This window comes from Phaseolus vulgaris, chromosome 2, assembly GCF_051622355.1.
Source record: "Phaseolus vulgaris cultivar YP4 chromosome 2, ASM5162235v1, whole genome shotgun sequence".
NCBI lineage: Eukaryota > Viridiplantae > Streptophyta > Magnoliopsida > Fabales > Fabaceae > Phaseolus > Phaseolus vulgaris.
The window spans coordinates 174,909-245,175 of NC_143499.1; the positions used below are offsets into that span (position 1 = coordinate 174,909).

The window sequence follows — 70,267 nt, forward strand, 5'->3', positions numbered from 1 at the left end:
ACCCAAACACGAAGTCTTTCTCCTCAGTCGATCAACCCTAAACGCTCAAACCTCTCCCTTCACCTAAACCTTTCCAAAAGTTAGTTTTATAAGTCAGAATTATACCATAAATATCACATATTTAAGTTAATTATAAACTTTATGAACTTAAATATGAAGTGTAAAATGTCTATTAAATCTTACTTAAAATATATGCCTCTAATACTTTATCAGTAAACATGTGATTAGTCATGGGAAAATTCGAATAGTACAAAGATGGACAAAACATATAGTATAATATCAATAAGATAAATTAAATATTCACTACAGCAAACTTCCGACTTATTTCCATAAATGAAGAGATTATTACCTTAGTGTATTTTTTTAATTTAAGTCATTAACATCAAACTATTTACCAAATAACCTTAATAAGTCACTTTCATATTTCATTAGATTCATACGTCCACATTCCAACAATAAAAAGTTATGGACCCATAAGAAACTAATACTATTTTGTGGCATACGAAAATTGTTTTTCAAAATCTTTTATCTACTTTACGACCTACTTTTGTAAAAGTTTTTTTTTAATATATATATATATATATATATATATATATATATATATATATATACTTTATGAATTACTTTGGCGTAATTGTTGTGAGATGTTAAATACGGTGATTTTATGTTGGAAATAGAGGCAACTATAAATAAAATTATTCTTAGTTCATTTTTAGTAAGTAAATTTTTTAGGATGGTTTTTTTTAAGGAAATGTAAAAACGTTGAAAATAATTTTAGATTATGAATGTTATAATTAAAATGATATATAAATATTTTATTATTAAAATTATTTAGGTTTATTTTAAAATAATTATTATTTTTTAAAAATATTTTTTTCTTAGTTCTTCTATATTCTTTTTAAAAATTTGACCTCATCCTTAATTTGATTGACAATCAGATATCACTTTTGACTCCTGAAAGTGAGCATTTTAAGACTACTCAATTTTTCCAATTTTTATTTTATTTATTTACTTAGATAAATATATTTTGCATATGGTATTCGTGGCTCCTAGATTAGTGTTTGTTAGTTCAGGTCTTAGATATGTGTTTAGATCATTGATCATAACTATGTGATGCATGTTAGGTTATCTTTATAATTGGAACTTCTTTTTGGTACTCATTCATCCAATAAGGTAAGAGAAGCTATAATTGAGTGCCAGTACTTATAGGTTATAAGATATGATTTATAGGTTATAAGATATGATTGTGAAAGTGATTTGATCACTTTGTTGAAATTTCTTACAAAGATTAAACTTTGAGTGGAATAGACGTTGTGAAATGTTTGGATGCTTGAAATGTTAGAATGGCATGTATGAGTACTTGAGTAGTTGTAAAATTATAAATAAGATCAAGCGATTAAATTTGGTGTATCGATTGGTACCGAACGAGCCAGTTTTGGGCCTGGTGACCGACCGATCGAGTCAAAGAACACCTCAAGTCACACAATAAATAATAGTAATGACATTTAAAATAACACTTAATGAGTCACCTTCATATCCCGAAACATGCGAGAAATATTTCTGGCAAATAGCTAAATACTGGTTAACTAAAAGATGTTACAAATATTCTCTAGATATTCCAATATACCAATATACCTCCCTAATAATCAGGGATCATGATGTTTATCAGTCAATAACTGATATCTGACCCATCATGGCAATGACCCATAACCAACACTATAAATAAAATCCTTTGCGGAGGTGTAAGGTACGCTTTAATCAGCTTTACAATATACACTCTTTACACATAATACTTACTTGAGCAGGAGTACCTTTTTTAGGTCCACCCTGACCGAGCACCAATAACAAAAGGAGGAGACTTTAAGAAAAGATTGAGGAGGCAACCAACACATCAGCAATTGTACAACCAGTTTCAGGTACTATCTAGGTCTCTCTTTGTCCATATAGGTACAATTGAGATTATAGCTTTCTAAACTAGTAAGAAATTATCTGAAAACCTAGTTTGAAACACTTGAATCAATTTCAAAATTCTCCAAATTATGCATACTTCGTTAGACAAGTGTTGTTCTTGTTGAACGAAATTTAGAGAATTAAAAACCCAAGAACATTGGTCGTTGCGTGAATTTGGTCTTAGTGGGTTTGTTGTTAGCCGTGTTTGTTGAGCAAATTTGGTCCTAATGATTTGGTCGCTAGGAAAAATTCAGAGGATTAAATATCTGAGAATTAGCCAATGAGTGAGCCATACTCGTTGGGAGAATTTGGTTCTCATGGTTTTTTCACTGAGCAAATTTGGTCCTAAGATTTGGTCGTTGGGCGAGCCTAAGACTCGTTGAGAGAGAATTTCCTGATCTGCATATATAAATTTTGATTATTTTTAGAATTTCTAGTATGTTAAAAGAGTTAATTTTTGTATGATTGTATAGTTTATTGATGTGTAGGATGAAGTATGAACCATGTTGAAGTGTGATTAAGACATAACATTTATAGAAAAGAAAATACAATGTTGAGATTGTTTAGAATATGCATTGAATTAAAGATTCGTCTAAGAGGAGATACTTTGACTCTACTTTTATATTGGAATCATAAAGATGAAAATGATCAAGTGGTGAGAGTTAGTGGAGATTTGTATGACCGAGTCTATGGTTTCAAAGATAACTGGTGTGACAAGTCATATGAAAAGACTTAGTTCCTGTATTTGTGCAATTGTGTGAAGAGATAACCGAGTGAAGGTAGTATGATAGGTGCAGATCTTTGGTTCAAATTCGAAGCATGTGTCTTCCAAATGCATAGTCAAATGTTTATGTATGTATGTTAGTTGAGTTTTGTCATGAGTATTGAATATGAGTTATTTTCTAGGTACTTGATTTTTGACTGCACTATAATGGATGAGGTTATAGGCGATTGAACTCCCCAATAAGTAGATGTAATTTTCTATTTTTCGATGTTTTGTTTTTTGGCATGTGTATATATTTGAATCCATATGAAGAAGGATATTATTTTGTAATACTATTAAGGAAAGAGATACAGGAAAATCATAAAATAAATTCATAAGACAATCTGTTGCAATAAAAATTAAATCGTCTACTATATTACAAATTTGAGATTAAATAATAATTGCAGTTAAAACCAAAATAAACTCAATTAGGTAATTTCTAATTAAAATAATGGATTAATTAACAATTATAGTTGAAATAGAGTAAAATTAAATGTTCTAAGTCTAAGTGAAGATGTGTTTGTGAAGAAGATTTTGTTGCACTACTATTTTATATAAACCACATGTTCGTGGTTGGGAAAGATGCATCAAAGATAAAAAAAAAACACTTGAATGAAGGATTTTTCAAGTCTTTTGATATGAAAAAGTTATGACCAAATCATCATATTATTGACATGCATATTAAGAGAGACAAAAAAGTACAAAAAAATATGATTTTCCTAGACGAAGTATGTTGACCAAGTGATTAAGAGGTCATATAAAGAATGTCAAGCTAATAAGTCAACCATTGACTAATCATTTCAAATTGAGATTAAGAAGTAGTGTGCCTCCTCCATAGAGAAAATGGATAAAATGTTAGTAGTTTCTCATTCCTTAAGATTTGGAAGCTTGTATGTAATGATGTGCACGAGGTCAGGTATAACTCATTAATGGAGTCGTAAACAAATACATGTCAAAAATTCGAAAAGATCATTGAAATGCAATTAAATGGACTTTTAGGTATCTTAATGATAAAAAATCTACATCAATATACACATACACACACCCCTTTATAAAGAAATCATTCTCAATCAAGATTGTAGAAATGTGTTGCTTTATTTACCACCAGAAAACATATAACAACAACTAAAATTAGAACATAAAATATTTGGTTGAAGTATTTTCTCCAAAACCTTGGAATAAAATAAAATAAGTACATGATAAATTCTTATAGTCATACAATCCCGAGCTTGAATAAAAATTAAATATATCATAATGTTCACTAGGATACATGATATGATAAACTAATAATTGTTGAGTTTGGTCAAAATCCACATTCACATGCAACAAATATTTTTATCAAGGTAAACACTTAAAAAAGTTTAAACTATATAAATAAATTATTATAAATATGTAGCTTAAAAAAAAGAAAAACTTTCAAATCAGTCTAGTCAAACCACGAAGAAAAGAAATATACTTAACAAATTCATATGCTTAAAATTAAAATTAAAATAAATTATATTTATTAGAAATTTAATTATTTTTTAGAGTAGTGAAATTGTAAAATCACAGGAAAAAGAAAAAATGATTAATATATAATAATAATAATAATAATAGTGTATGAATTGGATGTTTGTGTAAAAAAATATGTTTATTTCTTTATTTATTTTTCTTTCTTTCTGTGCGCCGTCCAAGTTTAAGTTAGCATTTAAGCGTATTCTGATAGTAGAATGAAAGTTTTGTGGACGGTTTCCAAAGGTTCACACTTATTTCCTAACATAATTTATAGTTATGTACACATGTTCTACAGGATTATTTCCACTTTACTATCTTAATTTACACACTTAAATTTCATCACAATTAAACATATTATCACACAATTAATGTAATTCTTTAATACTTTATTTTATTACACGATACTGCTATTAAACTCATTTATGTCTCATAAAGTGGTAAAATACAATCCAGATAAACTAGATACTATAAATAGGCAATTACTCCCTAATATATTTTCACTATATTCTTTAAACACTCTATATTATTTTATGCTCTTAATATCCTCATCTTCTTGTACTCAGTTAACAGTATAAAAAAATTATCTGGTATGGGCGAGATCGAAGACCCGGTCAAATCGTCATGGTCGGTCTGGTCGACCGACACATACATCCATTAATGCTCAAACTAAGGTCAGTGAAGTTAATTCGTCATTAAGGATTAGTTAATACACCCATAAGTTATGAGATATATTCCACTAATCAAACCCAATAAGGTAAATTCATTAAAATAATATAAATAGCACACATTTTAAGGAGAAATGTACGTCATTTATTACTGTGCACCTACATGAATACCGATCACCCGCTTTACTAATTTGAGTGTCAGAGTGCCTTCCACAAGTACCCTTTCAGTGTTCACCCAAGACCAAGAGCCGAAGGAGAAACACGAAAACGAGAAGGATCACAGACAAACACCCAACAACCTGTCTGACCGACCAAAAAAATAAGACAAAAACTTTAATTATTCTCTAGGTCTTATTTTCCAAGGGAGGAACATTATCCGATAACCATCTCCAAAATCACCTAATCACATAACACTTTCAAATATCTCTATAAAATAGAATATCGAAAAGGATCTCATTGGTAAGGAAACCAAAATTTTAAATAAGATGGTTATGTTAAATTGATGCAATCGAAGTACTTTTTGGTGGAAAGAGATGAATATAATATATGCTCCCTCTCTGGATCATGGCGCAGGGATGTCAAATATTAGATACTAAATTATGACATTAAATCACTCAACCATAAACACATTTACTTAGCTGACTTTTCAATTTCATTCTTTAATCAACTCTCATTATCAATGAAGTTTTCATTTGTCCTTGTCACTACCCATAATTTTCTAAAACAACACACAAATTGTTGCTACTATTATACTCTCCCTGTGTGAACATTTTTCCTTCCTTCCGTACTCAACCCAATGGGATACACGGTGTTTGACATCAAACTTAATATTCTCTTCCGCGGAACATCTATAATATCATACTGCTCCACCAAACTACCAAAACTTTTCTCATGCTTATATTAAATTCCCAACATTAATACCTTTTTTATACTTAACCAAGATCACGTGCATATAAACAACTTGCTTCATATATAGTTATCTATTACACCAACTTTTAACTATCCGTGTAGTGAGATTTCTGACCATGACCATTTGTATATTAATCAAATTAAAATACTAACTTGAAGTTTTCTTCTGTATTAAAACTATCATCTATTTTTTATAAATGATATTCTTATAATGTCAGATTTTTTTATCAAAAAATCTTATTTTTTTAGTGTTTTTGATTTTTTTTGTCTCTCAGTTTAACTGATATACATGACACTCAAGTTAACAATAAATATGTTTAGGTTAATAATAAATATGTTTAGGTCACAAATATGATAGTAAGAGAATAATTACCTTTTAACTTTGAAATCCTTATTTATTTATAATAATTTTTGTACAAGTCTTTTTTCTGTCAGAAGGATTATCCACTGGTGCAGAAAAGCAAAACGAGTGTGACTATTTTACATTTATAAGGGTGGCTATATAACCGTATTTGATGAGCACGCATTTGTAAATTGAAGAGATAAGAAAGCGGCTATATAGCCGCATTCGTAAATTCGATTTATAAATGCGGCTATTTACATAGCCGCATTTATGAGAATCGTTAGGGTTTTTTCCTCGTCACTGTTGATTAAGTTTCTAATCAACGTTATTTTCCGAATAACATGGTCATTATTTTTTGCATTTCTTTCAATCTCTTGGTGCATTCATATCATACATTTTTGTATTTCATCCCAATGGAAGTCCAAAAAACGAAAATAAAAATTTCTTAATGAAACACAAATATATGACGGAGCAAGGCGGCAACAGCAAAGACAATGCAAAAAAGAGAAGAAAAAAAGAATGGAGAAAGCACATAAAAGAAACGAAGCGCAAGAGAAAAAAAAGTATCAAAACGTAAGTGACGCATTTCTAAATTAGGATTAAAAAGATTTAAGAAGGCGACTATTTGTAAAACCGCATTCGTAAATCAAAGTGTTTTGATTTACAAGGGCGGTAGCCGCCCTTATAAATCCAAACGTTTGATTTACAAGTACGACTTTACTAATAGCCACACACTTGAAAATGAGCTTAATTATAAAAATGTCACCGTATTTTTAACGAAAATGGTTGAGCGCAAAACCGCACTAAATAAACTGCACTTGTTTATACATTTTGCATTAATCCCAAACCCATAAAAATCTAATACTCTCTTAACCTTACTTGAAAAATAATTAATTTCTTTGATTAATAATATTAAACATAAATTTATCTTGTGGTGTTGGAAAGCCAAGTCTTTTGTTTGAGCCGAATACCAATATAGAATATTCAGCACCATAGATGATGTTAAATGAGATAAATGATTAAAAGAAAGAAATAAAATCCACTAAAAGTAGACTGTATGTGCCAACAAAATAATGTACTACACGTTTAAAAGATTTGGAAAAAGAAGGAAAGATTTAAAGGGCATTTTGCTTTCAGTCTTTTGTCTTTATATATATATATGGCACAGAGGCCAGCCACTGCATCTTACAACAAGAGTAAGCAACCATTTTACCCTAATATTTATTTTTTTTTCTTTTAGTACTACATAAAATGTCACCTCAAATTCCAAAAGAAAATAAATTAATTATGCATGCCATGTGATGGGACAGAAATTAAGGATAGTGTGCCCGAAAGGGCAAATAAAAACAGAGCCTGAAATTATAATAGGTGACAACAACTAAAGTGATGAAAACTTGTCAGTTCCACAAAACGTGTCACATAAAATAAACTTTCAATAAATAAATGATTGTCATATTGATTCCATGCTAGAATTATTAGGTGTCTGACAATATTGTAGTGGCTGTAAGAGCTGAATAAAACTCTGAAGAATGATTATTTATTTTTTCTATACTTAAACAAGATTACATGCATACATTCAGCTTGCATGTGTTTTATACAATTATCGATAACTTGATTTATAAACAAAACCTAGCAATTTTTTTAATCACTTTCGTAAAACTAAGTAAAAGGACACTCTTTTCATAACCCATAAGTTTGGAAATTAGAAATAATAATAATCACATTTCATAGTATATACAATCCTATATTATAAATTGATTTTATAAATTTAAATTAGATTTAAAATCTACTTTTTATCATTTAATTTCTTAACAATCTTAAATAGGATATGCTTAAATTTTTTAAGATATAAAACCAAAAAGAAAGGATAGTTAACTATATATTATTAACTTTTGAGAAATAATTACATGTCTTAAACATACACTTGATTAAAGGTTTGATTTTCAAATTCTCAAATGTAATAACATTAACCATTCATGTTGTTACCTAAAATAATCTGTGAATAAAAGAATAGCAATTGATTGAAACAGTTTCTAATATCAATTAGAATTATAAATTTTGTTTGTTTCCTCGTAAGCGTACTTGGCAGGGGAATATCTAAAAATAACATGCTTATAATTAATATTTTTATGTTTTTAATTGATAATAATTATGTCAATATTTATATGTGTTTCATAATTAATTAATTTTTTTTAGTTGATAATTAATTATGTAACGTACGAATATGATTATGTGAATATTTTTAGGTTTTTTAGATTATTTATTTTTAATGCATTTTAAGTTATTTTTAAAACCTTTTTTTTACAGTTTTCAATATTAAAATTTAATTTATAATTAAAACATTTATTTTTATGACAATTTTTTATGTTTCAATAATGTTAAATAACTCATATTTTTTCTGAAAATAATTATTTAACAGTATCGAAAATAATGTACAAAATTTTAATTAATTAAAATTTACACAGAAAAATCTCTTATTTCATTTTTCAATTATTTTTAAGGACAATGATATAACATTTAAAAAAAAATCTTTCACATTCATCACATTACTCACAAACTTCAATAATTTTTTCCTACAAATTTACTTTACCTACAATAATAAAAACAATCTCCCTTTCTTCACAATTTTATCACTCTCAAACTCCACACATCTCATCTTTAATTCAAATAAAGAATTAGGACAATTCCTTAATTTTTTATTGCACATGATATTTTTGTTTTTTAATAACTTCACAATAATTACTTCGTAAGAGTATATAATTTTATTTTTCAGATAATTTAAAATATTATTATATTATTTTAAATTATCTGAGAATAATATTCGTACTCATAATATTTGCATATATTATAACGGATTTTGGTCAACGATATTACACCTTTTTGCATGCGTGAGATTTACATGTAACATAAATCATCTAAAATGAAAATAACTTATGTTAAAAATCATTTTTTAGTAGCGATAAAAATAAATTTTTTTGATAATTTTAATTTTTTTGTAAAATTTAAATTACAGATAATGCGTGTGTGGCACTTTATATATGTTCTTAACATGATAGAGATAAAAACTTGTACCTACAAAAAATATGAGAAGAAGAATACCAAAGTATTAATTCCATCCATTAATGTAGCAAGCCGAAAAATGAGCAGTGAAAAACAAGAAAAACATGAAATGAAAAATATTAGCACAACAATAAAACAATAGAATTATATACTGATTTTATGTGAAATTATTAAGTGTTTGACAATATTTCCATACGTCAATAATTTGAATATACTATTATAAAAATGATTACCATAGCTTTTTGCAGTATGATTAGTGGCCCTTTGAGTGGTTCTTCCACTTCCTATAAAAGTGATGATGGGGTGGGGTATACATATATTTCAACTCATGTTATTGAAAGAAAATCTGTTGTTGCTTTATATGTCCCAAGCTTTTTATTGTAGTGCAGTGTTGATGATTATCTTCATTGTGTAGTGCCATGCCTCGGTGTGGGAAAAAGTGTCTATTTTACAGGTTTTGCTACGTTAATGAAATCACGTGCAGCATGTTCTCTACGCTTTGAGTGGCTCTGTGTAGTGTCTATCATTCATTCCGACATTATGTTAATTTTATTTAGTTTGGACTATGAAATCTTTCAGGTCTAATTAATGATTTTTGGGAGTTATTTGAATTTGTCTGTTGAGTGAAATTTGGAAACACAGGAACAATGTCATTTTTATGACTGATGCGTCTGAAATATTTGCAATGGTTCAGTCAAAGTTTGGTTTTAGATCTATGCTAAGTCTCGTTATAAGATGTTCTCTTTTTTTATTGGTGTTTGAATTCGGAGACTTGTAAGAGGATGACTATTTGACCTCTTAATTGTGTGTTTTTTGCTTGTAATTATGGTCTTGTATGTTCGGCAGATATTTTTAGGAAGGGAGAAAGAGTTTTTTAAAAGATATTTTGTATAAGGATTGAATCACCCTTTAAGTGGTTCAATTTATTTATTAATTTTTTTTCTGATAAAAAAAAGTTCTCTATACTTTAGTTTCATCACTTCATCAGTACTTTTGTTTTATACCCGTTTAGAAGTGGAAGCATGGCAAGATTTTACAAAAAATTTCATTGAGTAAAATTATTGAAATATATCGATTAAATATATATTTTTCTCCATTATATAAAATAAAATTGATATAAGTATGGGAATAGTTTAAAAGAAACGAAAATAATTTTGTATTATAATATAAAAATGAGAAACATATTTAAGTTTAAATATATTACTATTTTATATTTTAATTATAAGTTAATATATTTAGATTTGAATATTATGATGAATATGTATATAAAATTGAGTATCCATATCTGTATGAAATAAAAGCAAGGTGTATGACATAAGACCATGAATTCAACAAAGCATCCGGCGGCATTATCATAAGGTCCAAGCATTGCTCAGACACTTAAATGCTATGCAAAACAATGCAGTAATTTACTTCTCAGAATTGAACCGGTAAAGACAGAGCAGACCACCTATGTGTATCTAAGGCCAACGAGGTTTTCTTTGTTTTGTTCCCAAACAAGTATTTGACTTGACCAGACTTGTTCTATTTTGTTGCTTATTCAATGTTCAAACTCCTTTAGTGCCACATTGCGGGATCAAAATGCTTTCCCAAACGTCCAACATTGGAATATCTGTGTCTTAACATATACATTTTGCATGCTTCCTAGCTTTTGAAAATATGTTAACTGTCAAACCCATATTATCAAACTTTCATGCTCACACTTGAGCCAAAATCAAACAACATTAATGACTTGTTCTCCTTAGTCCCACCAAAGTAACATTTCTTGACTATTGCCAGGTATCAAAAGCCTTCTCAGTATTTTAGGGACATGTTATTGCTGATCTAATAAATGAAACTGACCATATGTTGGACACTCACATGACAACATTAATATTTTATATTGTTTTCGATTCTCATTAAAATTGTATAATTTACTAATTAATATTTAAATTCTTCTCTAACTCTCATTCATTATAAAAAAGAAGAAGTTATTTTTCAAAAATCATATACTTACTTACAATAATTTTAAGTTTAACTCAACCTTATAAAAATGACTTATAATGTGAGATTGCACCACTTATATATATTATGAAATCCCTTTATCTCTGGTTAATATGAGATCTCAAACACCCTTACGCTAAAATCCTCAAACTCGTGTCGTGACATTATATATTTATAGATGACTCGATAAAAGTCTAATAATGAGTCAATAAGCGTAACAAACTTTCGTGATAGACTTTAAATAACTCTGATATCATATTAAGAGGTGAACTCTAAGTCTAACTCAATCTTATCAAATCGACTTATAAGGTTAAGTTTGTATCACTTATATATATTATGAAATGTCCTTATCCATAATTGATCTGAGATCTCATATAACAAAAAATAATAATAATAATAATATAAAATTGACTTATAAGGTAAAATTTGCATAACTTGTATACTATAAAATGTAATTTTTTCTATTCGACGCAAGATTTCCAACAACAAAATAAAAAAGAAATTAATAATAATAATTAAAAAATAAGCCATCTTATAATTTTGACCTTGGGAAGTTGACAATATTTATTACATTTGTTAATAATAGTAAGATCTATGATTTTACGAGTCAAACCGTCTATAATTCCAAATCAAATTCTACGATGAGATAATGTTATTATATTTTGTTTTCCTTTCCAGGGACAAATTGGTCATTACAGGACAAAGCGAGTGAGAAGCACGTCACGCCGTGGCAGCAGACTTTTATGGAATGCGACTAAACTACTGCTTTCTCAGCTTCCCTTCCCAAAACATAAAAATCTAATGCACTTTTCACATTCAAAATTTTCCCATACACGCTTCAGTATAAACCTTTCTTTTTCTTACGCGTATTTATTAGTAAGAATTATAAACAAAAGAAAAATACAAACTTAAAATTAGACTCCTCATTAATACATGTATCATTCATGTCATAATAACTTTTCATCATTGTCGTAATCTTTTGCTTTAAGACCTATCTCTGCTGTAAAAACTTCTTAATAAAATTAAACTTTTGCATTATCAATCAATTAGAAAAGATTAATTATTATTTAAGTGTGGTCTTCAAGTTCGCTACAACAAAAGTTAATGAATTATTATGTCTTTATTTATAAATAAATAATAGTATAAATACAATTAAATTTGGATAACTTTTTATAAATACTTATAATAACAAAAAATAGAATTATTTTCATAAATTAAAAGGAACAGTAGAATCAAATTTTACAAAAGATCTCACGGGTGGGAAATTGTTTTTTATTTTATTTTCTTCTCCTATGATGTCATTTCCCTTTGTTTAATACTGTTATTCCTTGAAAGGTCTCAAAAGGAATTGAGTGGGGATTAAAAGCGGGTAAAATAATAACGGAATTGGGTATCCCCGTAATTATAAGATGATGCAATGGCAATTTTGCAACGACCAACTACCACCTCTTTAAATACACCTCTTCTATGACTTGATCCATTCAATTTGCAGCATCTCCTTCTTCAAGCTCTCTTCATCTATCTGCTCAATAATCCTTCATTCATCTCACAAACAAAAACAAAGATTTTCCTTTCAATCAATTCACCATGATGCAGATCAGCTCCACCGTACCAGCCCACAACCTTCACAAGTTCCAGGCCATAAGGTGCCCCAGCTTCAGCTTCAGATGCCAAGCCTCCTCATCCTCAACCTTTCAGAAGCCCTTTGTCACCACCGAGTCAACTCGCTTGCACCTCGCCAACCTCGACAAGCTCCTCGAGACCCAGATGCCCGTCGCCCCACCCACCCAAATCCACCACCACCAACAACACCCGCACCAACCAATCATCAACCACCCGAAGGAAAAGAAAGGAAGAAGCTTTCTAGAAGGGCTCAACTTGGCCAGGCTCTGGCCGGAGATGAAGGCGAACGAAGAAATGTCCCCGCGCCACCTCAATCGCCTCCAGCGGCTGCTCTCCATGACGGCGGAGTACTCCCCGAGGAACATCCTCGGCGGGCGGTGGAGAGAGTACCACGGCAGCAACGACTGGAAAGGGATGCTGGATCCTCTGGACGAAAATCTCCGGCGAGAAGTCGTGCGCTACGGCGAATTCGTCCAAGCCGCGTATCAGGCCTTTCACTCGGACCCAGCCATGTCAACCGAAGAGCCGCCACATCCTCGCCACGTGGCGCTTCCGGATAGGTCGTACAGAGTGACGAAAAGCCTCTATGCCACGTCATCGATCGGGTTGCCCAAATGGGTGGATGACGTGGCCCCGGATCTTGGGTGGATGAGCCAGCGGTCGAGCTGGGTTGGATACGTGGCCGTTTGCGAAGACAGAAGAGAGATCGCACGGATGGGAAGGAGAGACATCGTTATCTCTCTCCGCGGAACCTCCACGTGTATGGAATGGGCCGAGAATCTCCGGGCCCAATTGGTAGACCTTCCCGGAGGGCAAGGAAAGCCCAAAGTGGAGTGTGGGTTCATGAGTCTCTACAAGACCAAAGGAGCACACGTGGCGAGTCTGTCCGAGTCCGTTGTGGAGGAAGTGAAGAGACTCGTGAATCTCTACAGAGACGAAGAGTTGAGCATTACCGTCACCGGACACAGCCTGGGTGCCACGCTGGCCTTACTGGTGGCCGATGAGATAAGCACGTGCTGCGCCGGAGTTCCACCCGTGGCTGTTTTTTCCTTCGGTGGGCCGCGCGTGGGAAACAAGGCCTTCGGAGAGCGGTTGACGGCGAAGAACGTGAAGGTTCTACGGATTGTGAACTCGCAGGACGTGATTACACGCGTGCCTGGGATCTTCGTGAGCGAGGAGCTTGAGCAGAAAATACGGAACGTGGGAGGGGGTGTGTTGGAGGAGAAGACACCGCTGGCATACTCGCACGTGGGAACTGAGCTGCGCGTGCACACGAAGATGTCGCCGTACCTTAAACCGGATGCGGACATGGCGTGTTGTCACGACTTGGAGGCTTACTTGCATTTGGTGGATGGGTTCCTGGCTTCGAACTGTCCCTTCAGAGCCAATGCGAAGAGAAGCTTGGCGAGGTTAATGCAAGATCAAAGCTCCAATGTAAAGAAATTGTACACTAGCAGGGCTAAAGCCTTAACTGTTAATCTCTCTAGACAGGGATCCATCTCCATGTCTAATTGTTTACCAAGTCCTTCTTAATCCTAATCATTTTCTTATTTCTTATGCATCTTCTTCCCTTTTACATAACCTCCATAATCTAAATCAGATTAACCTATCACTTTCCAACTTCACAATCAAATCCTACATATATATACTTCTCCATTTAAAAAGCTCTCTAACTAAATAAAATGAGTATGGATGATTAACAAGGGCTAAACAAAAGTTATTATGAGAAAAAAAATAAGAGCATATTGGTACGGTTTACAAGGAAAGAAGTAAGAAGATATAAATGGTTTGGATCCAGATTTTGTAGGGAAGAGAGGAGAGGATATACCTGAGAACAGTAAATACTCTTACATATTTTTTTATTTAGATAAGATGTGATTTTTTTTTCTAATTTTATAGTATATATTTAATATTTAATAAATTATTTTAAGTTATCTTTTTTGTTTAATTTGTTGTTGTGTTTATATTAATTTATTTTTTATAATTATTAAGTTTTTGAGTTTGTAATTTATTTGATAATAGTATTTTATGAAATTATTTTCTATTATTAATTACCTTATATTTTTTTAGTATTTTATTTATTTTTTATTATTATATGATTTTTAATAATAAAAAATATTATCTTTTATTTATATTAGATCTGATTTATTTTTTAATTTTATAATGCATGTTTAATATTTTAAGAAATTATTTGAAGTTTTATTTTTATTTAATTTGTTGAATACATTTTTTTTCTAATTATAATTTTTAAATTATATATATTTATATTTAATATATATTTAGTTTCTAATTTTAATTTTTAAATCTACGAAATATTTGAAAATTGTTTATTTCTAAACAAAAATAACTCATTTCATTATTAAAAAATTTTAATAGACATGGATAAATTTGTAAAGTAACATTTAACAATTTTTTTTTTAAAAAAAAAACTCTCTCACAACCATCATATCACTCACAAATTTCCATAAACTTTCCTCACACATTCACTTTAACATACCCCAATCCAAACAACTTCATTTTCTTCACATTTTATTCTCACATCCTCACACATCCACTCCCCAATCTAAACACGCACTAAGAGATAAAACAAATATAGATAAATGTATTCATACTTTTGAGAAGACAAAATGTAGAACACTGAGCTCTTTAGCTTATTGCCTATACTTCCCTGTAACAACTTCCTTCTCTTTCCTTTCTACTTTATTTTGTAACTAGAGAAAGATAAGAGTCCCACACCCTCTGCACATTGACACCTATGCACATGACACATATTTGATGTTGCAGACGTGACAATGAGATGACAGAGTGAGATTGTGCGCGAATGAGCAGCGTGAGCTTCAAAATAGGGTAAAAAAAGAATATATTACATCGGTTCTTATAAACAACTAGTGTAATATATTTTTGTTTACTCATAATGACCATTATTACATCGATTAAGTAATCTAACCGATGTAATATATGATCCATATTAAAAAAAATTGAATTTTTTTTCATAAAGAGTGAGTGAGTCATAAACGTCACATAGGTAACCACTTACAGACACACGGGTAGCTAACTCTAGTAGGGTTATTACATCGGTTAAGCTATCTAACCGATGTAATATATTGTTTTTATTAAAAAAAATTGATTTTTTTTTCATAAAGAGTGGGTAAGCATAAATGTCACATAGGTAACCCACTTACAGACACACGGGTAACCAGTTTTGTGTCCATCACATAAGTAACCACTTAGAGACACGGGTAACCAATTTTGCGTGTTACGAGTCATACATTATAATATAGAGCCAATGTCACATTATCACCAAATATCACGTATGTAGCCTCAATTAATTTCACTTTCCTAAAAGAGATAAGCGAATAAATATATATATATATATAAATAAAGAAATGTGCATAAGAGAATCAGAAATCCGTTGTAGTCTAGTTGGTCAGGATATTCGGCTCTCACCCGAAAGACCCGGGTTCAAGTCCCGGCAACGGAAATATGTTTTGTTTTGCAATGTGTATCATTTTTATGAAAAAGACAAAAGGTGTGTTGTTGAGTGGGTAACGCACATTGTGAAGTGCCGAAAAGCAACAAGTGAGGGCATTCTTCACCCCCACACGTATCTGTTTCTCATTTGCTTTATCTGATGCCACTCTTCACCCTAATATTACCATTCCCCATCACTGCTCAATAACTGAGTATCTTGGCTTCTGCTTCTTATTTTGCATATGAAAATCATGCAGTTCAGCTCTCACACTTTTTTCTATCAATTCCATCACCCTGTCCACATAAACTATATATATATATATATATATATATACATCACCCAAACTTTTCATCTCAACACCTTCATAATCTTTACAAAACTAATTATTTCAAGCACAAAATTAATTTTGATCCGAATGTAAAAGTACGAAAAAATTAGAGAGAGAAAATTAAGACTTCATTTTTTATATGTATTTCGACCTTATCCCATTCAGTTCCGCGATTCGCAAAACCTGTTTCTTTAAAGTGTTTGAAGTCTGTAATTCCCTGCATTTTTTAAATAATATTTTCAGCACAAATTTATCTCATACATTGAAAGTTGACAAAAAAAATATTTAATATGAAGTAAAACATATTATGAAAATATTGGTATTGTATAGGCAACAGAGTCCGTATGTATATACACATATTATACGCCGGCACCAAGAAAAATACAGTTTGACAGTGGAAGAGAAAAAAAAAATGAGAAAGGGTTTACGCAAGTGTGACATAAGAAGGAGAGAGAAAGAAGCTAAGAGCGAATTGGAGAAGTGATGTGAAAGGATAGCATCGCCCTTTGTTGGGTTATTTGTATTCCCCTGCGCTAAGCAACGCAACACAACACAAGACAACACAACCTTAACCTATGCAGAGGTCGTGGAGTGGTAGTGGTAGTGTTTGGCGTAAGAAACCATCCTTGGACTTGGACATGGACACCGACCAACACCTACCCACGTACGATCCCCTCTCCGACGTTGCCCAGAGACACCTCTCTCGTCTCAGATCAGCACAACACGCTGTCCATCTCATCCCTCTCCTCGTTCTCTTATGCGCCGTCGTTCTCTGGTTCTTCTCCGCTCCCACGTCTCCACCACATCATAACTAAAGGTTACCTCTTTTCAATCTCACCCTTCTCTCCCTTTCCTCTTCCCACCAACACTCTCTAATTTTTACCCATCCGTTGCAGATTTCTATTTCAGACTCTGGTCAACGCCTGCATAAGAAATGGGTCTCCGTCTTTTCTTGACTTTTCCCCAGACTCTCCGCAACGACGAAGAAAACCTGAATTGCTCTGCTTATTATTAGATTGTCTATCAGTAGATTGCTTGTACGCTTATTCATCCTCAACCCTCTTCAATTTTCACTTTATTATTACACGAATTTGTTGAATCCTCCTGATTTAAGCGGAGAGCAGATTATAGAGATTATATACAAATTTATTATGCAATTGGTTTTCTGAAAGAAAATAATAGAAGTGCGAGTTAACATGATTGCTATTCCAGAGAAATTTAGTGATACAGATTAATGTTAATTTCGGAATGCATCTGTTGTTAGTGTCACTGTTTTATGGTATCAGAGGAATTATTTCCCAATAACAAAGAATTCGAGTGTTTCCACTATTAAATCTGTATTAATTGGTAAAAGTACACTAGATTTTGTTTTTGGCAAGCCAATCATTTTAGGTAAAATAATAAGGGAGAAGTTCGCAGATTTAATGTACTTATTTAAGATTGGATAAATGCTGTGATTGTAACCTTTTGAATAATGAACGCAAACATCTATCTTTTTATACCCATTCAATGCAGTGTGTATATATATATATATATATATATATATATATATATATATTCAGGCACACAGATTGAAGAGAAATGAAGCATCTTTCAATGTGGTTGCCATTGGCAGCCATGTTTTTCTTCTTTATAGACTCTCACATGTAAAATTTGTATGCTCTAACAATGGCCCGAGCCTGACTAGTTTAGGTATGACAATATTGTTCCTAACAGAACACACCAGTGGGTTCTCCCACTGCAAAGCGGAACCCACAAGGTTTGCACGTATGGTTAGTGGAAATACACGGGGCCATCTTTCAGTGCCATAGGACCTGAAAGCTTCTTCCACAGATGGGTCTTCAGACTTGATTGCTCTGGCAAGCTTTTTAGCAAGAACCACTGAGTCTTCCAGTGCACAACAAGCTCCTTGCCCAAGATTTGGGGTCATTGGATGCCATGCATCTCCAACCACCACAACTCTTCCTGCAGAAGCACCTGGACTTATGGCTGGCCAAAGCCACCTGTCTACCAATGGAGTCTTGATCACAGTATCATCCGGCGTACAATCCACTATGTTCAATAGCTCCGAAGGCCAATCCTTCACCAGTTCCTTAGCTTGGTTCTTCAGCACCAATGAGTCGGTTATTTTTGGACCTGCCATCGATTTTTTTTTCATGAGATTTTATGGTATATCATGCAAGTTGCGACTACAAAGTCACTGACTTAATTTTACCATGCGTTTTGTTCATAATAACAACCTGGAGAAGGACTATTGAAGCAGATGAACCAGTAAACTTTGGTCGGAGAAACAGGAACAAAGCCGGCGCGCAACCCTCTTCCGTAGATATAATTCACTCTTGGTCCAAAAGGTTGTCCATCAGAATAAGACGCAAGTCCACGGAAAGCACAGTGACCAACGTACTTGGGCTCGGGAAATCCCATCCACTTAGCTATTGGTGATCGAATTCCATCGCACCCTATCACAGTCTATTTAGAGATTAAATCGATTTTCTATTCATAATGGACCATCATGTCTCTAAGTTCTATCATTTAGTAATTCTTTGGACACTGTAACACTAAGATTTCAATTATATAGCCAATCATTTCATTAACTAAACATGTGATGATGAATGATGCCCGCAGCTAGAAATTTAGTAATAGTTATATCACCATGACTAACCTTTGCAAGCAACTTAGAGCCATCCACAAGTTCCAACAAGGTATCCCCATTTGGAGTGGCTTCAATCCTTGCTAATTGTGAAGAATATTGAATGGTATTCAGTGGTAGCTCACCAGCCAAGGTTTCCAAAAGCACTCTCCTCTCCACTGCACGTACCTCTTGACTGCATTTCATGACTTAATATTTGTCCTCACCAAAACTTACTGCCTTATCATACAACCAGTGCTTGATGACAATTACAAAATTGTAAGAGAAAATGATAATTGAGGTTTTTTTTTTTTTTATCTTCAGTGTATTTCTTAAAAGAAATTAGCTTATATAAGTTAGTTTTCATCTAGGAAATAAGTTTATTTCATTTCTTTTGATTGTCCTGATATCCTGTTGAAGACTAGCCTTTACTAACAAATGTTGTTTCATACACACATATAAGCATCAATTTCCAATGTTATTTGTACATAGCATGATTATCTGCTAATCATTCCAAACCATGCCCAGTGAAGCATACTTCATCATCATATCCACACACCACTGAACGTACCTTTCATCCTCTTGCTTGAAATTGAAGGCGCGGAGTTCCCTTCCATCCTCGGACTTCACCACCATCCTGTACAGCTGATAGTGTGAACCAGATCAAGCTCAGCTGGTATACAGATTAAAAAAGATCAAGTTTTTCAAAAGGGTGTTCATGTGTGCATCCATGTACCCTTGAATTTCTAAGAACTGAGTTCTGAGATCATTAGCCACTCCAATTGCATCGAGTACCCTCCATCCGTTTTTGAAAAGGGTGAGAGAGGTTCCACCGGTTCGAAGTGACTCTGCCTGCTCCAGCACCAGGGACCGAACTCCAAGCCTGATGCACAAAGTTAGATCATCACAGTGAATAAACAAGATCGTGGCTATGAAGAGAGCTGGAATTGTAACCTGTGAAGGGAGAGAGCAGTGGCAAGGCCTGCTATCCCAGCACCCACAATCACAACTTGTTCCTTCGGTACATCAGATTGAGATTGAGCCTTTATGACTCTGTAACCTCTGCGGGTTCCAATTCCATGTCCAAACCCATCAATGTTCGTGAACAATGTTTTGGTGAGACAAAACGGTGAGGTGTGAGATTTGAGGAAGACAAATGACGAGGTTGTTGTAGCCATAGATGTTGTGATATGTTGAGAGCTGTAGCAGCTACGCCATAAGCATTACGGTTGTGGAGGGAGATAGGGGTGTGTAGTGTTCAACCTTGCACCATACAAACTAGTGGTGGGGAACATCTTTTGAAAACCAACACTGTAAATGTTTTTTAAGTTTTCAAAATAAGAGTGTGTTATTAAGTTTTTACTTCATTCAATCACAAGTTATGATAATATTATGTTTGTCAACTGCTACAAGATACTTTTGGAATTTTAGAAATTTATAATACTATTTGAATTACTAATAATTATATATTTTTTCCTTCAAAATAGTTGTTGTAATTTTATAGTCTAGAATAGAAAATAACTGAGATAAATGATAAAAAGTGTATTTTTAAATTATTTATAAGCACATTATATAATTATGGTTAAAAGAAAGTACTGTCGCACAGACATATTTATATTGTGTGCTATCACATCCTAATATTAGATATTTCCCAAAAAAATATCACCCAAAATCTTTTTATATTATATTATATATATAGTACGTATTTCCTACGCAAACATCAATACTACTAAATATTATCATATTTTTATTCTGGCTCGCTGTTATGTAAGTTATATGTATAAATTAATAAATAAATACACATGTGTAATAATTTACATAAACAATTAGTTGAATTTATATGTTATACATTTAATATTGTTGTTTAATTTTTGTAAATAAAATACATGTATCTTTCTAACTTACATGTAATAAATAGGAGTGAAGTAGGTTATCTATGTGGTCTACTCTAAATAAAGTACCAATTATTTGTTGGTGTTCAATTTTAAAAGTCCTCTAACAATTAACCATTCCATAAAGAGAAAAAAATCATAACTAATATGCAATGACAATAACATGAAAGCCAATATATAATAAAAAAAAAATAACAATTGAATAATGTTACAAATATCCTTTAATTGAATAAATACCAGCGTTTATTTTTTATTTTCTAATTCTTTAACACCTTACTATAGTCCACAATTACTCTATGTCTCTCTTTGTATCCGAGTATTACTGTTTATCTAGATTGAAAACGAAGGAAACATCATGTTTACATCTAGGTGTTTATGGGTATTAGAGAGAGAGAGAGAAAAGGCGAAGAAAGTGGATAAGGACTCTAGGTTGTGAAGATTTGGTGAGAAAATATTTGGTTTTACCATATTACCCTTCATCAATTATCTTATTTGTCATATCAGCCCGAACTATGCAGTTGCAGATATTCCCTCCACATGAGATTCTCACGCATAAGATTCCATTTGCATAAAAACAGATTCATACAATGTTCGATGGGTTACTTCAAGTGTGGTGAGTGATGAATAAATATGAGAGGGATGATAAATATGGGGGAGGAGAGGAGGTGAGTTATTTGTTTTGAGTTGAGGGAGTACCTTAGAAGTGGTCGGAGGTGCACGGTGGTAGAAGGTGTGCGATCGTTGGAGGTGCGCAGTTGTCGGAGGTTCGCAAAAGTTGGAGGTGCGCGATTGTCGGAGGTTCGCAAGCGTTGGAGGTGTGCGGTTGTCGGAGGTGCAAGGTGTGGGTGGGGTTCCGTTCGTGGTGGTGTTTCGTTAGTGGTCGTCGTTGGACGGTGGACGGTTTTGCTGGTGGTGGTCGGTTGACGGTTGTAAATGGAACAAATACAGACCTTATAAGAAAAAATCTCCCCTCCTCTCAACCCATATCAAACATAGCTCCCTCAATACTATCGTACTAGTTTTCACTATCTCACCCAACGACATCAGTCATACAAATGAGGTTGCTTGAATACAACTTTTTCATTCCTCCGTTAGCATGTTATTGATAACCCCCAAATACTTTGTTCTACAACAGTGTCGCACTGCAACCTAAATACCACAACAAATAACTAACCAATTAACACAACCAAAATAACTCGATTAAGAAAATCAATAAAACCAATTCACATAAATATTGACAAAAACATACTCATGACATTTTGATTCATGAACTTCGATTGTAGTCCTTGTCATGTCAAACCTGAAAGCAATGAACAATTTCATAATTAATTTTGGTACTTCGTTCCATTCAGTAAGGCATAAAAAAGAATTATGGTTACCTATTGACAAATTGAGGAGTTGCACTCAAACATGACAATTCAACCCACAATTATTTCACACATGAACCCACAACAATACAATGCACACAACAACACAAGAAAAGGGCATTGCCTTAACATTGACCAGACCATGAATTCAAATTCAAAATTGGACACCTAAGTGAAAAAATATGGTTACCTCCTAAAAAATTGAGGGGTTGCACTCAAACATGACAATTCAAACCACAATTATTTCATACATGGACCTAGAACCATACATTGCTCACAAAAACACAAGAAAAGGGCATTGCCTTAACATTGGCCAACCCATGCATTCAAAATCAAAATTGGACACTCAAGTGGAAAAATTTGATTACCTACTCACGAATTCAGGGGTTGCACTCAAACATGACAATCCAACCCACAATTATTTCATACATGAACCCAAAATCATACATTGCTCACAACAACACATGAAAAAGGCACTGCCTTAACATTGGCTAGCCCATGCATTCAAAATAAAAAATGGACACCAAGTGAAAAAACTTGGTTACCTGCTCACGAATTCAAGGGTTGCACTCAAACATGACAATTCAACCTACAATTATTTCATAATGAACCCAAAACCATACAATGCACACAACAACACAAGAAAATGACACTACCTTAACATTGCCCAACCCTTACATTCAAAATCAAAACTGGACACCCAAGTGAAAAAAAATTGGTTACCTGCTCAAAAGTTGAGTGACTGCACTCAAGCTTGACAATCTAACCCACAATCCTTTCATACGTGAACCCATAAGAATAGAATGCAGACAATAACACAATAAAAGGGCATGACCTTAACATTGTCAGGCCCATCCATTCAAAAAGAAAACTGGACACCCTAGTCAAAAAATGTTGGTACCTGCTCAAAAATTTCAAGGATTGCATCTTGCATTGCAAAACAATTGCACATTTCTTTACACACAACACCCTAAATCCATCAAAATTCTATTTTCGCAACATCGAAGTAGACACCCTATAAAATTTATTCAAACCCAATCTAATAACACAGAATCATCCATCACGATGAACACTTCAACAACAAATAAAGAAGCATTGGCGACCGCATAACAAAGACGTTTTCCTGATTTCAAACACCCTACACCGACAAAAGTTTGGTTTGTGCTTCACTAACAGTTCTGATTGATGAGTGAAGCCAATAGCGTTGAGCACTTAAACAACAAACAAACAAGCAACGACGACCGCACAAGAAAGACGTTTTCGGTTTCTGCTTCGTTGTTCTACTCCTTTTTCTCCCTCCCTCCGACAACGAGGCCGCGCTTCTTTTTCCCTTTTGTTCGAAACTCTCCCGCTTTCGCACCCGCACTTAAATGCTTACACTTTTACAAAACTTCCCTGAGTGCCATATCACTCCCATTGCCCTTAGTGTCATCACTCACATCAAAATTACAATAAACTCCACTGCCACATCCTCACCCAATATCACGTCTGTAGTAAGTCTATGTAGAATGTTAACTAAACATTTTCATATTAAATAGGATGTTAGAATGTTGGTTGGGATAGAGGGCAATGAAAAGACAACGTAGTTAGAATAATTTCGTATAATTTATTATTGCATTTATTTCTGTTTTATCCAAACTTGCATATATACTAATTTTTTATTTCAAGAGCAACATCAATTATCTTTAAACAATGACCTGATAATTGACACAGCCGAAAGTGAAAACACACTCTTAACAAACAAATTAATTGATATTTTAACTATTTTTATTTTTAATTAAAAATATTATATAATATTATTATAAAGGGTTGTTGAATAGTGTTATTCACTCTGCATGAGTGGTAACAAAACTTTTCCCCTAAAAGAAAGTGTGGTATATCATAAAGCATTGATTTGTGTTTGGTGGATGGTGGATGGTGTAGCACTTTTTTAATTTTGCTCCTCTTCTGCAACTCATCCTTATAAATGCACCAACGCTCCAAAATTTGTGGTCACTCTCTCAGTTAAGATCAATACATTGAAAAAACAAAAAACAGAACAAAACAATGGAGGTGCATGGGAAGGGTAGCGCCCCAAGCCAGAGCCTCTCAGAGTTGCAGATTTTGACTATAATGAGCGTGCCACCGCTCAAGGTGACAGAGCCACGCCGAGTTCGCAAAGTTTTGGTCAGTGACGAGCACACAAACGCCATTCACGGATGCTACCAAATAGTTCTGTGCTACCAGAATTTGAAGGAGGGTGATGATGGTTGGTACATGGCTGGTTGGATCGTGGAGTCACTAGCCAGGGTTCTGTTGGATCACCCTCTTCTTGCAGGTCGCCTTCAGAGAATGGATGACACTGGGTTCGAAATTGTGGCCAATGATTCTGGCATTAGACTGTTAAAGGCATGTTACCCAACAAGCTTGTCACACTTTCTTGAGCTGAACAAGAGAAACCAACATCTCAAGACCGAGCTTGTGTTCTGGAAGGAAATTGATGCTCAGTGTCCTCAGTTCTCTCCCCTTTGTTATGTTCAGGCAAATGTTACATTACATACATATACTATTTGTTTTTGTCTTTTTGTTAACCAGTTCTGTTTCATTCTGTGCATTTTTAGTCTCTTTTTGGTTGGTTTCAATGGATTGTGAGTGTCTGTGTGTTTATTTTTAGGTGACAAACTTTGAATGCGGAGGATATACTATTGGCATTAGTTGCAGCCTGCTATTGGCAGAGGTTTTCCTGGTGGAAAACTTTCTGGGAAAATGGGCCGAAATACACCATAACATGTCACTCCAACATGGAGAAATTCAGAGACCCGTGTTTTACCATCCTCCTATGAAAAACTGGGAGTCTCTTCCATTAGTTAACCGTTCAGAAAGTGAAAGCGGGGTGCAGAGCTTGGTGTTCAAAATCATTACCGAGGATGCAAAGATGGGGAGGGAGTTGGCTATGCTTTGTGTTGAGGAAGCAGAACGGAAGCTAGAGAGTGATTTGGGTTCAGAATTTTGTGTGATGGTGAAAGAGTGTTCATCAGAGGTAATCAAAGTTGAAAGTTGGTCAAGAGGTGAGGGAATGGAACTGAAGTTGAAGTATGAGATGAGAGGAAGCAGGTGGGAAGAGTTTGCAGTGCAGGAGGTGGCATTCAATGAAGGAAACAAACCTGTTCATGTTTGTACTTGGATTGATCATGTGAGGTTTGGATATGTTATGACAGTACCACTCCCCAACCTCAAGAACAATGCATTTGCTGTGATTGTAGTCTCACCACCTCTTTCTTCCCTCTCATTCTAGTCCCACATCAATTCCCACAGTGTATTGGAATTCATAAATTTTTAATAAATTCCCTGTTTGGTTTGAAGTTAATTTCCTTATTTATCTCTTAGGCTTATCACTATCTTATTTATTGTTATTCTGAATTTTTTCTCATTATTTAGAATGTTGCTAATCTAGTCTCATTCCTATTAAACTAATTAATGTAATTTTTTAAGTCAATCTTCCACCACAATGTGACATTTCTTTAGTTTTATCAGGTATTATAATAATAAAAAAAGTTCAATAAAAAATTCACCATATATCTATGCATTCTGATTCTTAATTGTTTATTGAACCGAATATATTGGTGTGGTGTAAGTCAAAATTATCCGGCTTTTAGTGTTTATCCATATATTTTTATTTATTTAATTTAGGCTTTTATTAATAAAATATTAAATAAAATTATTCACTTTTTAAAATATTATAATATAATCAGTATTATAATACTTAATAAATAAATACTGTTAATCTTGTATAAAATATTATAAATTTTCACTTTATGTATGATAAAAATTAACAAGTGAAAAAAAATCACATTGTGATTCCATATGTTTTAAGATAAAAAATATTAATAATGATAACTAAAAATATGTAAATTGTTAGTTTTAGTATTTGAATAATTTCTTTTAATTTTTATAATTTTAAATATACTTAAAAACAAAATAATAATGTAAAATGTATACTAGATTTTCTTTTACACATTATTATTATTATTATTTATACATTAATGTAGATGTAGGATGGAAATTTATATAGCTATATATCTACATCATATTTAACATAAAAGGATTGTATTATTCTATTTTTAAAGTTGAATAAATTAATAAAAAAATTACATTATTATGTTGTTTAAATGAGGAATCTAATTAAATATTTCAGTAGTGAAAGATTGAATAAAATAAATAAATAATGAAATGTATAAATACGATTGAGAGAACATGTTCAATAAACATGTACATTCCGATACAAGTGTAAGTTTAACTGAGAAATTACTTTTACAGAAATATTTAGAAGAAAAAAGAGGGTTTTCATAAATTGTAATTAGGAAGAAAAAGGGTTTTTGGTTTAGGGTTGGAGAGGTGAAGAGGTGATAGGGGAATGGAAATTGGGAGAGTTAATGGCGAGAAAAATAAGATTCGAATAGAGAATCCATTTACTTTGAAGGTGGGTCAAGTGTTTACAGGTTTTGGTATCGGCTGTGGAGTCGGCATCGGCGTTGGGCGCCCTTTAAATTTGGGTATTTGATTCTCTTTCACCAAGGTGATTATGATTATATATTTGTCAAATTCAGTGAATATTTTTTACCACTTGTTCATTATTCCATTTAGGTGCAATTCCTATGTTGAATCAAGTAATGAGTGCCACCAGAGGTGCGACCGATGCATTTTCTGGTCTTAGTAGGCATGCTAATACTTCTGTAAGACAACATTCATCATTTTCCTGTTTACATAAATAAATGCTGTTCTAATCCAACTTACCACCTATATTACTTTTTTTTTAATTATTATAGACTATTTATTTGTTGCATTTTATGCAGTTGAGGAAGTTGGGAGCTAAGAACATTGAACTGGGTGTTGGATGTGGAGTTGGTTTTGGTCATGGTTTTGGAGTTGGTATGCCATATATCTGTTCATTTTTTATATAAATTCTTTGGTAAATGTTTCACCCTTTTGTGATTTCTATGTCATCACATTTTAGTTATGCTTGTGCATTACATGAATTCCCTTGTTTAGCCTTTACATTGGATGCTCATGTCATCTGTTCCATTTTTTGTGATGTTTGAGTCATTCTGTTCTTTTCTGAATTATTATTCTGTCTGCAGTGCCGCTATTGGCAATGTGTTTAACTTTTATATTTTCCAAATTTTTTACCACATTTTTCCTTGGTAGTTCCCAAAATGATTCATATATGGAACTGGAAGTTTGGTGTTTCAACATTTTAATCTTTCCTAGAAGGCAGCTTTGGAGCGTTTGCCTTATGAAATTAATTTTTAAAACTATAAGGAACTATGGCTCACCGAATGCTGCTTCTCAGGTTTGATGATATATTATGCAATGCACAAGAGAAGGATTTATATTGAACAAATGCAGTGTAATGTTATACACTACCATGCATTTTACACTAAAGAAAAAGAAAGTGGAGGCAGCTGATGCTCCCTAGAAATGGCTACAATATTCCTAAATCTCAGGACACTGTAGGCTCAAATGCTGGTCATGCTTGAAACTTAGTTGTCATCTATATATCATTGGTCATATTATGTTTGTCACTTGAAATGGTCATTTCAGTTTAATCATATTAGTTGACAGAGGTTCTCCATATTTTGCACGCTGTGGTTGGTAGCTAAATTATTATGTTTTTATTATGTCAGGTCTTGCTGTGAAACCAGGGGTTTTGAATCAAATTCAATCTTGTCTTGTAGTATGTGAATTTTTCTCTTCTAACAAAAGTATTACCATCTTCTTTTCCCTTTTCTGTATCTCATGGCCGAAATCTTGAATTTTCTAGGATGTAGTGACGAAGACGATGACAAAGTTCGGACTTAGTCCCAGTTTAGCCCTTAATCAGGCTGCATTTCCACCATCCTTGCAAAATGCCGTAAATACAGTCAATACAAACCAAAGTTCTGCTGGAAGCATGATGCCGTTGGAAACTAAATCAACTGATCCAGTATCTCAAGGTCTGGCAGGGTCCCGACCTGTGCAAATTGGTACAGATTTTGAAAATACTCTGTTAAGAAGCACTGCAGTTGACTCTGCATTTGGAAGCCGAACTGAGAAGGTTATTAGCAACTTCCTGCAAAATCCAGTATTGAAGGGGGAAGGAGAAGGACTTGATGAAGCAGTATGCACTCATTTTCATAAATCACAATTAAATGCAATGCTTTCTATCATTCTAGCCATTGACTTGATTTTTAATAATTTTTACTTGCATGTTGATGAAGTGAAATAATTTGCATTCTGTAATGGTAGAGTGTTGAAAGATGAGACGTAGACTAAAGGAACAATTTGCCTATTTGGATAGTTATATCCCATGAATGTGTTTCTTCTTTTTATGTGGGAATACTAGGAAACCTCTAGACATAGTATGATAGTATGAAGATGGGGAAGGTGGGGCTATAATATAGTTGAAGCTGCCTCGGTGGAATCCAGTAATCTCTCCAAGCTACTTTAGTTATGGCCCTTGGGGTGAATGTGATTCTTGAATATGTTTTGAAAAGTGCTTAGTTTCCTGAAATATTAAAAAATATTTTGTGAAATTCCTAAAAAACCTCATGGTTATCCATGGTTAGATGGTGGTAATAGAGGTAATGGTTATTGCAGTGGTAGCAATGTTGGTTTTATCTTGCTACTGCATTGGTGGTAACAAGGGTGGAGGGGGGGTAAACTAGAAGTGACTAGGGTTCGGTCATGATGTCTATTTTCACATGATGGGTATTAAAGAAAAACCCTTGTGTCTTCCTATCTAATTGTTTTTGGGCCATAACAGGGAATGCTACATCATGGACTAGGTTTTTTAATTAGATCAGACATGATACCCTGATATCCTGAAACTCACATGCGAACCTCCTGCGTTGATAATGTATCTATGCTTTCTGTGTATTAAATATCAATATTGTTGATATCTTTGATTTTGCATCCTCTTGACATTAAAAAATCATTGTACATTATTATTTATTAGACTTGTTTTGAGCCTGCAAATATGGTCGGCAGTTGTAGGTATGAGAATAAACACATTCAATTTTTTTACCTCTTCATGTGTGCATCGTTTTTTAGTTAAACTACTGAGTCTTGGTATTGCTAAATTCTGTTTGCTTTTTTATATACCCTTTTGTGATTGATGATGGTAGATTAATTTTCGTTTTATTACACAATTTCCTTGCAATTAGATTATTAATATGATCTTATTAGAAGTCGTCTTGTTTGTGAAATGTTTTTCAAAACTACAATGTGTACGATGGACATAATTATCATCGTTTTCCCAATCAATATGCGTGTGAATGATAGAATGTTCATTTGTCTATATTGTTCCCCTTTCCTCTTTTTATGACTTTCTCTGCGGTTAATAAAATATTATATGAAATTCTGATTCTAAGATACATTGTAGATTGGACGTCTGCAGTCAGAAAAGATAATACTTCAAATGGTAATTTTTATGCACGCTTAGATTCTCAATCATTATCTGATCTTCTGACCACAAAAACTCATGATTTTAACTATCTTTTTTTTTTTTTGTGTGGATTTAGGTTTTGAAACACCAGAAAATCATTGAAGATCTTGTGGAAGAAAATGAGAGACTGAGGCGTATACTAATGGAGGACCTGAAAGTACCATCTAGAAAATTTGAAGGAAGTTCTTCAGGTAGAAATAGAAATGAGTTGCCGTGTAGTGAATGTTTTGAGTGCCGAAGAAAACAAAGAAAAAAGTAGGTTAGTAATCATAATAGAAGAATCACAAGTTCTTGCAAGTTAAAGGGTCTCCTGCATTTTTGGTTTTCTTTCCTTCCACTACCTCTACTGCTCTGCCTTTCATGGTTTACAATTTTTTGGAGATTACAATATAAATATTTTATGATAAAATGAGATTAAAAAATAGTTTCGTTGTTTGTAACCTAATTGCAAAAATGTAAAAGATTTTTTACGGAATAGAATATAATAGGCTATCCTTTGTTTGTTTTTTAAAAAGTATTTTGTTTTTTATCGTTTAATTTTGGATCAATTTGATTGTTCCAAAATAGTTATCGTTTTGAATTGTGAATTCTGAGATCTGATTTTGAGCAATTTTTTTTTTATAAATTTAAGATGTGAAACTTGTATCATCAAATTGGATTTATCTACAAAGCTCCAGGCGTCAAAATCTGTTTATATTTGAAAAAAAATATTATGAACATGTTAAAAGTTGCGTGAAAATTGAGTTTAATAAGTAATTAGAAAATTGAAATATGTAATGTTTATGGGATTTTAGATTACATTTAAGTCATGTTTATGATTTTTTAAACATTTAAGCTATATAATTTTCATGTAGATAAATAATATATTAGAATAAGTTTTACACATTAACTACAAGATAAATTAACAAAAGTATCAAGTTAATTAAATAGATTGCATTTTCAATATTCAAGCCTAGAGTCGATTTATTCTATTCTGTCTATTTTTAACTAATTTGAACATGTCGCTAAAATAGATATTTATTATAAAATGTTCAAGTTAAACTAAACATGGATATTTTTATTTTGAGTTATTATATAAGGTCATAATTTAAGTTTTGTGAATTTTATTATGCTATATCACTTTTAAAATATTTTCGTAATTTTTACTCTAATGCAAGAGTCTTAAATATTCATACTTTTAATGTTTTATTTAGTTGTTAATATAAATATTTATTTTTAAGATAAATTTTTTTATTTTTATAACTTAGCTCTTATTTTTTATTTCATGTAAGCAAAGTTTAATGGAGACATTTTATAAAATCTAGATTTTTATCTTATAATGAAGGAAATCTGCTATCTTCCCAACAACATCGTGGCCTGATGTTGAATTATTTGTTTATTTTTTAATTATTATTCATCAATTATTTATAAAATTTATTGAAATGTGTTAGTTGCAAAGATAGTTGAAATATAGCACTTTCATTGGGGTCAACATTTAATAGACTTTAATAATTTGTTTAATTGTGATTGATTTTTTATTTTTTTGTTGTTTTGGATGCTACATGATGTGTTGGGCTATGAATGAAACCTAATCTGTTGAATAGAGTACACTTATTTGTACAGTTATTCCAACATTTATAATATGGGTGTTGAAAATCAAACAAATCTAAAAATAATAACTAAAAACTAATATCTAACAAAGGATCCCAATCATAATAAAAGATATTTTTTGTCTTAAAAATACATTTTTTTTGCCAATTACTAAATAAAAAATATTAAAATATAGATCTTATAGAACATTTATATTGGAGTAAAAGTTACACAAAGGGAGATTCACAAAGTAAATTAAGACTTATATGATGAGTTTTGGAATGAAGTATAGATAAGGGTGTCTCTTGAATGCTGTTATATTTATATTCTGTTTAAAATGTATTTATACTTATCAAAATACTATTACAAGTTTTTACTATAGTTTTAACTATAAGATTATACAATTTATTTATGAATATTAGCAAAAACATAGACATTATTGCGTCTATGTGTTTGCATTTTTATATTTCTTTTAATGAATATAAATTTAATATTTATATAATTTTTTTAAAATAAAGTAGTTTACATTTTAAAATATAAAATTCAAAAGAACACATCACATACCAATATGACAATAGGTCTCATCCACAACAAGGCATTCCCAATTATTAAACCTAACCTCTTTCTCTTCCACATCACATGATGTGGTTGTTATAAGGGAAAAATACAAATATAATTTATGTACACCTAATAAAAAAATATTTATTATTTATTGTTATAAATTATATAAAGTTGAAATTATAAACATTAAAAATATATATACAAACTTAATAACATATCATTTTATTTGACATTTTTCATTGAAAAATGTTAAATAATTTTTTCATAAATAAATATTTAACAATTTTATAGTATTAATAAAAAAACATATAATCGATCTAAATTAAATCACAAAAATTTGATTAAAATCAAAATAAAAAATTGCATTTTGATTTTGTGTGTGTTTTATTTAAATGATTTTTAATGAGAAAATAACCAACCTTATTTTATGAGGAGATTTAACCAAAATATATCCTTTTTCTTGTGTCATTTAATTCAAATGGTAAGTGTCTCATTGTACAATGTAGAATTTCTCAAATATTGTGTCATTAATGAAATTGTTTTACCTTTCAAATATTTTTTTTTATAATTTAAGAAATCACTAACTTAGTGCATGTGGGTTTCGTTAGGTCTTTGAAGAAATTTCATGATAGAGATTCCATAATAGCATGATATGAGTAAAAAAAATATGGATAGACAACACTTCTTACATAAGTATTTTTTTTTAGATAATATTAAATTTCTCGTCAATGACATCCAACATATATAATTCTAACTAAAGTCTCATTATATGATTTTGCTTCATTTTTCATATTGAATTTCTAATGTGATCACCTTCTTCAAAAACCCAACAACTTTTTAATGAGAAAGTAAAGGAGAAAGTTTGAGGATAAATGTATACAACACTCTTAGAAGAAAATAAATGTACTTTGAAGTGAGAATCCATTTACTTTGAAGATGGGTAAAGTGCTTAGAGGTTTTGGAATCAGCCCTTTAAATTTAGCTACTTCCATTTTCTCTGAAACATACACTGAACCACATGGATTGGAAACGCTTCTTCAAGCCAAAAACTGATCCCCAAAATCCCAGTATTAGCTTTTCCAATTTCCCTACACTTTCATATATCATATTCATATGTATCTTATTTTCTTAAGCATGTCTATTCTCAATGAAGAGCTCGTATTCTTAAGCATGTCTATTAAATAGTTGATCTTTTAAACCAATCACAAATAATGTCATAAATGAATGACTTTGTAGATAGATTTTGTAGAATAGAACACTAGTATTTACTCATGGTTGATTCTTCTGCATGCATGACATATTTGTTTAGACTTGCGAAATCTTACTAAACTATAATTTTGTCATTTGTATGTACTCAATATGTGAAGGTACAATGCCCATGTTGGATAAAGTAATGAGCATCACCAAGGGTGCAACCGATGGAATTTCTAGTGTTAGCCAGCAAGCAAATACTTCTGTAAGACATAATTCATCACCTTTCTGTTTGAACTATGCTGTCATTACCATGTTGCTCCTTCTTTTCTTTTCTGTTGCTTTTGGAGAAACATCTCTTTCTCATGTTTTATACAGCTTAGGATGTTGGGAACTTCGAGTGCTCAGGGCGCGGTTGGATATGGAATTGGTTTTGGCCATGGTTTTGGACTTGGTATGCCATATCTATTCCTTTTTCTCAATTTTCTGCCAATAATACATCTTCCATCTTTATCTGATTTTTACAGCATTAGGTGTTTCTTATGGTTTTTCTCTCAGCTTTATATTGCATGATATGCATTCCCTGTTATGAGGTTCCTTTTTCTCTAGTTTGATTCATATTTTCCTTTTCTGGGGGATCTTTGTTGTAGTAACTGTAAGTAGGGTGTTTTTGAGCTATCTGTTCATTCTATCAATATTGGAAAATTTCACAAATTTTTGAAAAAATTTAGATCATTTCTACTGTTTTATTCTTAAAACTATCCACTTACGGACCTGCAATTTTCGTATGTTATACACCTTCTCAACATGTTTTATGATCAGATGAAATTGCTCTTAGGACTAAGGAAGAAGCTTTCTAGTGTTTGTTGATTCTGCAGTTGTCTTATATCTTGTATCATATATCATACATATAAATAGCAATTTATTGCTTTAAATTGACTTTCAAACCTTCTCCATTTGGTACTGCAATTAAATTACTAATGGTAAATCTAATGCCTCTGGATCACTGTGGGAGAAAGAATCATTTTAAACAAACTAAATTGTAACTTTTACATTCATATGATATGAATTATACACCAAAGAATAAAAATTTGGAAGCAGAAAACGTTGCCACAAATTACGTAAAACCTCTGGATGTTGTAGGCTCAACTGCTGAGCTTGAATAAACCCTAAACATTCTTCAGTTGATGGCTGAGTTTTTCATTTACTCACTGGCAGGCATATCTATGAGAGCAGGGGTGGATACACTTCAATCTGGTGTAGTAGTATGTGGAATTTCTCTCATCTCAAAAAGTTTTGTCTTCTATTTTCTACCTTTTATATATCTCATGATAAAATCTTGAATTTGCCAGGAATCAATGACAAAGATGTCTGGACTTATTCCCGGTTTACCATTTGGTCAGGGTGCATTGCCTTTGCCAGAAACCTCAAAGAATGCCCAATTGGCAACTAAATCAGCAGATCAAATATCTGCAGGAAGCATGATGCAGAAGGCAACTAAATCATTTGATCAAATTTCTCAAGAAAGCGTGATGCAGCTGGCAAATAAACCAGTCAACCAACTATCACAAGGTCTTGTAGGGTCTCAACCTACAAAAATTGGTTCGGCCTTTGACAGCAAAACAAAGAAGGTTATTAACTTTCCACAAAATCCTCTCAGATAAGTAGACTATAGATAAAAACATTCTATAATATAGTGGTGCAAATCTAACAAGTCACCTTTTATAAAATTGAATTAGACTTAAAGTCCAAGTTTTAAATAAAATAAAATTGTTTTTTTTAATATGGATACCCATTTTAAATCCAAAAGTAATTGGATATGGATTAAACATTTAAAATCCAAAACTCATGCTAAGGAAGGAAGGAGTAGGAGGAGTTGATGAAGCTGTATGCACTAAACTTTCATATATGATTATTGTTAGATGCTGCTGTGCATTTTCTTCCACTGACTTGATTCTTGCTGAACCTTTCAAAATGCCTTATAGGGTGGATTTTCAGATACTCATTATGTTGATGCAGTTGGATGAAATGACAATTTGCATTTTGTATGTGTTTATACTAACTGTTTAAAGAAGAGGTTTAGGCTGAAGTTGAGAAGTCTTAAAATAAAAACACTTATATGCTACTTAAGACTCCTCCTACCTAGTACTACTTCGGTTAAGGGTCTTGTGTGGAAAGAGCTTGCTGTTAAGATAGCATTATCGATCGTTTCCCTAATCAATGTGCATGTGAATGATATCAATTTTTTGTGAGCTTGTTCTAAGTTTATGAAATTCTGATTCAGAGATGCTTTATAGGTTGGACTCATGCAGGCAGAGAACAAGCTACTTCAGACGGTAACTTTTTATTTGAAGCCAACATGCATCACAATCTATAGCATATACTTTTTATTGAACTTTTCGAATGGTTGAGTCACTTCAAATATGAACTATCAGTATTATTATTACTATGGATTTAGGTTATGAAACAGCAACAACTCATTGATGAACTTACGGAGGAAAATGCAAAGCTTTGCCAGATACTACAAGTGAAGGACCTGAAAATACCATGTACCAAGCTTCAGCCAAGTTCTTCAGGTAGAACTAGAATGAGGTTGCAATCACTGATTTTTTTTAGTGCCCTAAAACACAAATAGACAAGTAGGTTATACTATTTTCTTTCATTTTATCATGTTTGTTGAAGCAATTTTAAGTGGATGTTAATTAATTAAGTTGTGCACTGATTTTGAATATTCCAATCCTTGATCAGATAATGGATTTGTTTACTTTGCAGATCCAAATCTTCAGCAATTCCCTTCATCGGAAGTTAATGAAAACGGTGGTTCTAGGCCTTCCCGGTGATGCTGACGGTAAGTGCTACAAGGAAAAGATTTATTACTCAACTGTTAAAAACAAGCATTACTCTTTTTTAAAATTTGTAAAAACTAAAAAACATGTTTTAGTTTATACTTTCATTTGATCATAAATCATAGCATGATATATGAAAAATTTGTTAATTTTTATATTAATTACCTCAAAAGTAATAGTAGTGATAATTTATAAAAGTGCGTCGAAATTATTTCATAATAATTTTCTTCGTTAATCAGCAGGAGGATTCACTAGGGTTTAATTTTACAACTTTGTTAATAAAAACTGATTTAAAGTAGCGAGAAGATTAGTGTTTTATTTTAGAAAAAAAATGTATTTTTTTTCATATTTTGCATTTTTATGTAATTATACTCGTGTTCCTTTATTATCGTTATTTTAAAAATTTGGTCCTCTATTCTTTTGACAAAATTAGATTTATGTTATTTTAACGGTGAAATTGTGATTCTAAAGTTAACTTTACATCTCATGTTTATTGAATTTATTAACGTGTAGAGTTAAATTAAAATACTTAAAACGTAACTTCTCTGTGGTAACAGCTACGTTCCCAATTCCCAATTTCAAGAAGAGAAAAAGGCAGTGAAAAATAGTAGAGCTAAAAGAAAAATCCCAAATCTGTGAGATTTCCATGCCTAAATTATCACTTCATAAAAAAATGTGTATTTAATACTGTAACAGCTAAAAAATATTTAATAAGTGAATATGGAATATTCCATCAATAATTTCTAATAAATCGTTTTGTTTATTACTGATCATGGATCCCTTAATAGTAACAAAAAGAAAAGCTAAAGTTTGATACTCAACTTTTACAGTTTGTATTCATTGGGGGTTGCATCTAGTGCTTTATTTTCTGTGGTACAAAGCTCTTCGTGTGTAATTATATCATAAATGAATAAATTCTGTAACTTTTGGCGTACACAAATTGCAAAATTTCAAATGCTAGTTCATGACCTCTACGTTTGGGATTTTATTCCCTCATTGATGCTGGCCTTTACACATAATTTTATTCAACAAATTCTAATTCAATCTATTGATGACTCTCTACGCGTTGTCAGAGCAATAATTGTCTCTAAAAACGGATATCAATCTCACAATAAATAATGAATTATCAAGTATAATAATCGTTAAATATGAAATAGAATAATAAAAAGAGTGTTGAATTAGTTGTGTTGGCAGTGATCAATAAAAAAACAGACAAAAAAATTAGTTGATTGAAATTAATGTCTCATAGAAAATTCATTTATATCGATCTCTCGTATATAAAATACTTAAGAATGTTTCCTAAGTATCGATCTCTTGCATACTTATAAAAACAACTTAGAATTACACTCAAAAGTTAATGTCAATTAACATTTCAAGTCTGTTTTTAGCACTCAAATATATTAAGTATTGTTGTTTAAGTTTGAACCTTAAAAATACCTCTCGATCAGATTTAAGATTCTCAATCTATCACGAAAAATTTATAAGTAAAACAACAATATCAATCATCAATCAAGAACTGAATATTTTAATATATAATATATCAACTTAATACATAAGAGTTTGAGCAGATTACTCTTAATCCCAAAGGTAGAATTAGTCACGCATACATCTAGCACCTTCCATTCTCCCAATTGGGTTACCATTCACTCAATGTGGTTTTTCTCTCAATCTTCCATCCTCGGGTTGAGTCTTAGCCCCCTATTTAACCTAATTTACTAGGGTTAGGTGGCTTTTTGTGTCGCGCTGATGGGCTAAATGATAAAACATAAAAAAAGGCTCAATTTTGTCTTATGCATTCTCGCTTGAGTGAGAAAAACGTCAATTTCCGAAAATTGTACTGGAGTATTTTCACTTGAACGAGAATCTCCTATTGCAAAATTGGTTTTTTCAGCACTTTCTCCATTATGGGACTCAAGAATAGGAAAGATTCTTCCTATTTTCAATTTTTGGGCTATCACAATCAGAACCAACCATTCCCTTTTCTATATGTATTACATCTATGTTCTTCTTCCTTAAACATGTTAAAGGGTTATATCATTAGAGGTTAAGGTGCAATATTAACAAAAAAAATTCTTGGCTCAAAGGGGATATATAAAAAAAATGGAATTTTAATAAGATAAAGGTTGGCTATTTGGTCTTGGGTTCCTAGTTAACACAAAAAATACCTCAATCATCTTCATGTCTTTTATGATGTAAAAAAAAATAAAAGTTAAGCAACCACCAGTGTTAATTCATCAGTAAAACTCTCAAAACTGTTTAAGGTTCACACACTCACTTGGTTTAATTGGTCTCATTCCTTTTTGTCTTGTCATTCTCTGTCGTAATCAATCATCATGTTAAATTTTCATGTATCATAATTTCAACTACATTTGAACAGGAATTTAATCATATTTTCTTTTCTAACCTGTGTCTAATTCATCTCTCTATCTAAGATTGCTTTCTTTTACTGGTTTCAACCATCTAGAAAGATCATTGTAGAACTGTTCCCAATCGCTAAACGCCATAGCAAGAGCTTTTTGTTTTCCCAACCATGTTTTTCTATATGTGATAGTATAGTCAAGTAGATTTTTTATTTCTACAATTAAGCTTTTAATTGAGATGGAGAGATTTACTTTTATTGAAGTCAGCACCATGGATGTTGTATGGGTTGAGTCCAAATTAACATGGTCTACCGAAAGATTTGTTGACAAACAAAGATGTTGTGCATCAATTTTCTTTATGACCCATTGTCTTCGAAATTTACTAAAAGATGCATGTATTCCATTAGCACCCTCCATCATGATGTATGCACTAAGCCACATATCTCTGTGGCTTTGATTCCACAACAACAAATTTGTAACCATTGTTTATGTGGTATTGTTTTATGGCATTCAATGTTGCCTCCTTTGAAATGAAAGACATGTGTTCACGGAGGTCGCAGTCAATGTTATGTACGGATTGACTGCCAGACGAAATATATTACGAAGAAGATTTCTTGAACTGATCTCCATCATCCAAACAGAAGTTGTAGCTGTCTCCATCTTCACTTTTGTCATCCACGATGCCTTTAAATATTGTTTCTTCATGTTGGCTTATTGATGTTACACTAGAAGCCGAAAATATTGTGTCCCACATACCTTCTCATTTTTTTACGTGGCTAAAGGATGTAAGAGATATAAACTGAAACAAATGATTGGCCCAAGGCACAAGTTCATTCCATTTCTCTCTTATTATATAACAAAATGTGTCTCGGTTCAATATAATCTAACATAATTATTTGAATTTTAATTCATTGTGACAAGTTCAATCCTTCAGCTAATCTACAAATATGTCTAATTTTTTCAGCCTTTATGTGTATAAAAAAATATCTTGTACAAAAACACTTTGTTTCATTGTATCAAAGACAAAAGATACAAATAACTTTACATTGAACTCTCAAACGATTTTTTTTTTGTCAGATTCATAACATAGAAGTTGCCTTCACAATTGGCGACTTTACATGGCACACCAAAATACTTCAATTTTTCAGATAATATTATTGTACTTTTTGGATTCTCATATATCTTTTTAGTTTTTAAATTTCAAATACAATTTTATATTTTAAATTATAGAATTAAAAATTATTAATAATTTTAAATACATTTTAAATTGTATAATTGGAATATTTTTTAGTTATCGACACCTTTAGAATAGTACAATTATATTTTAAACTTTACAATTTATGAATTTAAAATATATTTGACAATAAAAATATTTTTTAAATTGTATAATTTATAATATAAATTTATATTTTTACGGTATAATTATAAAAATGAAAAAAAAGAAGCAAATCCATCACTTTGAAACTTGAAAAATTATGGAAATGCACGAATAACTATGGTGTAGAAAAAAAAAGATTGAGACATGTGTTCTTCATCCAGCCCATAAGATAATAATGGACTCTATTTTGCAAATTCTCCCTTTTATAAAAAGTCAGTTTTAATTTTTTTAATTTTTTTAAATAATATTAAGTAAAATATAACCTTATTTTTTTAATTTTTTAAATAACTTCAGCTATACCTCACATCCATGTCTCTCACTTAACTGCATTCCTTCCTTTTTATTGTAATTTTTTATAGATCACTTATATTATTTGATCATTATATGAGAGGGTTTGCGTGAGGATTTGTTACTTAATGAAAAATATATATTTTTTAATTTGTTCTCTATTTTTACACCTAGTTGATTTTTTTTTTCTGTGTTTTGTTACTTAAAAAAAAAAGTAAACAAAAACACAATAATCACTAATAAAAACATCATAAAATTTATCTCAACCTCAAACATTCATCACCATCCACCAGAAGCAATTATCATCACTTGAAAATGTCTTCATCCTACTTAAAAGTATATTGTTAAAATTAAAAAAATATATATATGGAGGTGCAGGAAAAAGGTGTGGAGGTGCAGGAAGAATTTGTCCTGTCTTCAGGTCCCTCCTTTTTTGTAAACCAGGCCCGGCCCAATAAAAGAAAAAAAGAAAGTGTAGTTGGCACGTGTGGAAGGGATGGAAACAGATAAGGGCCTTCTCCATTCGAGCTTCCCAATCCTCACATTTTGCAGTGTTCCCATGTCTCCTACCCACTGAAGTGCAGCCCCGTATTTCCCTCTCCCTAACAATGGCTTCTCAAGTTCTTCTTCAGGTTTTGCTCTCCCCTCTTCATTAAATGTCAAAACCTCAACATTTTTATATTCTCTATCTTCTACTGATTCCCAAATTGTACTGCAGCAGGCCCTGTTTGCGCCCAAGCTCACTTTTCCTCCTTCTTCCTCTTCTTCTTCCCCTCGTAACTTTGCGCTAATTTCTAGGGTTCCTTCCACTCCAATTTCATGGCGCTGCACTCCCCTTATTGCCAAGTCTAGTTTCCTCGTGAGAGCTGATTCCAACCTCGAAGGCGGTGGTGAAGCCACCGAAGATGTTCCTTCCGATAATGTCGATGATGTTTCGGAAGGTGAAGCAGAACTGCTTTCGGATTCTGAAGCTCCGAAATTGCCCCGAAAAGCCAGAGTCAAGCTTGGAGACGTTATGGGGGTAATTCGAGTAGTCTTAAATTAGCTTGAGTGTTTTAATTACCAATTAGTTTTCCACACTCTGCACTCTTTCTATGTGTGTCTGTGTGTGAGAATGTGTAGGGAAAAAACAGAAGATGGACGAAGTGTAAAATGCATGGTGTTGTTGTTGTTGATGCAGATATTGAATCAGAGGGCAGTTGAGGCAGCGGAGAAGGCAAGACCCACGCCAGACATTAGGACTGGGGATATTGTCGAAATCAAATTGGTATTCTTTTTATTACTTACGGGATATTCTGAGAAGAGTGCTGAAGTGACATGAATTTTACGGTGATGTATCTTTGTTCTTCTTGCAGGAGGTTCCTGAGAACAAGCGTAGGCTGTCCATTTATAAAGGGATTGTTATCTCGAAACAAAACGCTGGTATTCACACAACTATTCGAATCCGAAGAATCATTGCCGGCACTGGGGTTGAGATAGTCTTCCCAATGTGAGTTTCCTCTTAATTAGAACTTTGTATTTAATGATTGTTATTGCCATTTGCATTTCCGCTATTTGGATCATTGCTTCACATCATTGTTGGTCCTATTGTTGTGATTAGGGGATATAATTATATAAATCATTTTCGTACTAAAAGGTGGGAATTTGGGATGAATACTTCAGCTATCTTTTTTACTTGAAAGGAACTGTAGTCAATTTGTAGACTCTGGATGACTAAGATGTGGAAAAATAAATAGTTACGAGTTGTCATTTTCAAAGATTTAGATTTACTTGATCTATGCCTGCACAATTTGCAACTGTGCACCTTTTGAAACTACAAATTGTTGGGACATTGGTTGTGGGATACTGATCAATAGTAGCTTAAGGTAACCTTGTTCTACAATCCATTGAAGCATGAGGTTTATTCGGTTTCCATGGGAGGGTTATAACTTGTAAAAGAAGACAAATCCCTTTTTGTGTGCGATTTACCACCCTCCCTGGGTGTACCAAATTCAGGGAATAAGATTTCTAGTCGTGGGAAATGGGAATTGGAAAGCATATCAGTCTGAACTTGAAATCTATCAATGTGTCAATGTCTCAGAAGAATGGCGGGTGAGATTCAGATCTGTTTCAATGTGTGACCTACATTTCTGCTGGTTGCTAATGAGCATATGCAATGCTTCTATGCTTATTGTTTGTCTTCGTATCTGTTTCAATGTGTGATCTACAGTTCTGTTGGTTGCTAACGAACATATGCAATGTTTCTATGCTTAACGTTTGTCTTCAGTCTGTGTTGTGTATTAAAAGTGAATGAAACATATTGAGAAGATCTGAATTTGTTTATTCAAGCTGATTACCCAAACAGTTATCTGTATTAATTACAAATTGATGTTTAAAGATCACTGTATATGAATTTTCATATTCTTATATGATGCTTATATTTACTGGGACAGTTACTCACCAAACATAAAAGAAATCAAAGTGGTAAACCACCGGAAGGTCAGAAGGGCAAGATTGTACTATCTCAGAGACAAGCTTCCAAGATTCTCCACTTTCAAATGATACGTAGATACCCCACTCTTCCCTACGTTCATCTTCGAAGTAGTCTACTGATCCATGATAAGTGTTGCGAGGCTCTTTAATGCTGTTTTTTCAATTTGTTATGTTGTAGAATATATCATTTTTCTTCCCCTTATACTATCCTTCCTAAAATCCAAACAAATGTACTGCTGAACCTTGATAGCACTGAGAAATTTGAAGTATTTCTTCTGCGTCACTAATATATACCGTAGAAAGCAAAGCTGTGAAAAAAGAAAATCATTACTTAGTTCATTAAAATGGATGCTAAGATTAAAATCTAAAGCCACGTGCTGGAATAATCATGTTACAAATTCTCTAGTTTTCTGCTTTTATTTATTACATATCTAAATCTGGACGAAATATGCTTGCATGGAGATGCAGCCTATTCTAATGTTAAGATAGCCTTCGTCGACCTGATTAGTGACCACTTATTTAATTATCAGTATAGTGTGCCCCGGTATGCAAATACGTTGTTAGTGTTTTGAACGCTCTTCTTGCTTAAAAGAAGAAAAATATCAATATATGTATGTATATATATATATATGCCTTAACTAATATGATGTACATAGGTATACATAGAAGTAGAAGGGAGGTAAAAACTAGTAGATAGTTTTGAGTATCGATCATATAATATGCTTAAAAAAATGTAATGAGATAAATAATAATCAATATTGAGCATTTGCTTTATAAAAAAATATTAATGAGATATTTAGAATAATGGAGTGTTAATAACTAATCTAATAAAATTGAAAATTTAATTTAAGAAATTGAATAAGCGGGAAATTGGCCTAAAAATCGGAGAATTTTTTTTTATTGGATTGGATTTCAGATTTACTTTTGAAAATAGATCCAATTCAAATTGAACTTATATATATATATATATATATATATATATATATATATATATATTTTATTTTATTTTTTTTAATTTTTTTTTTAATTTTTTTTTTTAATTTTTTTTTTTTTTTTAATTTTTTTTTTTTTTATAAACATATGTTTTATTAAAAGCATATAAATATACTATTTGAATAAAATTATAAAAAAATAGTTATCAAGTTATATAAAATTGTTCTTGAAAGTGTATATTTAAATTACTATGCCACTATTAATTATACAATTACTTACAGATTATATATTTAATTTTTTAAATATTTATACGGTATCTATACCTATATAAAAGAGATTCTTCACTTTAATTAGATGTTATAAATTATTTTCTATTTTGTTTTATTAATTTATTTTGATTATTTAGATATTTTATAATTTTAGAAGTTAATATATCAGCTTTTTAATTTTAAAATTTTATTTTATTTGTTTTTACTTAATTATAGGAAAGTGAAAAGATTAATGTTGTGAAGATTGATTATTTTCTGTTTTAAACTAATATATTTTTATTAAATAATTTTTTTTTAATTTTAAAATTTTATTTTATTCGTTCAGAATAATCAATTTTGAAGGTAGAGAAATTTTTTAACTTTTTCTCTCTTATTAAACAAGATAAACTGAAAATCAGTGTAATTTAAACCCCCTTAAATTAAATTAATTGAAATATAATTATAAAGTAAAGTACTTAAAAAGAAAACAGTTGAATGTGAATAAAAAAAATTTTAAAAAGACACGTGCACATAGTAGGTAGCAGGTGGCCCCAAAGGACGCGAGAGTGTAGCAGCGTCTCTCTCTCTCTCTGTTATTCAGTGCCTCTGCCAAAACCAGATGGCACAGACACACAGTGTGGAGGAGTCTGAAGACCAAAACCGATCTCAGTGGCTAAAATTCTGCATAATCTGGTTTTGGACTTTGTAGCCATCGGTGCCCCATACTCCTCGTTCCATCACATATTTCTTCTTCCTCTTCTCTTCTCCTTCATCTGATGCCACCACTCTAATTCATTTCCTCCTCCATTCCCCCTTCCCTCCTCCTCCATTCCCCCCCCTCCCTCTTCGCCATGACCGCCTCTCAACTCATCTCCGTTAGTCCCGACGAACTCCGCTTCCATTGTACGTCTCTCTCTCTCTTCTCAATTCCGTTTTCCCTCAATCTTACCAAATGCTTAATTATCATAAACATTCAACTCGAATGCGTTTTTTAGTTACTCTCCTGATTTTCGTGTAACCAGTTGAGTTGGAGAAGCAAACGTTTTGCGATCTTAAGGTCCTCAATAACACACAGAATCATGTTGCTTTCAAGGTATCATTCTTTTAACTTAATCTTCCCCAATATCCTCTTGCTTTCTTCTCCTTGCATTTGATTCCCGTGTTTTTTTCTTCGTTTTCTCTTTCATAGGTCAAAACCACTTCTCCCAAGAAATACTTCGTACGGCCAAACACCGGTGTCGTACACCCCTGGGACTCCTGTATCATCAGAGGTGCTGCTTGTTAATATTACCCAGTTACTTATAAGGCTAGTTCTTTGATTATTATGATATGCATTATCTTTGTTTCGGTTAGAAATACACGTGATCAAGCAGTTTTAAAAACGGAAACTATTAAATTCCTTAGCCGTGGCCAGCACACGTTCGCACTGTTTAACAGTACATCCTCTTAACTTAACAACTCTTTTATTATTATTAAAAGGGGTTGTCGTGAATGTTGGTTGCGTCAAACTATCTTTTTTTTTTTACTTTAATACTTTTGTGATATCTTTGGTTGGTGGTATGAACAGATAAAATGAAAAGCAAAATTGTCACCTCACCGACCTCTTTCATTGCCTTTTAGCCAAATTAAAAAGAAAAATGTTACCGAGACAAATTTTATTTATTTGCTGAAATTTATTAGAATTTACAAAATTGTGTAGGTCACTCCGTGTTTAGTAGTAAACTTCCACTCATGATTTTTAATTTCTAATGATTTTAAGCAAAGACAAAGAATTATTAGTGTGTTGCAAGAACTTCTCTAGCAGATATGCATTTGAACAGAGTACTGAATGAACATCTAATAGACGTACATTTAGAAATATCCTGTTTCGTACTATACATGGGTAGGAGGAAACGGAGGATGGATGTTTTGGTCTGTGAAAAACTGCAAATTTCAACTGATCAAAGGTCACGTGATGGGAGTTTTTCTTTCCTGCAACAGTAAGGACTAGGAATAAGTGATTAAAAGCTTTGTTTGAGCTTGTGATACACTGTATCAGATTTTTTGGTTCCATCTAGATGAACTGTTTTTATGTTTAATTTATTTGCTTATGAGCCCAGAGCTCTTCCCATTCTATGGAATTAGAATTTGTCATATTGTTCAATTTTTATTTTGTGCAGTCACCCTCCAAGCCCAACGGGAATACCCTCCAGACATGCAATGTAAAGACAAGTTTCTCTTACAGAGTACAATAGTGAATCCAAATACTGATGTTGACGACCTCCCACCAGATACTGTAAGAGGGTCAACACTGTCCTTTATACGGGATCAACTATACAGATTGAAAAGCAAAAATTGATCACTGATACTGCTAATTTCACTTGCAGTTTAATAAGGAAAGTGGTAATTCAATAGAGGAGTTGAAATTAAGAGTTGCATATATCTCTGCTGCCTCACCCGAAGGATCTGAAGATGATGCATCAAGGAACTCACATAAACTTGATACCTCTTCTGTGAGTCTATTTTCCTCCCCCATAACCCTTTGTGGAAATCAGTTTGAAGTTCCACTTTTTTTTCTTTATTTTGAATTTCGTAATTTTATTGTTAAGCCATAATGCCATATATTGTAAGTTATGTCTTAAGGAGATTACTGTGGGTGGCTTCTTTGCTCATAAAAAAAAACTGTGGGTGGCTTCACTTGATGGCATAGTTCTTGGATTTTGTGACAGCATTAATTCCATTTTGTTGATGCACAACCTACTCATGAGGGCAATACTTGCTGCATTTGGAGGAAACAACGTAGGACTTGGTATTTGAGAAAGCTAAAAAACATATTGAGATTGATAAATAAAGACAAAAATAAAAATTGAAATCAGTGAAACATTTAAACTTCTCTCTATAGGTCCCTTCTGATTAAAAATATAAACATGTGCTGCATCAAGTTTCTCCTGTTTATAATATATCTGGTATTTGGTTTATTCGCTCAGTTTTTACTTTATAATTTTATAGATGTATTTCCTCGGCTTTTAAGTGGCAGATTGTGCACTCCACAAATTCACCCATGAAAGGAGTGTGGAAAAAAATTATGCTCAGGTCTCTAGTTAGTTTGCCGGAGATTATCTTGTGAAAGATACATATATAATTTTAACTCCTGTGGGCTGTTTATAGATTATATGTACAGGCTAAATTTAACGTAATTACTTCTGTATTTGTGATACCAGTTTATTTTTTTAGATTAAGAAAATTGTATTGGCAGCTTTTAATTTCATTCCATTCACATGCATACTGATTCCATCTGTGTATCAGCAAAATGAATGGCTAGTTGCTTGAGTTCTGTATTCTGTATTTGAGTTGTTATCTCTAAAACAGTACTCAATATTGCAAGTCATTTGCTCATTGTCAGTCATTTCCTACATTGTGGCAGTTAATGCCAGACAGTTAAACCTTCCCTCCTTACCAAGTTTTATTGTTTAGATTAGCCGGTCATGCTTAAATTAAATTTCTTTTTTTGAAGAGTCAGGCTTTACAGGATCTGAAGGAAGAAAGAGATGCCGCTGCCAGACAAACAAGACAACTGCAACAGGAACTGGTAATTGTTCTGCGTATTCCCAACATTGCTCTTTTATCATAAGATTTTATTTGGAGTTGATGTTCCAAATATGCACTCATGGTGACTCAGTTGATTGTGATGAAAAAACAAGTATTAGAATAAGTTGGAATCAACAATGATATTGATACGCATGCACATTATCTCCACCTCTCCTCCACTTCCAAATTCTCTATTAATTTACTTTCATTTCATATCATCTATTTTCTTTTTTCTATAAATCTCTCCTTTTCTCTTCATGCACCCCTAACGGGTGTTTGAATATAATTTTCTTTAGGAATTTAGAGTTTCTCTCCCCTAAAAAATATCATAATGTACAACAGAAAAAGGAATAGACCTATGAACTGGAGACAAAACCATTATGAGTTGAGCCTGTGTACTTGACTATATAATGATAAGTTATTTAATTTCTTTACTTTCAACAAAAAAAAAATTTAATTTTCTTTTAGCTTCATTTCCTGTATGCTAGTCCAATACTTCTTAAGTGGCCATTAATACTGACTTGGCCAGTATGGAAGGAGTTGCTTTTCTGGTTCCAATTTAACGAGCCATTATAAAAAAAATAAACAGAAGTTAACCTTATTCCCTGTAATAAAATTGGCCTCGAGGCATGTAAAGTCTCCCCTTCAAAAAAAAAGGAAGGAGGGAAAAAGGGGCACATGAGGTCGGTAAGAGCTAAAAGTGATTAGTGAAGTCGTCTTTCTTTTTGGGTGCAGTGCAACACTTGGATCTGTAATAGTTGTATGTTGTATTCTTTACTGAGACTTGAGAGCTATTGTAAATATCAGTAATATATTTGCTGTGTTGACTGTGTAGGACATGATGAAAAGACGAAGAAACCGAAAAAGTGATCCTGGCTTTTCCTTCATCTTTGCCATTTTTGTGGGTGTCCTTGGAGTTTTACTTGGCTTTCTTTTGAAACTTTTATTCTCTTCTCCATCTAGAGAATGATTTATACTATTCCATACATTTTCATGATGCAGACTCTCCGTATTGTTCACTGTATACCTTTAAAGTTTAACATTCTTTTGAATTAGAATTTTTCCAATATGCCTCGTAGGCTTGCCGCACTCTTGTCTGGAAGGTTAACGTATAGTCTTCTTTTCTTAAAGCAGCCATAAATACAAATTCACGAGCATAATATCTGCAAGAGGAATGGAAATGTTTCATACTGATTTACAATTACTCTTTATAATACTCCTCTAATACAAATATACACCAAATTCAACTACAACCTAATTTCCTGATAATTAGACCTTGAGGGCTGGCTTAGCCCAATATCAAGGAAAAGAAAAGGAAATTTACTGTGTTCAACTAGGATCACACCCTATCTACTTTGTTGTTCCATAATTATTGAAATTTCAAAAATACTTATATGTTTTGAATTGTACAATTTATAACTTAAACCATAAATTACGTTATTTTTTAATCTAGAAAATGATTTTCTAATTGTATAATTTGAAAGTTAACTTTGTATTTTGAATTTTACAATTTATAAATTATTATAATTTTTGAAATACAAAATTGGTTTTCAAATTCTATAATTTGGAGAATTCCAAAACATGAATCTAGAAAATGGTTTGTTTTCAAGTTGTAGAATTCGGATTCCTAATGAGAGAGGATGGTTAAAGAGTGAAAAGTTTAAGGTGGGGAGGAGTGGAAGTGTGAGAATTTAAGAAAAAAATTTAGAAAAAAATTTAGTGTAAATGGATCGGAGTAGATTAGAGTCGATGTTTGAGAGAAAAATTGAGAAATGTAATGTTTAAAATGTTATTTTAAATTATTTTAAATGGTATAAAATATAAGATTATAAATTTACTCTTATATATTAAATAATTAAATAAAATATAAATTAATTTTGTGTACATTAAAATAAATAAAATAATATAAAATTATAATTATAAATAAAAAATAAAATAATGTAAAATAAAAATATATAAATAAAATTAAATATTCAAATAAAATAATATTATTATTCATTTTATTAATTTAAATAAATTTTTAGTTAAATTTATGTATTTAGATAATTTTGATATTACTTATGATTATTTAATTTGTATTATATTATGTTATATATATATATATGTTATTTATATAATATTAATGATCATTTTTATATATCATTTAATTTGCTTATTTACATTTTTTATTTCTATCATTACAACATCTATCACAACCAAAAATTTATCCTCAATTGTTCAATCAACATTAATCATGAAAAATATTATATACTAAAAGAAGAAAATATAATGAAATATGTTTCTTTTTTCTTTGTCTTGGACCCGCAATCACTTTTCTTTCATATCCTCCATCACACCACCCCTCTTATTTTTAACCTTTCTAATCAAATTCTAAAATGTAAGTGTTTCGCTTGTTTGTTCTTTCCTTTCCCGGTTCATTTTCTCACTTTTTTCGCTCATAGACTAACACGTCTCCCCTTTTCTCCTTAAGTCTTCTTTTTCTCATAGACTAACCTCTCTCACTCTCACCGGCGCACTTTTATATATCTGGTACTTTTTTTCCCTTTTAATTTTTTATTCAATGAACAAAATCCTGCTATTCTTTTTTTTTCTTTAATAATTTTGTTATAAGTTTGATTAAATTGTTATCTTCGTGTATTTTATGGCGTTATTTGTGTCAACACAATAATAACAATATCGTCATCATACAAAGCCAAAGACCATGCATAAATGAATAAAAAAGAAAAGTAATTTCAGACGTTGCATTTTCATCTTCTACTTTATAATTGAAAAAAAAAACACTTACTGATTGATTTTGTGATTTGGTAAGGAAACTACAACTTCTCATATTTTGAATTTTAAATATGAAAATAGAAAACGAAAAAGGTGTTTGATGGGATAAAAGTAAAGATAAACGGGAGAAAAAATGCAATTGTGCAATGCTCCTTAGCAAGCTTCACTTTGCAATGTTTGGTAAATCAGTAAAATTTTACTAGCAAAATTTGTATGTATCTTTAAAATTTAAAAATACTATGGTATATAAATTAATAATATTATGAAATTTAATTATCTATTATATTAAAAAATACAGTTTAATGTATTCATAAAAACTACATTAACATATTAAATAAAAATATCATTACATATGATATATAAATTAATAATATTATGAAATTTAATTATCTATTATATTAAAAAATACAATTTAATGTATTCATAAAAACTACATTAACATATTAAATAAAAAATATCATTACATATTATATCACATAAAGTTACAATTAATAGTAATTTTAATGTTAATTGTAGTAGTGAAGTAGTACCGACCATTCCTTATCCTCATTTTGTTTCCTTTCTCTAATGTTTATTATTGATCCCTCTTTCCCAATGAAAGATATAATTTCCTAGACCAGTAAAACTATTCACCTATTCACATTCTCAACCAGCAAAACTATTTGCATTTCCACCTGTGGTGTTGTTCCATTTCTTCATTTAATTTGATGCTTCCATTGGTTGGCGTTGCCTCAAACCCATAACCATTTATGTTCTTCTTTACTCTTTTAATGTTGCCTTCTATTCCACTCAATCTAAAATTATTATTATTAAACGACTCTCCTTCTTTCGTATTTATCTAACAATTTTGCATTTGTTAGGTTGGATATTAGATGATAAAAAGGATCTTATATAATATTTTAGATTTTCAGTTATAATATTTTAGATTTTCAGTTGTAATTATCTTTATCAGTTTTAACTGTTTTATCATTTGTAACAGTTTTATCAGTTATAAGTATCATATATTTTTATGTGCTATATAAATATTTCACTCAATAATGTAAGTGGTAACAATTCTTGATTAATAAAATCTATTATCATCCATGTTCTCATCCATCTATAGTGGTTTATCAACTTAAAAAAAGACATAATCGATTATCTTTCATGTTTTCACCTATTTATATGCTTAAAAAAACATAATCGGATATTGGTTTTGTGTATTACGAGTGATAATCGATTATGACTCGCGGATTTCAAGTTGTTCAAAATTTAAATGTTTCCATGAATCTTTGATGACATGCAAGGTGTGTAAAAAAAATGAAGGAAGGATAATGAAGTAAAAGGGTATTGATCTATTGGTTTTACTCGACTTTCTACACTAATGAAAAAAGAAACAAAATAATCTCTTACTCACTTGTCCGTCTTCACATTCTTCTTAACATACACAAATTCAAACATGCATGATGTGTGTTTCTTCCTTAGTCACTAACAGAAAATGGTGGAAGCAAACACACTCTTAGTGAAATCTAACTTTTCACCAAAAGAATATGGAAAGGTAAATCTAATTTTTCACCAAAAGTATAGAAGTGCATCAGAAACTATGGAGGTGGGGTAAGAAATTGCCTTTTTCCTTACTTCCACTTGGGCTTATTAGTTTGGATATAGGCCTCACCAAAGTTACAAATTCATTATGAATATATACATTTTGAAATATATTCTCAAATCTTCGTTCCAAAATATATATTTTTCAGAATGTCCCTATAACTATAGTCTAAAAAAATTTAATCATTCAAATACATACGCACTCTGTCTTACCTTGTATAGAGTTGTACCGAGTTAATTAATAATTACATAACTATTCTTGTAAGTAACATTTTAATTACCAACTAAAACTTTTACGAGAGAGGATTGATAGATGAGAAGAAAATCACCAAAACTATTGATTTTTAATCAATTTTAACTATCATACAGAGAATTTCATAAAAGGAGTATTAAGGATTGTCTCATTAAAATTCTTCTAGCTTTGAATGCTTGCTGATAAAGTCAACAGTGCAAAAAAATAATCAATGACAGGGATTATAATATAAGTGATACAGTATAATGATTACAACTCCAAAAGAATTTTAAAAAATTAAATAAAAATATTTAAACTTAATGATGATTTTAAAATAGTTTAATATACATTATATTAATTGAAAAAAATTAAGTGTTGATTAAAACAGTTAATGATGTTAAAAATCTCAGTGATCGGATAACAATTTTATGATCCTTGAACCCTTATAAAAATACATAATTGAGTTTTTTATTTATAAAATGGTATTAGTGACTCATTATTATGCAATTTTTCTTGGTACCAAATAGGAGTTCTGGTTTCAAAATAGTAAATAATCTATCCAATAATAATATTACTAATATTTTTTTACTTTATTAATGTAATGTGTCTATTGTATACTCGTTCAAAATTAACTCATTATACTTACTGAAATATTTACTAAAATATCATTCACTTAACAACTCTTAATATATTTTATATAAAAAAAATATAATAATTAACACAAGTTTTTTTAATCTTGGTCTCTTTCTGTAATCTTATTATATAATAAGTATACTTTTCATAATTTTCTCTTTTTTTTCCATTTATCTGACTTCATTACAAAACTTGTTATGTATTTAATTTTTTTGCTATATATGTTTTTGTGCATTTTTTAAGGTCAGTTATTTTATCTTCCATTTAAATCAATTGTAACTTTAAAGATATGTGCATTTTGTTGTAAAGAAAGGAGAAAAATAGAGCTTATTTTAGAAGAAAAGGCTTTTGTACTAAAATTTATAAACGAATTGATGAAAATTAATTATTTACAGAATTTGGTTTTGTTAACCTTTCTTATTAAACTAATGGGTAAGAGTCACCAAATAATCTTTTTACTGGAAATGGTTTTGATATTGTAACATTAAATATCGTATTTATCCAATAAAATATTTTATTTAAGAATAATAGGTAGCAAAACTATAATAAACTTCGTATATTTTTATTGCTTTGTTTTTTTTTTAGTAATATTTAATTGTAATAACTCTTTTATTATATTATAATAGTAATTTTTTTTATTTCATTTTCGCAAGTGAATTCAATTTAGTCTTATTATTTTGTAAGGATGATCATGGACTCTTTTTTCAAAATTTAATTTAGATTTCATTTAAATTTAATACAATATATTGTATCTAAAATTTAAATTTATTTAAATTTAATTTACATATTCTTTTTTAATTTATATTTTAATTGATCAATCCAACTAGACCTAGTCTAATGTAGACCTAGTCTAATGTGGACCTAGTCTAGTTAGATCCAACTTAACATAGATTTTGTTTAGTTAAAATTTACTTAAACTTAGTTTGATCTTAATCTAATTCATATTGACTTGGGTTAGTATTGATCCAACCTATGGACTTGACCTAACCCAAGACTTCATTTGACTCAGTCCCAAATAAACCAACCTAATTCAACTTAATCTTAACATGAGTCTCACTTGATTTGACATGATGTGTCCTGATTTAATTTGGATTTTACTCAACTTTGTCCAATTTTGACTCAACCTAATGTTGAATTAACCCAACTGAATTTGATCTATCTCAATCCAACCTAAGTTCAACTTAGGTTGTACCTAAATCATCCCAAATTAGACTTAGTTCGACTCAAACTAATATGACATTGTACTTAATTGACATGAGTTGACCTAACTCAAACATATTATATTATGCTTTATCTATACCTAACCAAATATAATTAACCAATACTCACTTTAATTTTAAGTTTTTAAAATCTAAAAAAAATATTTAATTGAATAGATTGAAATTAAAATTTAAAATATGAATTTTAGATTTGAGATAAAAATTATTAAAATAAAATTAAAATAATATAAATTTAAATAATTATAAATTAAATTTAAAAATTATTATTTTTCATCCCTATTTTTAATTTTGTTAACAGCATTAAAGTATTTTTTTCTTTCAATTTGATAACAATGCGCCTTGTATATTTATGTATTACTTATTTTTTGTACAAATTTATATGATTTGTTATTTAAAATTAAAAAAATGAAGCAAAGGGATAACATTTCAAATAGTTGAAAAAAAACTATTAATCCCAATATTCAGACTTATTAAGTGAAGTTGTTTTTAATTGTCTACCCATGATGGTAGCTTTAGGTGAAGAAACGGCACAAGAAAAATACCAAATATATATAATACAGCCGGTTGCAGAGGAATAATCTTAGGTGGAAGTTTCTGCGAAATTAGGCTCCGTCCTTTCAAATATTAAAATAAATATAAATAGTTTTGGGCTCTTCACATTGAAATAAATTTCTGTTATTCATTCATCCAATTTGTGTTTGAGATCCAAAACAATGGATGCTTTCAATTCCTTCTTCGATTCAAGAAACCGATGGAATTACGATACGCTCAAGAACTTCCGTCTCATTTCCCCGCTCGTTCAAAATCACCTCAAGAAGGTTTCCTTCTAATTTCTGCCTTTTTATCTTTTTTTTTCTTCAATTAGCTAAGAAATGTTGAAACCATGGATTTTCTAGGTTTTATCTCGTCGTATTTGGAATAATAATGCTCCTTCTTTTGCTTATATCAATTTCTCTGATTTTAGTTAGGGTTTGCAAAAATTAGGGTTGTAGGATCTTCGGGTGGTGGTTATATTTGGATTTCAGGGTAAATTTTAGTTTATTGATATGTTAATTTGGTTGATTGATTGTTGTAGGTTTATTTCACTCTGTGCTTCGCCGTGTTTGCTGCTGCTGTTGGGGCCTACCTTCACGTCCTGTTGAATGTTGGGGGTTTTCTTACTACGGTGGCGTGTGTGGGAAGCAGTGTTTGGTTACTCTCTACACCTCCTTTTGAAGAGGTATTTGTCATTTTAAGCCTATGTTGTTTTTTGGTTTTGTGACCGTTATTCACCTGTTTTTGTCTCTCTGTGTGTGATGTGCAGAAGAAGAGGGTGACTTTGTTGATGGCCGCCTCACTGTTTCAGGGTGCCTCCATTGGACCTTTGATTGATTTGGCTATTCAAATAGAACCAAGGTATGTGCTATATGGTGGTCAATGGATTGTGTGAGGATTCGTATGATACATTCAACGAGCCCGTCACCTTTGATTGCAATTAAATTATTGACGTTTTTGGATAAACTTTTAACGACTTTGTGAAGGTGAAGCAAATGAGAAAAAAAAAATGAAATTTAACTTCTCTCATATTGATATAAACGTATGAATAAGAATAAGTTAAAATAAATGTATTGGAAAATTTAAATGAGAGTTTCTGTAAAAGCTTGGGTGTATAATTATTTTTTTCTCCTGTTAGTTCTTTTATTTACAGTAGTCTTCGTGGGGGACAATTGGCTGGTGCGTTGATGAATGTTTTATAGTTCCGTGACACTATTCTTTTGTTGCTCCAGCCTTATCCTTAGTGCATTTGTGGCAACATCCTTGGCCTTTGCATGCTTCTCGGGAGCAGCTTTGGTTGCAAGACGTAGGGAGTACCTGTACCTTGGTGGCTTGGTTTCTTCTGGATTGTCCATCCTTCTCTGGTTGCACTTTGCTTCTTCCATCTTTGGAGGTTCAACAGCTCTCTTCAAGTTTGAGGTAAGTGGCTGTCATTATTCCCATTTTGCGAAAATAGCTTGGGGCACTCTAATTCTTGGTTATACATATATTTAGAGAAATGCTGTCGATACTCTTTTTAAGACTCTCTTTCTGACATTCTCTCTAAGATTGGTAATTGAATGGAAATTACAAATATTAGTCAGTTCTACTTTTCATTCAATGATCCTGCCACTTTATTTAGAACTAAGACGTCTAAATATCTTATTTCTAATAAATATTAACCGATAACCAATAGATTGTTAGAAGGAGTATTAACATCTCTTATAAGAATTCAATATTTTGTTTTTCTATCCTTTAAGTCTCAAATTACATGGAGTTTATTTCATGTTGTGGCAGTTGTACTTTGGGCTTTTGGTGTTTGTGGGTTACATTATAGTAGATACCCAAGAAATAGTTGAGAGAGCACACATGGGCGATCTGGACTATGTAAAGCATGCCTTGACCTTGTTTACTGACTTGGTTGCGGTTTTTGTCAGGATTCTTGTTATTATGGTGAGTTTGATTGTAAAGCATCCTTTTATAGATTCTCTTCTACCTTGCAAATTCGTATTGACGGGATTTTTACTATTATTTTTCAGTTGAAGAATTCAGCTGAGAGGAATGAGAAGAAGAAGAAGAGGAGAGATTAGTTTATTACCAGTCTCTGCTCGGTTTACACTTCTCTTGGCTTGGTCTTCAATACATAGGATACTTGACTATAAAGTGTTTTAATCTTCATGAGCTTGTTCCTACTTGTTTGCTTTTGAACTTTATAACAAAACATGTATCAAAATGAAAAAAAATAGGTTTCTAAGTATTTTTAATATAAATAACTAGAGAAGCTTTAAAAAAATTAAAAATGTTTTATAGTTTCAATTTTATCTTAATACATGTTATAAAGTAAGGTGGTCTTGGACAACCAATTTTCGACCCAAAATAGGAATAGTTAGTCGATTTAAAATATAGTTTGAGTATTTATACAACCAATTATAACTTTTAAGAATATGCATTAATCATTGACAAATCATTATTAAAATTACTTATTTGTTTAATAATGTAATTGGATTAAATATGCTTTTCAGTTATTGCAATTCTTACAATTTCTTTTTTTAATTGTATGGATAAAATGGAAGTTAAAGTAATCAATCTAACGTGATATTTTTGAGGGTCAATTGTACAATGCAAGTATTTGAAATTTTAAAAATAAATTTGTAAATTTAATGTTTATTTTTTACAAAGTATATAGTAGAAACCATGTTAGGATTTTAGATTTCAGAGAGATATAAGAAAATATTCTATGATTATTAAGATAAAAATGAATTACCAAAAATTTCGGAATTAGGTATGAAGAAAGTAACCGTGTTTTAAAGGGCAGTATTTTAAATTCTTATAAAAAAATTACATCCCTTTGCCGAAATGCTTGTGATTTATGAATGTAAAGTAAATATAACACGGGATCCATTAAGTCACGGACTGATACTGACTTATAATGCTTGCAATTAGAAGCACCTTAAACTTAGTTACAGCGTAGATCATGCTTTTTATTTTATAATCCTACCAAATTAAATCAAGAGTTATTTCATGCAAATATACTATGACGTGTTTGGAGCTCTTGACAAATTTATTTAACTTGAAATTTGATGATAAGGTGGCAAAACTCCATCACGTGATCATGATACAAGAGTGCTGAAAAGTTTGATCTGCTGAATGTTATATTTAGTCTTCTTTTTTTAAGTTTAAAAATTAATTTGTAAATTAAGGGCTTACTCCTACTGCAAATCGGGTGGATGGCAATGGTTGGAAGTATTCCACAATATTTTGAAAAAAATGTGAATGCATGGTGGACAAGAGCCAAAAAACAAATTAATGAAATCAGAAAGAGTATGTCACTGACAAAGTTTTGGTGCCATGTCAGGCATATGTTGTAAAGTTTCAGTACTACTTACGTTAATCAATTTTATTTTATACATTTTTAAATCTTTAAATAATTACAGTACTACTTATGTATTATATGATTTTAAAAGTTCCAGAACATTCCATAGGGGACTAACAAACTTTTATTAATACAAATCAAGACTTCTATTAACCCTAAAACCATATGTTGCTTTTTCTTAATTCGCAGATAAAGTCTGAATAACCAAATAATTCAACCATCATACACAACATCGAATACTATTTTTTTTTTACAAGCTCACAATAACATACACAGACGAAAGTGTTGTTCTTGCATTCTACAATTTTATCTCATTAAATTTTAAATAATTATAGATTTACTTTGCATTTAAACACGAAATTTTCCAATTTTTATGATATTTATAAATAATTAATTTATTCATAAATATAAAAAAATATAATGATAACTTTTTTTAAAAATGAAATCGGATTTTAAAATAAAGTTGTGACGAGTTATTTAGAATAAAATAGTGAATTCATATGACAACCTATTTTCGTTCAGAATTTATAAATTTTGATCCCAATGGGGATAAAAGTTCATCATTTATTTGGAAGGTAGCCCTACAGTGATAAGTGTAACATCAAATTATAATATTTCAATAATGTGACAGCCTTTGATAATTCGACTCATCACGCAAAGTCACTAACATGCTCCTTCTCCCAAAAATATGCAATCATTCTACGCTGAGGAAACAAGCATCAGAAAAGAGTATTATGCACACTGCTCACCACAAGTATTTAGACCCAATAAACAATAAATCAAACTAGTATACTGCCTAAGAATATATAACATTTTTATATCTATAAGTAAAAAATAACTTTAAACTTAATTTAATTTTAAAAAATATTTTATAAGATAATTTTCATAATTATTTATATATTGAAATTATGTTCAGATTTTTAACATATTTCTTATAGAATAGATAGTTGATCCAAATGATTGGAAGATAAGTTCAATAAACTCTCGTTAAAATAGATAGACTCTGATTAACTCTAATAGTATATTAAGAATTAGACTATAAACTTAACTTAATCTATAAAATTGATTTATAAAATAAAATTTACATTAATTAAAATTTAACATTTAGATTGACTTTAAACCAAACCAAGTAATATTTTATGTGTTTCATAGTTTAAAGTGATGAGTTTTAGACTTTAAAAAGGAAAAATTGTTATCTAAATTGTGTAACCTCAACTCATTTGCCAACATGTACATGGGTAGTTGCAAATCCTGATCAGAAGCCACCTTTCCTTTTGGCATCTTTGCACACTTTATTCCATTCCTAATATTAATACCCACATAATACATTATGTTGCTATTATTAATACTCTTTTGTGTGAAGGGCCTCTATCAATCTCACTCATATGGGCCTAATACTTCCACTTAGTTTATAAGGTTCTTACATGTGTTTTTGTTACTTGGGATGAGTTGTAGGGTGAAAGATTCCAAACAAACTTACATCAAAGAGCATCAAAAAGGAAAATCGAATACTTAGGAATTTCAACAAAAAAGTTTTTACACAAAAATGATTTCCTCAGCAAAGAGGCAAACAAAAGATACGAAGCTGATTCCTAAATAAAGTAACCACAAAATATAAGTGTGTGAGTGGAAAATAATTAACAAAGAATAATTATGGTAATTGCAATGTCAATGGTTTGAGAATGACACAGGAATTAGGGTTAGAAATAAATTTACACTGCATTTGTGTGCGCTGCAGAGTCACCACCCCACTTAATGGAATATCACTGAAACTCTTTGAGATATCTTTTTCCCCATTCAAATTACAAAAATTAAATCAACCCTAATAGATTATTAGGTTTCTCTTTTCTGTTCTATAAAAGGACAACACACAACTCAACTTTTTGCGTTTCGGCACATTAATGTAATTTGCCAGATCCCACCACGATTCTCTAGCTACTCATAAAAACTTCAATTCATTAAATCTGATTATTTATTTTTGTATATTTTTATTTTATGACCATTTACACAGTTATAAAATTATAAGGGCTTTTCAAATTAAAGTTTTTGTATTGTTGAATAGCCAAAGTTTAGGATTTGAATGTGTTTTTCTTTAAGTTTAGTGTAAAAAAATTACATTCATAAAGATTAAAAAAAAAGGAGTACGAGTGTTAATACATGTGATATGATTATTTTCTTACGTCATTATTTTGCTCAAATGTTAATTGGTATTAATATTAAAGAATATAATTATTTATATTAATATAAGAGGTGATTTTTAGTATTAGATGGGGATAAATTGAAGTGAAAATGAAAACAAAATGAAAAATCAAATATAGTATTGAGAGATTGTGGGAGAAAGGTGAAGTTGGAGTTACACATGAAAATTGTGATATTAGAAGATTGCACAACAAGAATGAGATTGAAATTGGGTATTAAAGTCATGAAGAATAACTAATATGCATTTATTGTTTGTAATTTTAATTTATATTTGAGACAATAGTTGGAATCTGTAAAAAATATTTAAAAAAAAACTGTTTTTATAAGATTGAAAAATTGTAACTTCTTACCTTTAATAAAATTTTCCTATTCAACTCCATACAATCTTATTTTCTCATATAAAAATTGGTTGTTTAAAAAAAACGAAATTAGTTATTTTAAAAATGTTATATAAAAAAAATTGGAAAAGTTGTTCACATTATAATCTATTATCTTAATAAAAGATTAAAATATTGTATATATGGAATGTTAATATATGTTTTTGGAATAGTTTATATTTTAAATATTATCTTTTCTCTATACATTGCATCTCCAACATTTTTGTTTTATCTTTATCATGCAGTAACCTTCCAACTTTTTTCTACATTGGTAGGTATCAATGTTAGTTAGCAATTAAAATTAAATTACCACGGTTACTTATGAGATAAATAAATGAATCAATTGTATAATAATTATGTAAGAAGATGAATTAATCGTTTTAATCAAATAATTTTCCTTAAAAAAAAATTATTAAATAACAACTAAATTTAGAGAAAAAAATAATTAATCATTTGACTAAATTAGATACTATTTTAAAAATTAAAAAAATATTAATATATGGTAGTTTTTATTATTATAAAAATTTATAAAATAGTTTATAACTTTATATGTAAATTAGCTATCAAGCTTTTAGCTATTTATATTTTAGATTGTAAATTAGTTTCTAAGAGACTAATTTAAAATATAAAGTAGTAAGTAAATAAATTTTTTTTAATTATTAGATAACAAATGATAAATTATTTTATAAATTTTTATTAATAATAGAAACTACATTTGATATTAATAATTTTTTTAGTTTATAAGAAGGTTTCTAATTTAATCAATTAGTAACTAATTATTTTTGTCTTTAAAATTAATTTTTAATTAATGATTTTCTTGTAGTATAAATAATTATAAAATTACAATACTTTTAAAAATTTATGGAATTTGATTATATAATATTAAGACATTTCATATCTTTCATACTATATACTAATACTAAGTCATCAAATTGACACCTTGACTCTTTGTTACTAAATAGGTGGTAGAAACTTTTAGATTTTTTTCCATCTAATACTTTTTATTTATATAATTATGTTATCAACAAATTGATACATTTTGTAATTCAATATTTAAACTATATTCAAATAAGATTATGATACTCTCATAATAATGACCTTTTACACAAATACTTCATTAATTTAATTATATATAATTTTTACACACATACATCATTATTATTTAATTACACTCTTGTAACCACAGGAATGTAAAGTTAAAAAAAAAAATAGTATAATCCACTTTTTAAACTTTTAAAATTATCTTAAGCAAAATAAAACATTCCACTTAGAATAGAAGAATATTTATTGATTGAGTTCTCTTCACTTTAGCAACATTCCTAAAAATAAAAATCCAATTTCTTTTTTAATGATATATAGTCTAAGAGAGATAATTTTTAAGTTGAACACGAATTTACATATTTTGAATATTCTTTAAATGGATCGTCTTAGTGAAATATTTTACCTAAATATGAATATAGTGAAATAATAATTAGCTTGAGCAAGAATTTATCAATATTAGTGAATTTTCTTCTATTCTGTTTGGACAAGAAATTTGTACTTAAACGAGAAATGTTGATATTAACAATTCAAACTTTTAAAACTGAGAAAATTAAACAAATTAATTAGTACTAGCTCTATTTAACTAATAACGGATAAAACTGATTCACTAAAGTGAAAATGTAAAAAGTATTTCGAAGACTGATTATTTATCTTTATAAATTCACTGAAAAAAACTTAATACATCTTATTATTTTTATTTTATTTTATACAAGCTTTCATGTTATACTTCATTATGCAACTTAACATCTCAGCTAGACTCACACCTCAAACAACATTAATTATCTACCATTACATGAAAAAATTATTATTAAAAAAAATACAAAAATATGAAAAGATTAGACAAAACCATATATTAATAAAAACGAAAAACAATACATCTTACTATTTACACCACATCCAATTTCTATTATCTTAACTTAAACTCAAAATTACATGCATATTTTATATATACAATTTAAATTCAATTATTTATTTCAATGTATTCCACACACTCATATTAAATAAAAAAGCTTACCTTCATTATTGATAATTTTTTTAATTATTTATTGTATTTATTCCGGGTAAACAAGAAAAAAAAAGTAATATTTCTTACAAATTATAAAATTCTATCAAATTGACCATCATTTCTTTTAAAAACTTGGTTTATGTTAACTACCAAAAGAATAATAATTATGATAATTAGTGCGTAGTGTATTTAATTAATAGTTTAAATTTTTAGAATTCATTTATTTATAATTGTGATGCAAAATTTTCTCAGATGCATTTGTTAAAATGTTCATTATTTTATTAATATATTGAGATTACATATCATTTATCATTTTCATTTTTTTTATTTTTGAAAAATAATGATTATTTTCTCATTTTTATAATATTTAATTAGTGTTTGATTATTAGGAAACTGTATGCTATAAAATCAGACCATCATCATTTTATGCTGGATAAAATTTTATTTGGGTTAAACAATGCATACATTATTTGTTCTGTTCTTTTTCTAAATTCTGAAGTTATTTTATATATATATATATATATATATATTATTTGTACAAGGCTTTATCATTGTTTAATATTTTATTTCTATTTTTTCCCTTTGTAATGTAAATGTAATAAAATTAATAAAATATCTAAAATTTATCACTTGAAATTTAAAATTTAAAATAATAATAGTAATTCCACATACCTCCGATCACAATTAAATACATCATATCAATACCCACTCATTTAGTTGTTGTTATCAATTTAAATAAACTTTTTTTATTAACTAATAATAATTTTATATTTCTTCGTGACAGGATTCTTGTTTGAATGGTAATGATAATAAAAAATAATGAAAAAAAATCTGAATTTTCTAAGATAAATTGAAAGGAGAGAGAATGATACAAATATATTATGAAAAAAAAGATATGTAGTCAATATTTTCACACTTATACACGGATAAGATAATGAGATGGAATTTTTTTTTAATTTATTATAATTATATATGAAATTTGAAACTACTCCTACCTGAGATAGTTGAAATATATTTAAAACATGTTATGAATTAATTACTATAAATAAATACAATATTAATGTACAAAAGATAAAATCTAATAATTTAATTATTTTTTAACATAATATAAATCATAATAAATCTAATAACTTATTTATATTTTTAACATAATATAATCATAACAAATTAGTAAAAAAATACTCATTTTGTTAACATTCACATTTTAAATTCTAAAAAGCTAGAGTTTTGTGAGTTTCTATAACAAACACATGTATTGCGTGAAATGGAATTCTAATTATTAATTCCTCTTATTTTTATATTAAGTTTATGTTTTCATATATTTTTTAAAGTGTCAAGCATCATTCACAAATAAATTTTAATCCAACTCATTCATATTTAATTAAATAGATTTTTATTTATCGTTTAACTCCAATATACATTTTTTACACTCTAAATTCTACTTTTACTAATACATATTTTTATTTACCTTAGTATCATAACGTCATTTACATAAACATATTTTCAATTTCATGAATATATAACTTAATTTATAAAATATAAAGCTTCCATACTAAGAGGTACCCACTAAACACGTTCCATATTTGGTAAACATAAAATTATGATAAATTATTATTTATTTTTACCACAAATTTTCACTTTTTTTCTTTCTTTTCTTACCTACCAACTTTGGTTTTCTCTATTTCCTTTTTCTTCTATCCAAACAAACAAAACATGAATCATCCATCATTCAGGTTAAATTAAAAATTACTATTAGATTTGGAATTCAGCAGTAACCTTCCATGGCTAATCCAACAATGATGATAATTACTTTAAGTTAATCCAACATGAATCCAACAACATATGAGAAAGTCACATAGACAGGTTTATTGTTCTATTTTTAAAAACAAAAACACCATTTTAAATCCTTATCAACATCATGTCATCACACACGGGACAATATAAAATTAAGAATTGGTATTCACATCTTGTACTAAAAAAACATTTCATTTCATAGCAGCAGGAACAAAATTTGGGAAGGGCCAAAAACATCTCCTTGTTTCTTTCTCCTCTTTCAGTGTTTTTTTTTTCCTTTCCTTCAAAAAAACAAATCAGTTATTGTAAATTCTGTTCTATTTGATTCACAAAAAATGAAGAATGGATGGGAAATGGAATACTTTTAGATTTTATTATTATTTGTTGAGAATTTAAAAAATGGATGATTAGAAAAGAAGAAAAGTCCATAGTCAACAGGATCTGTGCAATGATATTCCCCTACCCTTCTGTTCTCTCTGTAATTAGATGAGATCATATTTTTTAATATCACAAAAAGCAAAATTGAAATATTTCAAATAAAATCAACAAAAGAGAAAAATGAAAAGAGAAGAAAAAGCAGAAAAAGTTGAGACATTTACTTCTTATACAATACAAGAGGTCACACACAGAGACCTTCTCTTCTCTCTTTCTCTCTCAACATTCAACCTTCTTTTCTTTCCCCTTTTCACAACCATTTCTGAGATTCCTTCTCTAGTCTTCTCTTATTGTACAATTCCCACCTACATCAATCCTTTCAGTTGTTGCGAGATTGTTTATGTGAAATCTCTTTAAGGACTGTAAAAGGACAAAACTTTTTCTGGGTTTATTGGTTCCTGCTTTAATTTTTCTTTCAGCAAACTATCATTTCTGGGTTTTCCTATAAAAGAAAGCATTTCTACATAACTATTGTATTTTTTTCAGAAAAAAAAAACATTTTTTGTTATTTTTTTTGTCAAAGATATAATTTTTTTTCTCATTTTCCCGTAATCTTTTTCTTCATATCTTTTAATTAATCTGCGGGAAAGATTGACACATGGGTAAACAAGGTCCTTGCTATCACTGTGGAGTTACAAGTGAGTTCTTGTTTCTTCAATATATAATAATTTCTTTTAAGTTATTTATTTATTTTTGTATTGTTTTTACGAAGAGTTTGTGTATTTGAGAATTGAAATGTGTCGAGGGAAGAGATTATGTTCAATTTAAACTATTAAGAAATCATGTGTTCTGTGGATATATATGAATTAGAAAGAATACAACTGTGCTGTTCTCCATAGTATTTGTAATTGAAAGATGTGAAAAATTATGTTTGTTTCCTAATTATATGTGTTTCTTACTCTTTTATTGCTATTAGTTCCCCTATCTATATTCCAAATCCGAACCCATGTAAATGTTGCAAAATTAAGCTTAGAGTTCATTGAATGTGCGACTTCTTAATAGGAACAACACTCACTACTTTTAAGGTCTTTATCAAAGAGTCAACCCACAGTTCATGTCTTACTAGTTGGATGGTATTAAGATAAGAGAATCATGCGTTTGTAAAATGGCAGTAGTTAGTTCATTCATGTATTTGGAAAGACTTTTACAAAACTGTTTTCATTTCCTCTTCAAAGCAGTTTTTCACTGTGCCGGAGGATATTGGAAGCATTGCATTCTTCTCATCCCTCAGACATGACTTATTACTCCCTTGCTTTCTTTCTAATGAATAATCATTACTTGGGCTTCTTCATTAATTTCTTTTGAATTAATTTTGTTTGCAGTACTTATTGGTAATCAACTTAATAGAACTAATCCTGCAAGTTAGGACTTGAAGGTTTTCGTTGTTTTGCTTATAATTCCTCAAAGTTTTGAAGTTTTTGCACCTGGACTTTTGTTCAGTTCTCTAGCACTGTGTTTTGCACAAAGTACAATGTTTTCAGTCCTTAAAAGAAGGGAATCTGCCATTTAACTTTGTTTTATGTGTGAGACTATGCAGTTACTTACTGTCAGTAATTTCAGTTAAATTGCAATCGTTGTTTTCACTATCAGCCTACAAGTGTATTTTTCAGCTAAACTGCAATCATTGACTTCACCATCAGTCTTCAAGTGTTCGTAATTTTGAGTCCCACCACTAACTGCTTGAGGTTTTTTAAATCAATATTGGTTTTCCTGCAAAAGGGTATTGACATGTATTACTCTCAAATTTAAAACCAGTCGGCTAATAAAAGTAAAATAGTCGACATTTTTTCATAATTATTGATGTTGTTTGTAGTGCCAACATAGGTGAAATGATGCAGAGTGATGCCTTAGACCTCTCATTTCTGTTTGTTTAACTAATAACTGACGGATGATGATATCTGAACCCTGAAACTTTTGTTGAGTTCAGCTTTCTGGTATATGAAAGATACTAGCCACTGCAAAATATTTTAATCCAAGAAGTTTAAGCTATTTCACAATATCTAACCTGACTTGTATTTTTTGTAATATGAGTCATGAATTGGATTGTCAGTAAAATATGAATATGTAGCTGTTAGTACTCTATCCAATCTGAGTTACATCTCTATTCTTGACTACAAGGGCTCTAAATTTTTGTAGGTTTCTGACAATTGAGCATTGCAACAGGCACACCACTCTGGCGCAATGGACCACCTGAGAAGCCAGTACTATGCAATGCATGCGGGTCTCGGTGGAGGACAAAGGGAACTCTTGCAAATTATACCCCCTTACATGCTCGAACAGAAACTGATGCTTGTGGAGATCAAAGGGTTTCCAGGGTAAAGAGCATATCAAATAAGAAGAGAGAAGTGACATTGCTCAAACAAAATAATAACCATGATAATGTACTTTCTGGAGGGTTTGCATCTGATTATAACCAGGGAGGTCAAATCTTCTTGGATGAAGATGTAAGCAACCGATCAAGTTCTGGATCAGCTATCTCTAACTCAGAGAGCTGTGCACAATATGGTGTCATGGATGCTTGTGATCTGACAGGTTGGATTAAGATCTTCATAACTGATTACAGCTCAGAAATGAGCATTCATCATTTTGAAACAATTATTGGTTTTATTGCCTGTCCAGATTTATATTAGCACAATCAAATAGTGAATAATGGAGTGAGGAAAAATGAACAAAGAATTAGATTTTGGAAATGGTTTCGTAGTTGTTGGTTTTCCTGGAAGAAAAACAAGTGAACTTTGCTGACAAAAATCATTGATGTAAATTAGATATTTTACTACCAGAAGCTCTAATTATAACATTTGTACTGGCAAGTTCTATATTTAAACATGGATTATCTTTTTCTCTTTGTTAGTCTATAACAAGATATTTAAACATGGATTATCTTTTTCTCTTTTTTCTCCTAATAATAGAATGTGATATCTCACATTTATGCTTCATCTGTCTAGTTCATTATTAATTGACTTCGATCAAGAATTTCTACTTGTGTGTTACTAGGTAAAACATATAATCTCCTACATACAAAACAGGTAACTCTTTGTATTTTTCTTTTATGGAAACACGTAATTATAATATAGATATTTTGGTTAATTTAGGTCCTGCCCAGTCAGTGGTTTGGGATGCCATGGTGCCTTCAAAAAAGAGGACATGCGTTAGCCGTCCAAAGCCTTCTTCTGTTGAGAAGCTAACAAAAGATTTATGTACTATTCTTCATGAACAACAGTCTTATTTTTCTGCATCTTCTGAAGAAGATCTTCTTTTTGAAAGTGAAACACCAATGGTCTCTGTTGAGATAGGACATGGAAGCATTCTCATCAGGCATCCTAGCTATATAGTCCGTGAAGAAGAGTCTGAGGCTAGTTCTTTTTCAGTTGATAATAAACAATGGCCAACGAGTGAGGCATATTCTTATGTTGGTCCCATTCTAATGCATAATGATTCTAGTTACTTGAAACCATCATCTCTGGAAGTCGAAAAGATCAGGAACTATACTGGCTTAGGAAAGGAGCCGGAGCACCATAAAAGGTATGCTTTCACAAACTAGTTTATGGCATACTTTGCAGCAGCTATGATTGTGTATCATTAATTAATGTGACAAAAGAATCTATTCTAATGTTACAAACTATGGAACACATTTTGTTTGTTTCTGCCAAACAAAGTCCGTTGTTTCTGTATGTACGGCATAAATTTTCCTTCTGCATGTCATGAACAGGTAGAAATTGTATTGAAAAGAGACAAACATACTCTGTCAACATTAATGTTTCTGTTTTTTAAATTTCAGTGAAAAGTCTCAACATGAAAGAGTACAAAACCTTGGCAATCATGAATCACCACTGTGCTCTATAGATTTAAATGTGAGTTACATAGCCCTTCCCATTGTTTTTTGGCATAAATTGACAAAAATGCTCATATCCATGCTTGCGTTAACCAATTGGACATGATTTTTAAATCAGTGTCGGGGTTTCAAATTTTAGCACTATTTTTTAGTAGTTTCTTGAATCGTTTCTTAGATTCTTCATTCATATAACTAAACAGCAATCAGGCAGGATAGCACTTCGATTCAAGATTTTTTAGAACAGTCAATATTTCCTTAAACAATTAGTTTTTAGTTTAGTATTCTCACCTTGTTCAGCATAAATATTTATTAATTATTAATAACATATTATTGGGTAAGCCTGTAGGGTGTCAAATATGTATAATTGTTGAGTACTTAATGTAATTGTTGTTATGTATGGTTAGGATATAGTAAACTATGAAGAGTTTTTGAGAATCTTGACAAATGAAGAGCAACAACAGTTACTGAAGTTACTTCCAGTGGTTGATACTGCTAAACTTCCTGATAGGTTAGAATTCTACTCTTGCATTTGTATTTCGCCATGTTTTTCTTGTAACTGATAGAAAAGCTTGCAAATTCCTGTGTTGATACTCTTGTGTAATAGTTTCAAATCTGAATATTATCGCCATTGCTTTGATTCCCTCTGAATATTATAGCCATTGCTAGAATATTTCTGTTTTTTTTTAAAGGATATATTAAGAAAGTAATGCTCTACAGTGCATTACATAAATATAATTGAAAATGTTGAGACTTAAGACTGAGACTGACAACTTGTGTGTTGCTGTGTGTGCAGCCTTAAAGTCATGTTCAATAGTTCTCAATTCAAGGAGAACTTAACTTATTTTCAGCAGCTTCTTGCGGAAGGAGTTTTTGATATCTCTTTGTTGGGGGCAAAACCTGAAGACTGCAAGACTTTGAAAAGACTTGCAATATCCAATCTGTCAAAGTCAAAATGGGTAGAACACTATAATTTTCTCAAGGTTTGTACTATGTACTAGTTTTTTATGTCACCAATAGATATCTTGTTTGAGTATGTTGATTCTCAAAAGATGTTACATCTTTCTATGGATGCAGAAATATGAAAACAAAGATGGCAAATTTGATTCTTTTGGATCTGCTAGTACAACATCCACTAATGTTGCAAACAAGAGAACACGTGACAGCAGAAATCAAAACTTTCCAGGTTAGCTAAAAATCTGATATAGAAGAGCAAGAAAAAACCTTTAGTTTATTTTCTCCCTAATGTGTTGAATAATGGTGTGATTGTTGTGTATACCTTGTACGCATAAATTTAAAATTATAAAATTTTGGTTGATAACTCATAACTAAATTTTCTGGAGCACTGAAAAATGTTAGTAGTATTTAATTTTTGCTATTTGTTAGGAAATCCCATATCAACTATCTTAATTCTTGGAATGAGACATATATTTGTTGGGTGATTTCACCTAATGCCAATTAATTTTAAGTTGAAATCTGACGTGACATTAAAGCGTATAACTCATTTTGGTAAATCATCTAATAAACTCGCATGGTTTAACAAACATTTATGGAAGGGGGGTGTTGTATTAGAGTTTCTATATTTTAAAGATTTTATACTGTCATGCAATAAGATGTAATTCTTTTTATTAATTAAGTAGTTAATATATAATTTCTTTTTTACTTTTCACAGTTTGTTATTGAATGATAGTGTAAAAATCAGGTTTTTGACGAAACTGGGTCAATTTTTGCCCCTTATTACCAAAAATGGTGTCGTCTTTTAAATTTGGGAAAGTTGTGCCACTGTGATACGATTTTTATGTAATCACTTTGAACTAAAGTTGTGTCACGCTGACATGATTTCTTCACAATGAAATCGTGTCGACCTTTTCGCAATAAAGTTGTGTCATGTTGATAAGACTTCCCCAAC

The 70,267-nt window shown here is 30.7% G+C and overlaps 9 protein-coding genes, 1 long non-coding RNA gene and 1 other non-coding gene across 22 annotated transcripts in view; 10 read left to right on the plus strand and 1 right to left on the minus strand.

The window, feature by feature from the left end:
* Nucleotides 1-12,643: 12,643 nt before the first annotated feature.
* PLA-I{BETA]2 (alpha/beta-Hydrolases superfamily protein) lies at nt 12,644-14,347 on the plus strand. The gene has a single exon (XM_068610999.2). The coding sequence runs from the start codon at nt 12,755-12,757 to the stop codon at nt 14,321-14,323; it is 1,569 nt and encodes a 522-aa protein (XP_068467100.1). The 5' UTR covers nt 12,644-12,754; the 3' UTR covers nt 14,324-14,347.
* Nucleotides 14,348-16,198: 1,851 nt separating this feature from the next.
* Nucleotides 16,199-16,271, plus strand: TRNAE-CUC (transfer RNA glutamic acid (anticodon CUC)). Its single transcript has one exon. It is a non-coding gene; the product is annotated as a tRNA-Glu (tRNA).
* Nucleotides 16,272-17,004: 733 nt separating this feature from the next.
* Nucleotides 17,005-17,747, plus strand: LOC137809940 (uncharacterized). The gene is made up of 2 exons (XR_011080825.1): nt 17,005-17,407; nt 17,487-17,747. It is a non-coding gene; the product is annotated as an uncharacterized LOC137809940 (long non-coding RNA).
* Nucleotides 17,748-18,161: 414 nt separating this feature from the next.
* Nucleotides 18,162-20,585, minus strand: CTF2A (FAD/NAD(P)-binding oxidoreductase family protein). 5 transcript variants are annotated; one of them, XR_016518308.1, is made up of 6 exons: nt 20,174-20,585; nt 19,956-20,102; nt 19,791-19,856; nt 19,253-19,415; nt 18,831-19,049; nt 18,162-18,726 (listed from the first exon to the last, which is right to left on the minus strand). XR_016518308.1 is itself a non-coding variant. In XM_068611000.2 (6 exons), the coding sequence occupies exons 1-6, from the start codon at nt 20,395-20,397 to the stop codon at nt 18,221-18,223; spliced, it is 1,335 nt and encodes a 444-aa protein (XP_068467101.1). In that variant the 5' UTR covers nt 20,398-20,585; the 3' UTR covers nt 18,162-18,220. The 5 variants fall into 5 exon arrangements, 4 of the variants coding, with proteins under 4 accessions (XP_068467101.1, XP_068467102.1, XP_090154102.1 ...); XM_068611000.2 differs by having other exon boundaries at nt 18,831-19,059; XM_068611001.2 differs by having other exon boundaries at nt 18,831-19,059; nt 19,791-19,864; nt 20,174-20,553.
* Nucleotides 20,586-24,455: 3,870 nt separating this feature from the next.
* Nucleotides 24,456-26,033, plus strand: LOC137809941 (HXXXD-type acyl-transferase family protein). The gene is made up of 2 exons (XM_068611002.2): nt 24,456-24,998; nt 25,132-26,033. Exons 1-2 carry the CDS (start codon nt 24,525-24,527, stop codon nt 25,750-25,752), a joined length of 1,095 nt encoding a protein of 364 aa, XP_068467103.2. The 5' UTR covers nt 24,456-24,524; the 3' UTR covers nt 25,753-26,033.
* Nucleotides 26,034-26,720: 687 nt separating this feature from the next.
* LOC137809942 (uncharacterized) lies at nt 26,721-30,266 on the plus strand. Of its 4 annotated transcripts, none has more exons than XM_068611003.2 (7): nt 26,721-27,010; nt 27,102-27,190; nt 27,311-27,386; nt 28,142-28,191; nt 28,279-28,614; nt 29,878-29,916; nt 30,017-30,266. In XM_068611003.2, exons 1-7 carry the CDS (start codon nt 26,872-26,874, stop codon nt 30,197-30,199), a joined length of 912 nt encoding a protein of 303 aa, XP_068467104.1. In that variant the 5' UTR covers nt 26,721-26,871; the 3' UTR covers nt 30,200-30,266. The 4 variants fall into 4 exon arrangements, with proteins under 4 accessions (XP_068467104.1, XP_068467105.1, XP_090154107.1 ...); XM_068611004.2 differs by having other exon boundaries at nt 26,725-27,033; XM_090297981.1 differs by lacking the exon at nt 28,142-28,191 and having other exon boundaries at nt 26,725-27,010.
* Nucleotides 30,267-32,994: 2,728 nt separating this feature from the next.
* Nucleotides 32,995-36,261, plus strand: LOC137809943 (uncharacterized). Of its 2 annotated transcripts, none has more exons than XR_011080826.2 (8): nt 32,995-33,137; nt 33,438-33,526; nt 33,640-33,715; nt 34,480-34,526; nt 34,614-34,892; nt 35,546-35,597; nt 35,720-35,837; nt 36,034-36,261. XR_011080826.2 is itself a non-coding variant. In XM_068611005.2 (8 exons), exons 1-8 carry the CDS (start codon nt 33,089-33,091, stop codon nt 36,099-36,101), a joined length of 765 nt encoding a protein of 254 aa, XP_068467106.1. In that variant the 5' UTR covers nt 32,995-33,088; the 3' UTR covers nt 36,102-36,261. The 2 variants fall into 2 exon arrangements, 1 of the variants encoding a protein (XP_068467106.1); XM_068611005.2 differs by having other exon boundaries at nt 35,559-35,597.
* A 4,349-nt stretch (nt 36,262-40,610) lies between these two features.
* LOC137809944 (large ribosomal subunit protein bL19c) lies at nt 40,611-42,888 on the plus strand. Of its 2 annotated transcripts, none has more exons than XM_068611006.2 (5): nt 40,611-40,765; nt 40,852-41,154; nt 41,314-41,400; nt 41,489-41,622; nt 42,566-42,888. In XM_068611006.2, the coding sequence occupies exons 1-5, from the start codon at nt 40,742-40,744 to the stop codon at nt 42,672-42,674; spliced, it is 657 nt and encodes a 218-aa protein (XP_068467107.1). In that variant the 5' UTR covers nt 40,611-40,741; the 3' UTR covers nt 42,675-42,888. The 2 variants fall into 2 exon arrangements, with proteins under 2 accessions (XP_068467107.1, XP_068467108.1); XM_068611007.2 differs by having other exon boundaries at nt 40,617-40,765; nt 40,855-41,154.
* A 1,445-nt stretch (nt 42,889-44,333) lies between these two features.
* On the plus strand, nt 44,334-48,422 carry LOC137809945 (Plant VAMP (vesicle-associated membrane protein) family protein). 2 transcript variants are annotated; one of them, XM_068611008.2, is made up of 7 exons: nt 44,334-44,689; nt 44,809-44,879; nt 44,976-45,057; nt 45,946-46,061; nt 46,153-46,278; nt 47,280-47,354; nt 48,189-48,422. In XM_068611008.2, the coding sequence occupies exons 1-7, from the start codon at nt 44,638-44,640 to the stop codon at nt 48,321-48,323; spliced, it is 657 nt and encodes a 218-aa protein (XP_068467109.1). In that variant the 5' UTR covers nt 44,334-44,637; the 3' UTR covers nt 48,324-48,422. The 2 variants fall into 2 exon arrangements, with proteins under 2 accessions (XP_068467109.1, XP_068467110.1); XM_068611009.2 differs by having other exon boundaries at nt 44,393-44,689; nt 47,286-47,354.
* A 5,933-nt stretch (nt 48,423-54,355) lies between these two features.
* LOC137809946 (bax inhibitor 1) lies at nt 54,356-56,604 on the plus strand. Its single transcript, XM_068611010.1, has 6 exons — nt 54,356-54,609; nt 54,867-55,010; nt 55,095-55,186; nt 55,558-55,744; nt 56,102-56,257; nt 56,344-56,604. The coding sequence occupies exons 1-6, from the start codon at nt 54,505-54,507 to the stop codon at nt 56,392-56,394; spliced, it is 735 nt and encodes a 244-aa protein (XP_068467111.1). The 5' UTR covers nt 54,356-54,504; the 3' UTR covers nt 56,395-56,604.
* Nucleotides 56,605-64,242: 7,638 nt separating this feature from the next.
* The window catches only part of LOC137809947 (GATA transcription factor 26), a 6,774-nt gene continuing 749 nt past the window's right edge, over nt 64,243-70,267 (plus strand). The window contains exons 1-7 of one of the 2 annotated variants that reach the window (XM_068611011.1): nt 64,243-65,167; nt 66,693-67,061; nt 67,622-68,051; nt 68,308-68,380; nt 68,766-68,869; nt 69,155-69,341; nt 69,436-69,544. In XM_068611011.1, coding sequence (XP_068467112.1) covers nt 65,128-65,167; nt 66,693-67,061; nt 67,622-68,051; nt 68,308-68,380; nt 68,766-68,869; nt 69,155-69,341; nt 69,436-69,544 — 1,312 coding nt within the window. In that variant the 5' untranslated portion in view covers nt 64,243-65,127. Of the gene's footprint in view, nt 65,168-66,665; nt 67,062-67,621; nt 68,052-68,307; nt 68,381-68,765; nt 68,870-69,154; nt 69,342-69,435; nt 69,545-70,267 lie in introns of both variants that reach the window. The other variant, XM_090297984.1, reaches the window with a different exon arrangement.

Coding starts and splice junctions, on each gene's coding strand:
- CTF2A (XM_068611000.2), bottom strand. CDS start 20,397: ATGGCTACAACAACCTCGTCATTTGTCTTCCTCAAATCTCACACCTCA. Junction 19,416..19,790: donor TTCAAGCAAGAGGATGAAAG/GTACGTTCAGTG, acceptor CATGAAATGCAG/TCAAGAGGTACGTGCAGTGG. Junction 18,727..18,830: donor CTTCAATAGTCCTTCTCCAG/GTTGTTATTATG, acceptor AATCGATGGCAG/GTCCAAAAATAACCGACTCA.
- LOC137809941 (XM_068611002.2), top strand. CDS start 24,525: ATGGAGGTGCATGGGAAGGGTAGCGCCCCAAGCCAGAGCCTCTCAGAG. Junction 24,999..25,131: donor CTCCCCTTTGTTATGTTCAG/GCAAATGTTACA, acceptor GTTTATTTTTAG/GTGACAAACTTTGAATGCGG.
- LOC137809942 (XM_068611003.2), top strand. CDS start 26,872: ATGGAAATTGGGAGAGTTAATGGCGAGAAAAATAAGATTCGAATAGAG. Junction 27,191..27,310: donor GTAGGCATGCTAATACTTCT/GTAAGACAACAT, acceptor CATTTTATGCAG/TTGAGGAAGTTGGGAGCTAA. Junction 28,192..28,278: donor AAATTCAATCTTGTCTTGTA/GTATGTGAATTT, acceptor TGAATTTTCTAG/GATGTAGTGACGAAGACGAT.
- LOC137809943 (XM_068611005.2), top strand. CDS start 33,089: ATGGATTGGAAACGCTTCTTCAAGCCAAAAACTGATCCCCAAAATCCC. Junction 34,527..34,613: donor CACTTCAATCTGGTGTAGTA/GTATGTGGAATT, acceptor TGAATTTGCCAG/GAATCAATGACAAAGATGTC. Junction 35,598..35,719: donor AGAACAAGCTACTTCAGACG/GTAACTTTTTAT, acceptor CTATGGATTTAG/GTTATGAAACAGCAACAACT.
- LOC137809944 (XM_068611006.2), top strand. CDS start 40,742: ATGGCTTCTCAAGTTCTTCTTCAG. Junction 40,766..40,851: donor CTTCTCAAGTTCTTCTTCAG/GTTTTGCTCTCC, acceptor ATTGTACTGCAG/CAGGCCCTGTTTGCGCCCAA. Junction 41,155..41,313: donor AGCTTGGAGACGTTATGGGG/GTAATTCGAGTA, acceptor TTGTTGATGCAG/ATATTGAATCAGAGGGCAGT.
- LOC137809945 (XM_068611008.2), top strand. CDS start 44,638: ATGACCGCCTCTCAACTCATCTCCGTTAGTCCCGACGAACTCCGCTTC. Junction 45,058..45,945: donor GGACTCCTGTATCATCAGAG/GTGCTGCTTGTT, acceptor TATTTTGTGCAG/TCACCCTCCAAGCCCAACGG. Junction 46,279..47,279: donor ATAAACTTGATACCTCTTCT/GTGAGTCTATTT, acceptor CTTTTTTTGAAG/AGTCAGGCTTTACAGGATCT.
- LOC137809946 (XM_068611010.1), top strand. CDS start 54,505: ATGGATGCTTTCAATTCCTTCTTCGATTCAAGAAACCGATGGAATTAC. Junction 54,610..54,866: donor TTCAAAATCACCTCAAGAAG/GTTTCCTTCTAA, acceptor TGATTGTTGTAG/GTTTATTTCACTCTGTGCTT. Junction 55,745..56,101: donor CAGCTCTCTTCAAGTTTGAG/GTAAGTGGCTGT, acceptor ATGTTGTGGCAG/TTGTACTTTGGGCTTTTGGT.